Here is a 72089-nt window from a genome sequence, read left to right as displayed (position 1 = left end):
TACCAATGCATCATTTCAGGGAAAATTGAATTTAATATTTGAAGTTGTTGAAGATATAGGGCATCTGGAAGAAAGTTTACCATGTATTACGTTTCGAATTGCTTCAACCATGAACTCGCACTGACATGTTGGGCCGACTGGCCTCATCCCGTTCTGTAAAGCACTAAGCTTCATGGTTCTCTTAGGTTGAGATTTGTGATGTGCTTGAATGATCCCGGAGGCGAGTATGCTGTCCCGTATCTAACAATATGGTAACTTAAACCATGGATGTATCAATAGTTCCTGCTTCTAATCTGAACTGGATATTCATGTTTCTGCACTGTCCAATATCTAATAATAAGGTTTTGTAACACAGGGATGGAACAGTAATTCCCCATTATAAATTGAACTGAATATTCGTGTTTCTGCATTGTCCAATATCTAACAGTAAGATAGTGTAACCCAGGGATATAACAGTAGTTCCATTTTATAATCTGAACTGGATATTCCTGTTTCTGCACTGCCCCATAATCTAACAATACGATAGTGTAAACCAAAGGTGTAACAATAGTTCCCCCTTTATTATTTGAACTGGATATTAACGTGTCCGCACTGCCCAATATCTAATAATACGACAGTGTAACCCGGGGATGTAACAATAGTTCCCCCTTATAACCTGGAATGGATATTCATATTTCTGCACTGTTCAATATCCCACAATGCGACAGTGTAATCCAGGGATCTGGCAGTCGTTCCACCGTATAATCTGCATAAGATAATCATGTTTTGGCACTTCCAATATCTAACAATGCGACAGTGTAAACGAGGGATGAAACAATAGTTCCCCTTTATAATCTTAACTAAATAATCGTGTTTCTGCATTGTCCAACATTTAACAATACGATCGTGTAACCCAGAGATGCATCAATCATTCCGCTTTGAACTGAACAGGATATTCGTGTTGATGCACTGCTCCATATCTGGCAATACGATAGTGTAACCCAGGGATGTAACAACAGTTCCACTTTTTAAATCTTAACTCTATATTCGTGTTTCTGCACTGCTCAATATATAATAATGTGACAGCGTAAAGCAAGGATACATCCACAGTTTCCTTCATAATCTGTCCTGGATATTCATTTTTCTGTACCCTCCAATTTCTAATAATACCAAACAGTAACATTGGAATATGACAATAGTTCCTCCTTCTAATTAATTCGATATTCGTGTTTCTGCACTGCCCCATATCGGACAATACGACAGCATAACCAGGGATGTAGCAGTAGTTCCTCTTCATAATATGAACTGTATATTTGTGTTTCTGCATTGCCTTTTATCTAACAATATGACACTGTAACCCCGGGATGCATCAATAGTGCCCCTTATAATCTGAATTGGATATTCTTCTTAATTCACTGTCCAATATCTAACATTATGATACTGTAACCCAGGGATACATGAAAAGTTCGCCCTTTTAATCTGAACTGGATATTCGTGTTTCTGAACATGTGTCACACGCCTCATCAATCGTTCAATATTCCCAGACAGGAAACACTTGTTAAGATGAAGCTGATCCCAATCGATAAACTGCTTCATTTCACGCCAAGTAAACTCACAAACCAATCGGAATTATTGGCTTCACAAATTCAATCTTTACGACATAACTGCACCTGTTAATATAAAATAAAGTATATGCAACATTTCCCCACATCAGCAGGTCGATTGGCCGAAACAAAATATATTCTGTCTGTCCTCCTGTTCTCTAACCTTCTGAGTCTGTGAAGTTTGTCCTCCCCGGATATCATACTGACCCTGATAATTCTATGGAGTCCCTACCTTTTGGACGAGCTGATCTCCACCGCAGTCAGAAACAGGTCCAGCTCTCGCTTGAAGGAATTCAGCGAATCGGCGTCCACTGCACGAACCGGCAGTCTATTCCAGAGGTTCACTATTCTCTGGGAAAAGAATCACTTCCTGACATTTAACCGAGATCTGACTTTGTACAGCTTAAAATTGTGACCCATGGTCCTTCCTAACCTATTTAGTTGCCATAAACTGTCTCCCCGAGCACAATCTATTCCCATCATTTTCTTATGCACCTCGATCAAATCACCCCTAAACCTACGCTTCTCTGAAGTGTAGAGTCCCAGCTCTTTTAGCCTATCTTGACAACTAGGATGTTTCAAACAGGGAATTAATCTGGTTGCCCTCTTCTGCACCCTTTCCAAATCCTCAGTATTACTCAGTATGCGTAATCCAAAACTGGACGAATTATTCAAACTGAGGCCGAACGACGGTCTTGTACAAGGACAAAATAGTAGGTGTTGTTTTGTAATCAATTGGAGTTCAATGCGGGAAAGTGTGATGTCATTCACTTCGGATCGAAGAAAGATTGATCAGATATTTTCTAAATGGCGAGAAGCTCGGAACTGTGGTGAAGCAGTGAGATTTAAGGGTTCAAGCACAGGAATCAATAAAATCTAGCGGACAGGTACAAAAACTAATTAAAAAGGCTAGTTGAATGTTGGCCTTCATCTCAAAGTAACTGGGATAAAAGTGGATGGAAGTTATGTTACAGCTGTACAGAACTCTGGTGAGACCCCATCTGGAGTACCACATTCAGTTCTGGGCACCGCAACTCAGGAAGGATATATTGATCCTGGAGGGGGTTCAGCGCAAATTCATTGGAATGATACTGTGGATAAAGGGGTTAAATTATGAGGACAGGTTGCAAAGACCAGGCTTGTATTCCATTGAATATCGTAAATTAAGGGAGAAGTAATCGAGGTGTTTAAAATGATAAAAGGATGTGTTAGGGCAGATAGGCATGAACTATTTCCTCAGGTGGGGGAGTCCAGAACAAGGTGGCATATAAATTAGAGCTAGGCCATTCAGGGGTGATGTGAGGAAACACTTCTTCACAAGAAGGGTAGTGGGAATCTGGAACACTCTCCCAAAAAAAGCTGTGGAGGCTGGGGGTCAACTGAAAATTTCAAAACTAAGTTTGATAGAATTTTGTTCGGCAAGGGTATTAATGGTTATGGAACCAATGTTGGTAGATGGGGTTAAGGTACAAATTAGACATGATCTAATTGAATGGAGGAAGAGGCTCCTGAGGCTGAGTGGTCTACTCTGGTTCCTGTGTTTATTTGTTCCTATAAATGGACACCAGCTCCTTATTTTCTTTAACTATCACATCGCGATATTCCTCATGAACCTTTAGAGCTCTATGCTCTATTTGGAGCCAGTCACGAGCTCAATCCCCCAACGCATCAAGATCTGCCTGAAGCAATCGAGAATTGTCGACAGACCTCACACTCGCACAAATCCTAATATCATCTAAAAATCGTACCCCCAAAACCTACGTCTAGATTATTAATAATAATAGTAAAGATCAATGGTCCTAAAACCGATCCCTGCGGGACACCACTGGTGAGCGGTCTCCAAACAGATCCAAATCCATCCATAAATACTTTCTGCCTACGACCTTCCAGCCAGTTCTCAATCCAGCTCAATATATTACCACTAATATCAGAGGTTTCTATCTTGCAGAGAAACATCTTGCGCGGTCCTTGTCAAAAACTCTTTGGAAGTCGAAGTAAAGAGCGTTTACTGGGCTTGCCACATCCACCATCTTGGTGACTTCTTGAAAAAATACGATCAGCTTTGTAAGACATGATCGCTTTTATTTGAAGCCATGTTGGGTGCCTCTAATATGTCCTTCTCTATCTGAGTCCCTAATGAGCCCCTGAAGCATATTCCCTCGTACTGTGGTCAAACCCTTACCCGGGTCCGTCTTAACTATTTTTTTTAAAGATGGGGACTTTTTAGCCTCCTTCCAGTCTACGGAAACCGTCCCAGATTGCAGCGAGCTATTGAAGACAAGGACAAGGGACTATCACAGCATCTGCCCAATATCCCTAAAGACTCCTTGGGTGCATATTATCCGGACTGGCTATCTTAGCTCTTTTAAGCTTCGTAATTATTTCTAAAACAATATGTTCATCGATGTTAATATTTTCAACAACATCATGAAATTCTTACAGTCGAGCATCGTCTTCAAGAGTGAAGACCGACGCAAAGTTCCCATTGAACATTGCGACCATATCCCGTGAGTCCTTCGTAACCTGTCCTTGATCATCCCTCAATGGCCCAATACAGTCTTCGACAGTTCTCTGACTCTTCACATAACTGAAAGCGCTTTTCCCAAAACATCCACAATTCTCTAGGTTCCTATTTTCCATTATCCCTTTAGCTGATCTAACAGCAGCCTCCGTTTTCTTTATCTGTTCCCGGTACCTAACTCTGTTTAGTTGAGTCTTAGACGCCTTTAGTTTGTAGAAATCCTGTTGATTACATCTTATTTCTCTTTGTCCGTGACCAGTCAGCCACCTTGCCTTTTCTTACCACACTCCATTTTTGGACTTTGTGCACATATTTGTCTTCCACATTTTTTATCTTGTTTTAAAAAAACTTCCCATTTATATTCCACATCGGTTTCATCACCACCCAGTAGTTTTAGCCAATTAACCTGTTCTAAATCTTCTGCCATTTTAGTGAAGTTTGCTATAATGAAATCTGGAATAAGTTGTAAACTTTCAGTACCTTTGTTTCTACCAGCCAATCGAAAACTTATAATATTGTGATCACTGTTGCCCAGGTGTTCCCCCACATGAAGGCCTGATACGAGTTCAGGCTCAGTATTAAACATTCGATTAAATATATGATTACCCCTTGAAGGATTTTGGAATTTTCAATATGGATCCTTCACTTGCAGAGTTTGGTTCAACACAGAACTTGATTGTTGAAGACTGCATTCTGGGAAGATTGAGCAGGTTCGAAAGCTTTCATTAGTGCTTCAAATTGAGAGAGAATGAAAAGTTCCAGCAGCTTTTTTTTGCCAGCGAGGATAATCTTCTACCCTTGGGAAGATGTTTATTGCATTCCGTGTTGCAGCTCAGTGGTATAGCGCCTGCTTTGCGTGTATAGTGCCTGCTTTGCGTGGTTCAATATCTAACGCTGCAAACACTTCTTTTTAACCAGAATGTCCCACAGAAAGACGAATCGTCCTTTCAGAGGGAAGCGAGATCCAACTTCTAAGACAAACATTCAATTATCCTGGAGCAGGACTTCATCTCACGGTCCCCTCAGCAGCTCAGCTCATAGCAGCCGCCGACTGATTGGAATTCAAAATTCGAGAGATAAATTGGTTGAAGATAGAACCCGGGACCTCATACACGCGGAGTATGCGGTCTATCACTGAGCTACATCACCAGACAATGAAGACCTCCAACCAAGTATAAAAAGACTGAGTGTCTCACTTTCCTAAGGCCACCCCAAGGGTTTAATGGACTGAAAAGCATCTCCTTTTGTACTCCAAGCAGACAACTATACCTGAGGTAAGCGGACCTGATACAACTGTGCGCGAACAGGAGAATCCAGGTATCGCCACTCAGAGAAATGAGAAGGCAGTCAGGGAGAGGGGAAGAGTCTCCTCCGGCTGTGTGCACCATTATTTCTGCTTCAGTTCGCCGTTCTTCGAAAGCTCCCGTTATCAGTCACGAGGCTGACGGGTGGACGGGACTAGAAACGCTCAGGCACATGGTAGCAGAGGCCGGGCGGAATATTTCGGGTTCTTGAACTTCAGAGGAGGATAAGGTGAGACACTGACAGCATTGCGTCTCATTTCACGATAGACGAACGCAGGACTTGGCCCAGGTGTGATTTTGTGTTTAAAGATCACTTCACTAAAAACACCTTGACGATCTGGAGTTACAGACGGACATGACGGGCAGGAAAAGACAAGTTGGTTCATCAATCCTGCCCCACATGCCTCGTGCATCGTGACTGGACACCTCCTACCGACACCACCCGCCCCACCCACCGGAAACATGTAATCTCCTGGGAGCGGTTACAAACCAGAAAAAAATCCAGGGCCAATAAGGAAGGAAAATTCTGGAAAGTTCCTCCAATACCCCCTCAGGCGATTGAAACCAGTCCAGGATATGTCATTGGTCATGTACAGGTTAACTGTAAAACCACTCACCTTCCATGTGATGAGATCTCAGCCCCAGTCAAGAACCGGTCCAGATTCCTCGAGAAGGCAGAGAGAGAGTCAACACCCACCACACCAGCCGGGAATCATTACAGAGACTCAGTACTCTCTGAGAGAAGAAGAAGCTCACAACATCCAGACTATTCTTTCCTGCGTCTGGTCTGAACGCTAGTCCACTGCTCCTCCACAATCTGTGAAACTGGAAATAATCTATCAATGGGCACGCTGTCCAACCCTGAGATGGGAGACATTTAAACGTTTGTGGGCGCGCTACCATTAAATTATATTCTGTGCGGGGCGTTAAGTTTTTCGCGAGGTAAAGAAACTCTTGCCTGATCTTATCAAATGGCGGAGCAGGCTCGAGGGGCTGAATGGCCTACTCCTGTTCCTATATTCCTGTCCTTGTCTTTAAAGGTGAGGCGAGCCTCATAGGATATTTTCACAATTGAATCAAAAGTGTGAAATCCAACATGTTTGGAGATACCAAGGATTGAACCCGGGATTTCATGCGATCTTACACTGAGCGACATCCCCACGGAGCAATAGGCACTTCAGAACTAAACAAGCAGGCACTTTCGAAGTAAAGAAGTGAGCTTTCTGCTCCGTCTCTCCAGGACACCGAGATGCCCAGCGGTCCCACGTGCTCACAATGTTCAACCTCTGCTTCAGTTCACGGGGTATCAGCTCCTCTTTGCTTTGAACTTTCCAAAAAAAAATGTCTGCGGAAATAAAAAAATATAATTGCTAATGGTCAGTGACCAGGCTGAAATCCAACCTCTGAATCAGAAAGTGAGATGGAAGAATGACAGAGCGTCAGACAGGAACAAGAGCTGGGACTGCTCGCTCGACATTGCACCGTTACACATTCCGGTCAGTCGGCGGCTGCTATGAGCTGAGTTGCTGAGGGGACCTTGAGATGAAGTCCTGCTCCGGGAAAATTTAATGCTTGTGGAGCCTCAGAAGTTGGAATTCGCTGCGCTCAGAAAGCGTCATTCACCTTTCCCTGCTTAATTCTGGTGGAAAAAAAATGGACATGCTGGGGATTAAACTAAGGATCTCATACATGCAAAGCACTCGCTGTACCACATTGAGTTGCATCCCTAGATTACAGTGACCGCTAACCGAGTAAAGAAGAACTAATTGTTCTCATTTTACTAGGCCACCGATGGTGGGCGCGCACAGTTTCAGATTATTTCCAGTTTCAAAGATTGGGGAGGAGCAGGGAACAGGAGTTTAGTCTGCACAGAAGTAAAAATAGTCTGGAAGGTTAGGCGGTTCTTCATTTCCCAGAGAGTAGTGAGTCTCTGGAATGCATTGCCGGCTGGTGTGGTGGGTGCTGACTCTCTGTATACTGGGCTTAAAATCATCTCCTTTTCTGCTCCAACCAGACAATTAAACATGGAGTGTGCGGACCTGATGCAACTGTGGGTGAACGGAAGAAACCAGGCCTCCGCACTCAGAGTAATGAGAAAGGGCGCGTTGAGAAGAAAGGGTGGGAGAAGGGGAGAGACTCCTCGGGCTGTGCTGTAACCATCCTTACTATTTCACGGCGTAATTTTCCGAACGCTCCCGTTATCAGTTTCGAGACTGACGGTTGGACGCAACTAGAAATGCTCCGGCACATTGTAGCAGACGCCGCAAGAATATTTCGAGTCCCTGAGCTTCAGAGGAGGGCAAGGTGAGGCACAGAGAGAATTGAGTCTCATTTCACTGGAGACGGACGCAAGCCCTGCCCAAGGTGTAGTTTTGTGTGTAAAGATCGCTTCACTAAAAACACCTTGACGAGCTGGGGTTACAGACGGACATGACGGGCAGGAAAAGACAGTTGGTTCATTAAACCTGTTCCACATGACTGGAGCATCGTGACTGGACACGTCGTACCTACCGCACCCGCCCCACCCACCGGAAACATGTACTCTCCTGGGAGCGATTAAAAACCAGAAAGGAAATCCAGGACCAATAAGGAGGGGAAATTCTGGGAAATTCCTCCTCGACTCCCTCAGGTGATCGACTCGATGTTCAATGGATGACATTGACCACGTGTAGGTTAAGTGTAAAACCACTCACCTTCGACATGATGCGATCTCTGCCCCAGTCAAGAACCGGTCCAGATCCCTCGAGAAGACGGAGAGAGAGTCAGCACCCACCACACCAGCCGCGAATGCATTCCAGGTGCTCAGTACTCTCTGGGAAAAGAAGAACCTCCCAACATCAAGACTATTCTTACCTCTGTGTGCTCCAAACGCCTGTCCGCTGCTTCCGCCCAGTCTGTGAAACTGGAAATAATCTATCACTGGGCACGCTGTCCAACCCTGAGATGGGAGCCATTTAAATGTTGTGGGCACGCTACCATTTAATTATATTAATAAGACCATAAGAAATAGGAGCAGGAGTAGGCCAATCGTCGCCTCGAACCTGCTCCGCCATTCAATAAGATCATGGCTGATCGAATCCTGTCCTCAAATTTAAATTCATGTCCAATTTCCTGCCTGCTCCCCGTCACCCCTAATTCCCTTTACTTCGAGGAAACTGTCTATTTATGTTTTAAATTTATTTAATGATGTAGTTTCCACAGCTTCATGGGTCAGCAAATTCCACAGACCTACTACCCTCTGAGTGAAGAAGTTTCTCCTCATCTCAGTTTTGAAAGAGCAGCCCCTTATTCTAAGATTATGCCCCGTAGTTCTAGTTTCACCCATCCTTGGGAACATCCTTACCGCATCCACCCGATCAAGCCCCTTCACAATCTTACATGTTTCAACAAGATCGCCTCTCATTCTTCTGAACTCCAATGAGTACAATCCCAATCTACTCAACCTCTCCTCATATATCAACCCCCTCATCCCCGGGATTAACCGAGTGAACCTCCTTTGTACTGTCCCCATAGCAAGTGTGTCTTTTCTTAGGTATGGACACCAAAACTGTAAGCAGTATTCCAGGTGCAGTCTCACCAATATCTGATATACCTGCAGCAATGCCTCCCTGTTTTTATATTGTATCCACTAGCAATAAAAGCCAACATTCCGTTGGCCTTCTTGATCACCTGCTGCACCTGCACACTAATTTTTGATTTTCATGCACTTGGACCCCCAGATCCCTTTGGACTGCAGTACTTTCCAGTTTCTCGCCATTAAGAAAATAACTTGCTCGCTTATTTTTCCTGCCAAAGTGCATAACCTCACATTTTCCAATATTGTATTGCATCTGCCAAATCTCCGCGCACTCACCGAGCCTGTTTATATCCCCTTGCAGGATTTTTATGTCCTCCTCACTCTCTACTTTCCCTCCCATCTTTGTATAATCTGCAAACTTTGATATATTACACTCGGTCCCCTCCTCCAAATCGTTAATATAGATTGTAAAGAGTTGGCAACCAGCACCTACCCCTGTGGAACACCACTGGCTACTGATTGCAGCAGCAGAGATATTCTGTGCAGACCGTTCAGTTTTTCGCAATGGAAAGAAAACCTTGCCTGTCCTTGTGTTCAAAGGTGAGTCGAGTCTCAGAGGATATTTTCACAGTTGAATCCAAAATTAGACATTTAACTTGTTTCGAGATGCCAGGGATTGAAACCGGGTATACATACATACAAAGCACGCGCTCTTCCACTGAGTAACATCCCCACGTCGATAAATGTGGTTAAAAAATGAACAATTGGGCACTTTAGAAGTAAGGACGAAAGCTTTCTGCTCCATCTCTCCAGGACATCGAGATGCCCAGCTGTCCCGCCTGTTCACAATGTTCAACCTCTGCTTCAGTTCACGGGGTTTCTGCTCCACTTTATTTTGAACTTTCCATAAAAAAAGTCTGCGGAAATTTAAAAAAAAAATTGCTAATGGTCAGTTACTGTGCTGAAATCCAACCTCTGAATCATAAAGTGAGATGGAAGAATGACAGAGCGTCAAACAGGAACAAGAGCTGGGGCTGCTCGCTCGGCATTGCACCGTCACTCATCCCGGTAATTCAGCGGCCGCTATGAGCTGAGCTGCTGAGGTGGCTGTGTGATGAAGTCCTGCTCGAGGACAATTTAATGCTTGTGGAGCCTCAGATGTTGGAACTCGCTGCGCTCAGAAAGCGTGCTTCCTCTTTCTGTCGGTAATTTTGGTGCAAAACATGTTTCTGGTGATGCAACCCAGGACCTCATATGTGCGGAGCATGCGCTCTACCACTGAGCTGCATCCACAGATAACACAGCACGCTCCCCAAGGAAAGAAGAACTGATTGTTCTCATTTTATGAGGCCACCCAAGGTGGTTCTGCCCAGAGATCGATTATTTCCAGTTTCACAGATTGGGGAGGAGCAGGGAACAGGCGTTTAGACTACACAGATGTAATAATAGTCTGGATGTCCGGTGGTACTTCATTTCCCAGAGAGTAGTGAGTCTGTGGATTGCATTGCCACCTGGTGTGGTGGGTGCTGACTGTATACTGGGTTTAAAATCATCTCCTTTTCTGTCACAACCAAAAGATAAAACATGAAGTATTCGGACCGGATATCACTGTGGGTGAACGGAAGAATCCAGGGCTCGGCACTCAGAACAATGAGAAAGGGAGCGTTGAGAAGAAAGTCTGGGAGAGGGAGAGACGCTTCTCGGGCTCTGCTGACCATTATTTCTGTTTCAGGTCCACATTCTTCGAACGCTCCCATTATCAGTGACTTTGTTTACGGTTGGACGGGACTTGAAATGGTCAGGTACATTGTAGCAGAGGCCGGCAAGAACATTTGGGGTCTTGAACTTCAGAGGAGGGTAAGGTGAGGCAGAGAGAGTATTGAGTCTCATTTCACTATCGACGGACGCAGGACTTGCCCCAGGTGTGGTTTTGTGTTTAAAGATAACTTCACTAAAACACATTGACGCCTAACATTCAGTCTATTCTTACCTATTTGTGCTCTGAACGCCTGTCCGCCGCTTCCCCCAAATCTGTGAAACTGGAAATAATCCATAACTGGGCACGCAGTCCAACCCTGAGATGGGAGCCATTTCCACGTTGCGTGCGGGCTATCATTGAAACATATTCTGTGCGGAGCGTCCATTTTTTCGCGAGGAAAATAAACTCTTGCCTGTCCTTGTGTTTCAAGGTGATGGCAGTCTCAGAAAATATTTTCACAATTGAATCCAAATTCAACAGGTTTGGAGATGCCGGGGATTAAACGCGGGATCTCATACATGCAAAGCATGTGCTCTTCCACTGAGCTCCATCCCCCGCGGACACAAGCCCCTAACCAAGTAAAGAAGAACTGAGTGTCTTCATTTTATGAGGCAACCCATGGTGGGTGTACACAGTTTCAGATTATTTCCAGTTTCATTGATTGGGGAGGAGCAGGGAACAGGCGTTTGGACCACACAGAGGTAAGAAGAGTCTGGATGTTTGGCGGTTCTTCATTTCCCAGAGAGTAGAAAGTCTCTGGAATGCATTGCCTGCTGGTGTTGTGGGTGCTGACTCTCTGTACACTGGGCTTAAAATCATCTCCTTTTCTGCTCCAACCAGACAATTAAACATGGAGTGTGCGGACCTGATGCAACTGTGGGTGAACGGAAGAAACCAGGCCTCCGCACTCTGAGCAATGAGAAAGGGCGCGTTGAGAAGAAAGACTCGGAGAAGGGGTGAGACTCCTTGGGCTGTGCTGTAACAAACCTTCCGATTTCAGGGAGCATTTTTCGATCGCTTCCGTATTCAGTCACTTTGCTTTCGGTTGGACGGGACTAGAAATGCGCAGGCGCATTGTAGCAGAGGCCGGCAAGAATATTTCGAGTCCCTGAGCTTCAGAGAAGGGCAAGGTGAGGCACAAAGAGAATTGAGTCTAATTTCCCTATAGACGGACGCAAGCCCTTCCCCACGTGCGGTTTTGTGTGTAAAGATCGCTTCACTAAAAACACTTTGACGAGCTGGGGTTGCAGACGGACATGACGGGCAGGAAAAGACCAGCAGGTTAATCACTCCTGCCCCACATGACTGGAGAATCGTGACTGGACAGTTACAACCAACACCACCATTTAATGTGGGAGAACCTTTACCACACGGACTGAAGCGGTTCAAAAAGGCGGCTCTGCACCACCTTCTCAAGGCCAATTAGGGATGGGCAATAAATCCTGGCCTTGCCAGCGACAATCTCATCCCAGGAACGAATAAAATCACCCCCCATCCCCCAACACACACACACACACCCATCGGAAGTGTAATCTCGTGGGAGCGTTGATAAAGCATAAAAACAATTAAAGGGCGATAAGGAGGGGAATTTCAGGAAAATTCCCCCGACCCCCTCAGGCGATCGAATCCAGTCCAGTCCATGACTTCGACCATGTGTAGATTAACTGCAAAACCACTCACCTTCTATATGATGCGATCTCTGTCCCAGTCAAGAACCGGTCCAGAACCCTCGAGAAGGCAAAGAGTCAGCACCAACCACACCGACCGGCAATGCATTCCAGATGCTCACTACTCTATGGTTAAATAAGATCTGACGAACATCCAGCCTACTCTTACCTCTATTTAGTCTAAAGGCCTGTCCGCTGAATTCCAGCCTCTGAATCATAAAGTGAGTTGTATGAATGACACAGCGTCAAACAGGAACAAGAGCTGCGAATGTTCGCTCGACATTGGACCGTCACACATTCCGTCAGACGGCTGCTGCTATGAGCTGAGTTGTTGAGGGGACCGTGAGATTAAGTCCTGCTCCGGGACAATCTAATGCCTGTGAAGCCCCAGAAGATTCACCTTTCCGTGGGAAACGGCTGGCAAATGGGCAAGAGACTCCTTGGTATAAGATTCGGCATTTTTAACACATAAAGCTTACATTTGGATTCGGAGTTTTTAACATATAAACCATAGAAACCACTCACGTTTACATTAGGCATCTTAATGCATAAACAGCACCCGCTTATAAACATCAGATCGCTCGAAATCGGAGGATAGTCGCTGAGGATCATGAAATGGCCGAGTTAAAACTTCCCCAAAAAGTCAGACTGAGCGAGATGATGCTGGAAGCTGCTTAAATTGCAGGGTTTAAACATTTTGCAGAAGATAAGAGGCGAAATTGTGAATGTGTTGAGAATACGTAGATGATATGTTGAGAATGTTTTGATCATATGTAGAGAATGTGTTGAGAATATGGATAGAATATATCGAGAATGTGTTGAGAATGTGTTGAGAATATGTTCAGAATGTGTTGAGAATGTGTTGAGAAAATGTTGAGAATATGTAGAGAATATGTTCAGAATGTATTGATAATATGTAGAGAATATATAGAGAATATGTTGAGAATATGTTGAGAATATGCAGAGAATATGTAAAGAAAGTGTTGAGAATGTGCAGAGAATATGTAAAGAAAGTGTTGAGAATGTGCAGAGAATATGTAAAGAAAGTGTTGAGAATATGTTGAGAATGTGCAGAGAATATGTAGAGAATATGTTGAGAATGTGTTGAGAATATGAAGAGAATGTGTTGAGAATGTGCAGAGAATATGTAGAGAATATGTTGCGAATGTGTTGAGAATATGAAGAGAATGTGTTGAGAATGTGTTGAGAATATGCAGAGAATGTGTTGAGAATATGTAGAGAATGTGTTGAGAATATGTAGAGAATGTGTTGCGAATATGTGGACAATGGGCATGTCGAGATATAGGCGGCTTAGGTCCGCTCAGACCATCAGCAGTTCTGATACGGGTTCAAGGAATGTTTTAACAGATTTTCAAATCCTAAAGAAACAAAAGTTTGTTAAAAAAAACAAATTCTGTGCTTTCACGGCTCGTGTTTTGGAAATTGGAATTCGAAAAGAAGCTGAAATTTATTTTCCAGCGTTTAATTGTCTTAAGATTTTTGTGCAAGTTATTATTGCTTCACAGCACAAAGAGTTTGGGGGGAGGAGTTTTAGTTGAGTTTGGTTAATTTTCATTCCGCAACATTTTTTAAGTTGATATGAAAGCTGCGTGACGCAAGCATCGTGAGTCTGACGATATCCGGGTCCGCCTTCTTTGCACTGCAGATAGGTTAACCCCTTCCTCAGGCAGCTGAAATTTATTTTTTTCCAGTATAACATTAATTTTGCTTCAATATTCAATAAGCGACAACTTTTATATTGCTGAATGTGAACTTCGTAAAGTTTTTAAGGTTCTAATTTGAGTGGATATTTCCCCACGTTGATGGAAGGAAATCAGGATTTTATTTGATTCGTTCGTGGGATGTGAGCGTCGCTGGCGAGGCCAGTATTTATTGCCCATCCCTAATTGCCCTTGAAAAGGCGGTGGTGAGCCGCCTTCTTGAACCGCTGCAGTCCGTGTGGTGAAGGTTCTCCCACAGTGCAGTTAGGAAGGGAGTTCCAGGATTTTGACCCAGCTACGATGAAGGAACGGCGAGATATTTCCAAGTCGGGATGGTGTGTGAATTGAAGGGGAACGTGCAGGTGGTGTTGTTCCTATGCGCCTGCTGCCCTTGTCCTTCTAGGTGGTAGAGGTCGCGGGTTTGGGAGGTGCTGTCGAAGAAGCCTTGGCGAGTTGCTGCAGTGCAATCTGTGGATGGTACACCGGTGGTGAAGGGAGTGAATGTTTACGGTGATGAATGGGATGCCAATCAAGCGGGCTGCTTTGTCCTCGTTTTTATCGAGCTCCTTGAGTGTTGTTGGAGCTGCACTCATCCAGTCAAGTGGAGAGTATTCCATCACACTCCTGAATTGTGCCTTGTAGATGGTGGGAAGTCTTTGGGGAGTCAGGAGGTGAGTCACTCGCAGCAAAATACCCAGCCTCTTACCTGCTCTTGTAGCCACAGTATATATGTGGCTGGTCCAGTAAAGTTTCTGGTCAATGGTGACCCCCAGGATGTTGACTGTGGGGGATTGATAGATACAGTGTGACATTTTGAAATGAGCCAATTGGTTCTGTTCATTCTTGTGACTCCGAAACTTGAGGCAGGATTTCTCAAACCAATCCTGGAGAAATATGGGTGGAATGTCGATGTCCGTGTATTTGCATTAATATCTGACAGCTATAGTCCCAGATTAATATAATCAGAGTGAAACTCTCAGTCACTGCGAGTAAGATCGAACGGCCGTGATCTGCAATACCGAATATAGTACAACAGGCAAGAGGGGGTTGAATTCGGCCCACATTGTTTTTGTCGCTCTCTGCACTGTCCCTGAGTTTGGGATTAATAATGTGTCCGTCTCTGGTATAACAGTGAGAGATGAGATTGCATCTTCTGTCTCTCCAACGGGATTTTCTGGATGAAGCGGAACTTCACAGGTCAGTCTGCAACTGATACTGTGGCACTGTGCATCTCCGCTCGCCCTGTCACCGTATCTGTTTCCCTTTCTCTCTAACTCTCTGGTGCTGCATATGAAGGTGGGATACTGCTATTGAGCGTGACATAAACACACTGATAGGAAGTGTAAGACTGACAGTGTGTGTCTCGCTCTTTCTCGAGTGCTGAACATGAAGGTGGGAGATTGCCTGATATAAAACAGAGAGAACGGAGTGTCCGGGCCTCACTGTAACTGGGGATGTGTTCGGCCCCATTCCCAGTTCACGGTCATTTTCTTTTCACAGATTCAGGGCGAGAGTCTCTGTGAGACGGTAAAACTGGCGGAGAAAATCCGCGTCGCAACTGAAACCCCAACACGTGAGATTCTCCAAATCAGCTGGAATGAAGTGTTTGTAAACTGCTGAACTCGTCTGGGAGGGGATGTGTGGGGAGATAGAATCGGGCCTGGGACTGAAATGGAAGGAGGCGGGTTGACTTGTTATCGAAGGGACTGTATTTATGCAGGAATATCACTGACTGTTAATTGTAACGGGGCTTATTTAAAAGCTCCGGATTTCTGGGAATCCTTGAATATGAAGCCCGAGTCTGTAAGCGTTTGTGCCGGCCGCTGTGTTTTGTTTCAATTGTCGATAAACGATTTGAAATTGGCGGGTGGAGAAAGCTGGAGGTGGAGCTGGAAGATCAGAGGCCGCTCTCTGCTTTGTCGCTCACTCTGACTCCTCCTCTCCCGCTTTCTCTGTTTAATCCCCCATTTGGAACCAAAGCGGGTAGGTGGACTGTAAACACGGTTTACTTGTTAACAGGACGAAAAGCGAGTAATATTTCTAATCTCCTGGGCACCAGGCAATTCACTGTTAATTGTTTTTATTAACAAAGTTAAATTTCAATGATTCCCCAGTTTGTTTAATGCGTTATTTAAATCATCCAACAAAATCGAACAGAAACGGAGCAAAGCGTTGAATCCCACAAATGTAGAAAGGTTAGTCGATCCGTTCTGGTGATGCTTTACGAGCCCAGCATGGCAAATAGTTTGAATAAATGCAAGAAATCTGGTGATGTGTGGACTGGGTCCAAAGGTCACCGTTTAAAGTACCGGACTGTGGTCGGTGCCCCGACTCCAGTCCCATTAATACCCCATCTCGTCTACAATGAGACAAAAACAGCTCAACGCAACACTGGTAGCATGATATCAACGTCTTCCTTCATTCAGTAACCAGCCCTTTCACAGATTCAATGCGTGGCTCTGAAAAAAGCCTTTACATCGAGTTACATTGAAACTGCAGCAGAGAAACAGGCCATTCGGCCCAACTGGTCCATACCAGCGTTTATGCTGCTCACGAACCTCCTCCTTCCTTACTTCACATGACCCTATCGGCATATCCTTCGATTCCTTTCTCCCTCTTGTGCTGATCTATCTTCCCCTTAAATGCCCCTATGTTATTTGCCTCATCTACTCCTTGTAGTTGCGAGTTTCACATTCTAACCACTCTCTGGGTAAAGCAGTTTCTCCTGAATTCCCTATTTGATTTATTAGCGACTATTTTATATTTATTACCTGAAGTTTTGAACTCCCCACAAGTGAAAACATTTTCTCTGCGTCTGTCCTAACAAACCCAATCATTATCTTAAAGACCTCTATCAGGTTAACCCTCAGTCTTCTCTTTTCCAGTGAAACGAGACCCAGTCTGTTCGGCCTTTCCTGATAAGAAAATCCTCTGGTTTCTGGTATCATCTTTGTGAATCTTGTTTGCATCTTCTCCAATGAACCTATGTCTATAATATGGAGACCAGAACTGTTCGCAGTATTCCAAATGTGGTTTAACCAAGATTCCATACAAGTTTAACATAACTTCTTTGCTTTTCAATTCTACCCCTCTAGAAATGAATCCTAACGTTTGATTTGCCTTTTTATGATCTTATTCACCAGCGTCGCTACTTTTTGTAATTTGTATATCTGTACCACGAGATCCATTTTCTCTTCTATGCCGTGTAGACTCTTATTATCCAATCAGTGTGTGATCTCTTTATTCTTCATTCTGCAAGTTTATTAATGTCCTCTTGCATTTTGACACATTCTTCCTTTGTATTAACTACATCCCCCAATTTGATGTCATCGGCAAATTTTGAAATTTTACTTCCGATTCCAGAATCCAAATCATTATTGTAAATTGTGAACAACAGTGGTCCCAGCACCGATCCCTATGGAACAACACTTTCCACCTTTTGCCAGCCTGAGTAGCTGCCCTTAACCTCTATTCTCGGTTTTCTGTTTTGGAGCCAACTTGCTATCCATTCTGCCACCTGTCCCCAGACTCCATGTACTCTGAACTTACCCATGAGTCTAGAATGCGGTACATTATCGAGGGCCTTCGGAAAATCTAAATATATCACATCTACTAAATGAACCTTGTCTATCTTTCTGTTCCTTCTCCAAATGATTTATTAAGTTTGGTCCTGTCCTTGTCCTGTTATTAGATTAAATCTGGGCCGCTTCACTTGTTCTTGATGCTCCCAGGGCTTTTCTTCGGGAGCAGCACGGCCTTGATATTAGACAGCATCCCGCCCGGAGCGATGGTCACCCCTCCCAGCAGCTTATTGAGCTCCTCGTCGTTGCGGATGGCCAGCTGCAGGTGTCTGAGGATGATGCGGGTCTTCTTGTTGTCGCGGGCCGCGTTGTCGGCCAGCTCGAGGATTTCAGCCGTCAGATACTCGAGCACAGCCGTCAGATAGACCGGGGCTCCGGCACCCACACGTTCAGCAGAGTTCCGCTTTCGCAGGAGCCTGTGAAAACTGCTGACAGGGAACTGCAGTTCGGCCCGGGATGAGCGAGACTTGGCTTTGGCTCGAGCATTACCGCCGGTTTTTCTCCTTCCAGACATTTCCACAATCTCACAAGCAGTTTCACAAAGAATGAAGAAATCCACCCGCACTCGCCCTTCCTATACCTTCTGCAGGAGTACAGTGGGGGCAGTTGTGATGGTTCTCTCTCAGAGTGTTTACACTGCCCGCTCACCTTCACTGATATAATTTCTTTCAACTGCTGCAATATTGTCCTTTAGTAATATTGCTTCTCTCCCTCCTTTCCCTACTTCTCTGTCCTTTCTAAAGGTCTTGTCGACTTGAATATTAAGCTGCCATTAGTGCCCAGCTGGTAGTCAGGTCTCCGTAATCATTTAATGCAATTATTTAACTTTACTCAATGCCTGATGTGAACTGCGGCAAAACGTATTTGCAGCTGGTCAAGTGTTTCATGTATGGACTGTCTCTTCAGTCCGATAAAAGGTGAATAATTACTGACTGTTGTGTAATTTCCATTGATTGGGAGTTGGCGACATCTACTGGCTGGAAACGGGAACTGCAACAGAGCGAGAAAGGTTCTGTCAGAACCCAGTTCAAATAAAGAACAAAATCCAACAGCCTGCAGTGTCTGTTCAGGGTCTGATGTTTGGGAACTATTTTGGTGTGACTGCTTGCCAGTGATGGTGGTATTGTGGTGAGCATAGCTGCCTTCCAAGCAGTTGAGCCAGCTTCGCTTCCCCGCTGTCGCAATTTAGTGTTCTGATTAATTTATTGCATTGAGAAAAACTTAGTTTGCAATCGGATTCCTTGCAGTTCAGCTGGATATTGTTTCCAAAACATAAACTAGTATAATTATAGTAAAATGTTTTCAACGTTCATTTATTTTCCAGATAGAAGGAATAGAGGAAAAACATACTGGAAATAATGAGCTATCAAGGGTGTCATGAGAGTGAGGAAGGCAAATGATATTTTAGTCTTTATTGCAAGTGTGTTGGAATATAAGAATGAGGAGGTCTTGCTGCAATTCTACTATGAGGAGATACGGTGTAAAATTGGCCTATATTCACTGGAGTTTAGAAGAATAAGAGGTGATTGCATTGAAACGTATAAAATTCGTGAACGCCTTGACAGGGTAGATGCTGAGAGGTTGATTCCCCTGGCTGGAGAGTCAAGAACTAGAGGGCATCGCATCAAGATAAGGGGTCGGCCATTTAGGAACGACATGAGGAAAAATGTCTTCAATCAAAGGGTTGCGAATCTTTGGAATTCTCGGCCCCAGAGGGCTGTGGATGCTCAGTCGTTGAGTATATTCATGGCTAAGGTCGATAGATTTTTGGACTCTCTGGGGAATCAAGTGATATGGGGATCGGGCGGGAATGTGAAGTTGAGGTCGAAGATCAGGCATGATCTGATTGAGTGGCAGGGAGTGCTCGAGTGGCCGTATGGCCTACTCCTGCTCCTATGTCTTATGTTCTTATGTGGAGTGTGTGCTGACGACACTGTTCGGTGGGACTGTAAACATTATAGATGGGAGCTGAAATTTGAAAAGGGACATTGATAGATTAAGTGAGTGGGCAAAACTATGCAGATGGGGTTTAACGTGGGGAAGTGAACGGTCATCCACTTTGGACCTTAAAAAGATAGATCAGAGTATTTTCTAAACAGCAAGGATCTCGGAACTGTGGGTGAGGAGAGATATTTAGGGGTCCAAGAACAGAAATCACTAAATCATATAAAAATTAAAATGGAGATGAAATTTTGTTCTTTATCTCAAGGGAACTGGAATAAGAAAGAGTGGAAGTTATTTCACAGTTATACAGAGCTCTGGTTAGACCTCATTTAGAGTACTGTGTTCAGTTCTGGGCACCGCACTCTCTATCATAGCTTGGAATGAGAAGGGTTTTTTTTTTCTCTTTGGGATTCCATGCAATGGAATAGGAAAGGGTTTGGTCTTTTCGGATTTTTTCCAGTGGGCGTGAATGAGAAGGGGTTTGATCCATTGGGATTCCTTCTGCGTGCTCTTGCGTTTACTCGGGAAACCTGTGCGTTGCCAAATTGCTTTGTGTTTAACTTTGTACACCCTCGTTTGAACCGAAAAAGAAAAGAATAAATGTAATGGAACACGAAAACGAAATTCTTCAGCTATCACGTTAACAGCGGAGCTTATAGGGAATGTACTTGTTCGCGAGAGAATGCTGAGCACGATGGCAATATCAGCTCACTGCCATTAAATGGGTAATGCCACAATACAAACCCAGGAAAATCAAATGAAGCATAACTGGACATCAAATAAGAAAAGGGCAAACTTTTATTTCATAAAGACACGATATGTCACAGGGAGATTTGTACTCAGAACTTGTGATTGCGTGACATTGATTGGTTGAATGTTGGACTGAAGTTTACATTCACGTCTTTATTAGGTGCTTTCCGTTGTGCAGATGGCAGGCAGTCATTTCACATGTAATTTCTGTTGGGCAGATGACAGGCAATCATTTCACATGTAATTTCCGTTGGGCAGATGAGAGGCAGTCATTTGACAGGTAATTTCCGTTGGGCAGATGTCAGGCAATCATTTGACAGGTAATTTCTGTTGGGCAGATGACAGGCGGTCATTTCATTCTGTGGATCGATGGCCTTGTTCCAGTAGAGAAGTATTCCTGTTTTGTTTAGTGTTTCCGAGCATCAACCAGGACTCGCTCTTCCTCGCCACCAAAGCCACAGTGTGTGGTGCTGGTCTAGGCTCAATATCAAGGGGAAAGGAGTCGGTGGGCCGCTTAATCATCAAACTTTAATTCCCAAAAATGGATCGTTTTCTAATAAGGGAAAGAAGTTCTTCTGCTACGAAACATCCATCAGATCAAGGACGATGCAGTATAGTGAGGCTTTTTTGAAATGTGTTTTGATCAATTGTGCAAACGCAAACCAAGATCCAAAGCCGCAGTGTGTTAATTTTAGGGAGGTGTTTGTAAACAAGAGTTTAAAACTCGTCAAAATCAAAAAGACAGTTAGAAACAAAACATGGGGAACTCGTTGATCACCCGCTTGAATATTTTCAAAGGAAGCAACGGGGATTAAAGTTATCAGCACAAGTTCTTAATCGGTCAACTGCTCTGAATGATAAGGCACAACTGACGTCATATTTGGTCTCATACCGTGTGGCAAAAGAAAAAAAATGGCCCATACAGTTGCCGAAAAACTTATTCTTCCAGCATCTCTGAATATAGTGCGAACAATCTTTGACGACAAATCTGCTGAGAAATTGAGAAGCATTCCTCTCAGTGATAATACAATGTCCAGGCGAATATGTTCTATTGCTGAGCATTTAGAAGCCAAGCTGAAAAAAATATTGGCAAGTAAAATCAAGGAAAATCCAACGATGTTTTCCAAATATGTAAAGAGCAAGAAGATAACAAAGGAAAGAGTATGGCCTATTAGAACAAAAAGGCGACCTGTGTTTGGAGGCGGGAGATGTGGACATGGTTCTTAATGAATACTTTGCGTCTGTCTCCACAAAAGAAGGAGGCGATTCAGACTTTGTAGTTTAGGAGGAGGAGTGCGAATCATTGGATGGGATAAACATAGTGAGAGATTAAATATTAAGGGGGTTAGCATCTTTGCAAGTAGATAAACCGCAGGTCAGGTTGAAATGTATCCTCGGCTGTTAAGGGAAACAAGGGACGAAATAGTGGAGACTCTGACCATCATATTCCAATCCTCTCTAGCTACAGACGTGGTGCCGGATGACTGGAGGACTGCTAACGTTGTTCCATTCTTTAAGAAGGGAGAAAGGGTTGGACCAAGTAATTACAGGCACGTCAGTCTGATGTCGGTGGTGCGCAAATTACTGAAAAAAGTTCTGAGAGGCAGTGTTAATCGTCATTTAGAAAGGCACGGATTAATCGGGGAGAGTCAGCATGGATTTATTAAGGGACGGTCGTGTCTCACTAACGTGTCTGATCTTTCTTTTGAGGAGGTAACAAGGAGGGTCGATGAGGTTAGCGCGCTGGATGGAGTTTACATGGAATTTAGCAATGCTATTTACAAGGTCGCACATCGCAGATTGGTTAGAAAAGTAAAAGCCCATGGGATTCAAGGGAAAGTGGCAAGTTGGATCCAAAATCGGCTGAATGGCAGGAAGCAAAAGGTGTTTTTATCAATGGAAGGCTGGTTCCAGTGGGGTTCCGCAGCGCTCTGTAAGAGTTCCCTTGCTTTTGGTGGCATATATCAAATGATTTAGACTTAAATGTAGGCAGCATGATTAAGAAATTTGCGGATAATACAAAAATTGGCCGTGTGGTTGATAGCGAGGAAGGAAGCTGCAGTTTGCAGAAAGATATCCATGGACTGGTCGGGTGGGCAGAAAAGTGGCAAATGGAATTCAAACTGGAGAAGTGTGAGATAATGCATTTGGGGAGGGCAAACAAGGCAATGGAATAAACAATACATGATGGGATGCTGAGAGTTGTAGAGGAACAGAAGGAACTTGGAGTGCATGTCCACAGATCCCTAAGGTAGCAGGACAGGTAGATAAGGTGGTTACGATGTCATACAGGATACTTTCCTTTATTAGCCGAGGCATAGAATATAAGAGCAGGGAGGTTATTGTGAATTTGTATAAAACACTAATTCGGCCACAGTTACAGTACTGCGTACAGTTCTGGTCACCACATTACAGGAAATATATGTTTGCAATGGAAAGGGTACAGAGGAGATTTATGAGGATGTTGAAAGAACAGAAGAATAATAGCTTTGAGGAAAGATTGGATTAGCTGGGGTTGTTTCCTTTGAAATAGAGGAGGCTGAGGAGAGATTTGATTGAGGTGTATAAGTTTATGAGGGATCGAGATATAGTTGATAGGAAGGACCTATTTCCCTTAGCAGAGAGGTCAATACCAGGGGCCATAGATTTAAAGTGATGGGTAGAATGATTAGAGGGGATTTGACGAGAATTGTTTTCACCCAGAGGGTGGTGGGTGTCTGGAACTCACTGCCTGAAAGGGTGGTAGTTGAAAAACCCTGATGGGATTGAAAGGGGACTTGGATGTGAACTTGATGTGCCATAACCTACCGGGCTACGGACCAAGAGCTGGAAAGTGGGATTTGGTTGGATAACACATTTTCGACCGGCAAGTACACGATGGACTGAATGGCCTACTTCTGCACCTTAAATTTCAATGATTCCATGAACAGAGAGAAGGGCAGAGAGACAGAAATGTGGCTGACATTGTAACAGGAGGAGGCCATTCAGTCTCTCGAGCTTGTTCCGTCAATCATTTACATCACAGTTGATCTGTACCTCAACTCATCCAGAAGAGGTGGAGGTACAGAGAGAGAGGCAGAGACAGTGAGGGGAGCAGATTTGTAGTGATTGGAATAAACACTGGTTTATATTGTGATTTCATGCGATAGTGTAAACTGGGTGATAGCAAGAGTTTACATCTCTCCCCATTTTTAAATTAATGGGAAAAATCTCAGGAGAGTTGTAAAGGAGGCTCCTGATTTGCTGCCACCCACTTTACACTATCGCACACAGTCAACATCTGCCCACAGTGAGAGGGATTGAGAAACAGAAAACAGAGGGACAGAAAGGCAGAGATAGAGAGAGAATAACAACAAGGGAGATCACCACACAGAGAGAGAGAGAGAGAGAGAGAGAGACTGAATCCAGAAGACAGAGATATTCAGAAACAGAGAGAGAGATGTGCAGACAGAAATAGATTTAAAAAGGGCAGAAAGAAATACAAAGCGAGACGGATAAAAATGCAGAGAGTAAAAATACAAAGAGATGTAGAGAGTTATAAAGTAATATAGAGAAGATACAGAGATATGGACAGATAGAATTAAAGAGAGAGCTATACATTACGACAGAGGTACAGAGATATAAAGAGAGAAATACATATAAGTAGAGAAGTACAGAAATACAAAGAGAGATAGAAAATATTAGAAAGAGAGAAACATAAAAAAGAGAGTTACATATAGAGAGAGAGATACAGAGATACAAAGGGAGAAATACATAAAAAGAGAGAGGTGCAGAGAAATAAAGAGAGGTAGACATTATTAGAAAGAGAGAAACATAAAAAGAGAGCTGCATTTATAGAGAGAGGTACAGCAACATAAAGATAGAGATACATATAAAGAGAGTGGTGCAGCGATGCAGAGAGACAGGATAGATACAGAGATATGAAGAAATAGGGAGATAAAGAGATGTAAAGAATTGTAGAAATACGGAGATATGAATAGAGATAGATGCAGAATTAAATATAAAGATGCAGAGACAGAGATGGAAAGGTGGAGAGATGCAAGAAGAGGTAGAGACTGGAAGAAATGGAAATGTAGAGAGAGAGATGGAGCTGTAGAGGGAGAAACATACAGGTTGCCTTGGACTACCGGGAGAATCCCAGTGGAAATGTAACCCCAATGTATACACACAGGACACATGTCTCTAAATATATAGATTTTGTGCGTCTCAGTGTCATTGTTACCAGAATATAACACATGCTCCTCCCTCACTGCCTGTCTCCCCCATTTCAATAAAAAAACTTCAATTCTCCAATCTCATCTCTCCCAGATCCCCAGAGAACCAGAGAGAGAAACTGAGGACCAGATACCAGAGATACAGAAACTGGGAGACTGAAATAGAGAGGGGGAGAGAGAGAGAGAGAGAGAGAGAGAGAGAGAGAGAGAGAATAGATACTGATAGATATTGATAGATACAGATGGAGAGAAACAAAGAGCAAGAGAGAGCTGCAGAGGCAGGCAGAGAGAGATACAGAAACAGGGCGTGAGAGAAAAAAAGACAGGGAGAGAGAGATACAGAAAGAGAGAGAGATACAGAAACAGAGAGAGGGAGATATAGAAAGAGAGAAAGATACAGAAAGAGAGAGAGACACAGAAACAGAGAGGGATAGGCAGAGAGAGGGGTGCTGAAAGGGAGAGGCACAGAGAGAGAGAGATACAGAGAGAGAGAGAGAGAGAGAGAGAACGCTACCGAGATAGAGAGAGAGCGAGAGAGAGAGAGACAGAGATTTAAAAATACAGAGCGACAAATTTGCAGAAAGAAATAAAAATAATGAAGTGCACAGAGCGAGAGGTGGAGAAATAAAGATAAACAGGGAGAGGCACAGGGAGGAAAACGGAGATATGGAGTGAAGGAGGGAGAGGTGCAGAGAGAGAGATGGAGATGTAGAGAGAGATGGAGGCAGAGCTACATAGAGAGTGATGGAGATGTTGAGAGAGATGGAGGGAGAGGTGCAGGGAGAGTGATGGAGATGTAATGCGAGGTGGAGGCAGAGCTACATCGAGAGCGATGGAGATGTTGAGAGAGATGGAGGGAGAGGTGCAGGTAGAGTGATAGAGATGTAGAGTGAGATGGAGGGAGAGGTACATGGAGAGCGATGGAGATGTTGAGAGAGATGGAGGGAGAGGTTCATGGAGAGTGATGGAGATGTCGATTGAGACGGAGGGAGAAGTGCAGAGAGAGATACACAAGTTATAATGGGCGATCAGCAGAAAACTCAAGGACCGCAAATCTAAAGGGAACAGTTTATCATGACCGAGTAACCCCACAATGACTCAGTAATCCTAAAGTGACCCATTAACCCCACAGTGACTCGGTAACCCCAAAATGACCCAGTAAGCCAACAGGACACCGTACACTACTGTGACCCAGTAACCCCACAGTGACCCAGTAATCGCACAGTGACCAAGTAACCCAACAGTGACACAGTAACCCCACAATGAACCAGTAAGCCAACAGTGACTCAGTAACCCCACAGTGACCAAGTAACCCCACAGTGACCAAGTAACCCCAGATTAACCCAGTCACCCCTCGGCGACCCAGTCACCCCAGAATGACCCAGCAACACCACAGTGACACAATCACCCCAGAGTGACTCAGTGACCCAATTACCCCACAATGACCCAATCAACCTGAAGTGACATAGTATCCTCAAAGTGACCCAATAACACCACAGTGACCCAGTAACCCCACAGTGACCCAATAACCCCGCAGTGACAAAGTAACTTCAAAGTGACGCAATAACTCCACAGTGATACAGCAACCTCAAAGTGACCCGATAACCCCACAGTGACACATTCACCCCAGAGTGACCCAGTAACCACACAGTGACCCAATAATACCGCAGTGACAAAGTAACTTCAAAGTGACCCGATAACCCCACAGTGATACAACAACCTCAAAGTGACCCAATAACCCCGCAGTGATTCAGTAACCCCACAGTGGTACAATAACCCCACAGTGACCCAATAACCCCGCAGTGATTCAGTAACCCCACAGTGGTACAATAACCCCACAGTGACCCAATAACCCCAAAGTGATTCAGTAACTCCACAGTGCTACAGTAACCCCACAGTGACGCAATAACCACGCAGTGATTCAGTAACCCCACAGTGACACAGTAACCCTACAGTGACCCAGTAACCCCGTAGTGACCCAGTTACTCCAGAGGGACCCAATAACCTCACAGTGAACCATTAATCCCACAGTAAAATACAAAAAGTATCACTCCTGTCTGATACTGTACGGCCCGTGAGTGTCAGTGTCAGCTCCTGTACATCTACAGTACACCGTGGATAGAAGGGAACGATTCACTCCTGTCTGGCACTGTACGGCCCGTGTGTGTCTCAGTGTCAGCTCCTGTACATTGTACAGTACACAGTGGGTAAAAGGGAATGATTCACTCCTGCCTGGTACTGTATGGCCCGTGTGTGTCTCAGTGTCAGCTCCTGTAAATGTACAGTACACAATGGGTAAAAGGGAACGATTCACTCCTGTCTGCTACTGCACAGCTCGTGTGTGTCTCAATGTCAATTCCTGTATATGTACAGTACACAGTGGGTAAAATGGAACGATTCACTCCTGTCCGGCACAGTACGGCCCGTGTGTGTCTCAGTGTCAGGTCCTGTACATGTACAGTACACCGTGGATTAAAAGAGAATGATATGCAGGGACTCGCTGTCATATTTAGGAATGTATGATTTGATAGAATAAAAGTGTCACAAATGGGTCAGCACATACACGGGACATGTGTGACTGATTATCAACGTGTGTGTGTGTCTCAGTGTCACTGAGCGCATAATGTAACCCAGGGGCCTCTCGCAGCCTGTCTCCATTCCCCCTGTGGCCCAAGAACCCGGGGTCCTCTCAAAGCTTGCCTCCCCTCCCCTTATGGCCCAAGCACCCCGGGGTCATTTCTCAGCCTGTCTCCCATTTTCACTGTGGCCCATCAAACCTGGCTCATCTCACAGCCTGTCTTCCCTTCCCCATCTGGCCCAAACACCCAAGGAACCGTCGCAGCCTGTCTCCTCTCCCCTTGTGGCCCAATCACCCGTTGTCCCCTCGCAGCCTGATTCCCCACCCCGTGTGGCCCCAAACACCCCGGGTTCCTCTCTCAGCCTGTCTCTCCCTCCCGCTCTGGCCCAAGCACCCAAGAGGCCTCTCAGAGCCTGTCTCCACCTCCCACTGTGGCACAAGCACCTCAGGGAACCCTCACAGCCTATCTCTCCTCCCCTTGAGGCCGAGGCACCCGGGGTCCCCTCGCAGCCTGTCGCTCACTCCCCCCTGGAGCACAAGCACACGGGTTCCCCTCGCAGCCCATCTCGCCTCCTCCTGTGGCCCAAGCATCCCAGGGACCCCGGCGCATCCCACATTGCCCGACGACGACATTTAAATAACTAAAGTTCAACAGAATCTGCTCCAAAGGCACAATTGATGTAGAACTGGAAGGGTGCTGACACCTTCCTTCCGCTCTGGTCGGAGCCTCAGGTTTTGTATATTCTCCCAACTCCTGTTCTTTTATGTATTTTGTCAGTTTGAAGTTTCGCTGACATTGTTTAACCATTTTAGTATCTCAGCCTGTTTACTGTAAACAGCTTCAAGCCTGTGTAGATGTGAGGGACACAATCTAATTCTCACCCTACTGAATTGAACAAATCGCCAATCTCCATTGAAAAATCCCATTCCCTTTCTCTGTATAGTTAACAGGAGTTCCAAAGTGCTGGAATGTTTAACATGTTAAAATGCCGTAGAAAAGTGATGTGTTGTTGTTATTTTAAATAATGAGACTGAAATATTTCAGGTACGTTTCAATCAAGAATTATTAGGAGAGATAACAGAGAGAACGAAAAAACAATTGAGAGAGGGAGAGAGACAAGTTGAGATATGGGAGCAGAGACAGGAGCCAGCGGTAGGGTTTCGGGAGAAAGGGAGAGGAGAGAGTGAGCGAGGGAGACAAACGGTGACTGATTGTCGGCTCTTATATATGTACAGTACAAAGCTTGTAAAAGGGAACGATTCACTCCTGTCTGGTAATGTGCGGCCCATGTGTGTTTCACTGCCAGCTCCTGTATATGCGCAGCACAGAGTGGGTAAAATGGGAGCGATTCATTCCCGTCTGGCCCGTGTGTCTCAGTATCAGCTCCTGAACATGTACAGTACAAAGCATGTAAAATGGAACCATTCACTCCCGTCTGGTACTGTACCGCTCATGTGTGTCCCAATGTCATTTCCAGTGCACATATAGTATACACAGCGTGCAAAAGGAACGATTCACTCCCGCCTGGTACTGTATGGCCCCTGTGTGTCTCACTGTCCATGTACATTTATCAGGAAAGATTGAGCAGGCTGAGGCTCTTTTCTCTCGAAAAGAGAAAACTGAGGGGTGAACTAATAGAGGTCTTTAAGATGATGAAACGTTTTGATCGGGTAGACTTAGATAAAATGTTTCCACTTGCCTGGGAGATCAGCGCTCATTAGGGAATTCAAGAGAAACTTTTTTAACCAGAAAGTGGTTTGAATGTGGAATTCACTACCACAAGGAGCAATTGAGTCGACTAGCATAGATGCATTCAAGGGGAAGCTGGATAAACACATCAGGGAGAAAGGAATGGAAGGATATGTTGATAGGGTTAGATGAAGTGAGGAGGGAGGAATTTCATGTGGAGCATAAACACCGGTATGGACCTGTTGGGCGGAATGGCCTGTTTCTGTGCTGTATATTTTATGTGATTCTATGTAAAAGTAAATGAGAACGATTCATTCTTCCTTTACGGTACGACTAGTGCGTGCCCCAGTGTCAGCTCCTCCACATGTACAGCACAAAGATTGTAAAAGGGAACGATTCACTACTTTCTGGTACTGTACGGCCCCTGTGTGCTTCGGTGGCTGCTCCTGCACATGTACAGTACACAGTGGGTAAAAGGGAATGATTCACTCCCGTCTGGTACTGTACGCTTCGTGTATCTCACTGTCAGCTCCTGTAGACGTACAGTACACAGAAAGTAAATGAGAATGATTCTCGCGTCTGATAATGTATAGTCCGTGTGTGTCTCAGTGTCAACTCCTGTACATGTACAGTATAGATTAGGTGAAAGAGAACGACTGACTCCAGTCTGGTACTGTACGGCCCGGGTGTGTTTCCAGACTGTTACAAAGGCATGTCTGAGGTTGTCAGTAACAAACGGCAGGGCAGGGAGGAACGGAAGGGTGGGACGGCTATTATTACGGACACGGGAGAAGACGGTCTTTGCAATGGAGAGGATAGGGAGTCTGAAGCTCAGCTGGTTGTTGAATAGGATGTCGAAGTTACGAACAGCCTGGATTAGCCTCAAACAAAAGCCCAGGATAGGGATGCAATCAGCGGCAAGGATGTAGAGATTGTGGGACCAAAGATCATGAGTTCCCAATTTTTAACTGGAAGAAATTGTGGCTCATCTAAGACAGGTTATCCAGGGAATAGGCTATCCTAGATTTGGTATTGTGCAATAAGAAGGGGTTAATTAATAATCTTGTTGTGCGGGGTCCTTTAGGGAAGAGTGACCATAACATGATGGAATTCTTCATTAAGATGGAAAGTGAAGTAGTCCAATCCGAAACTAGGGTCCGAAATCTATACAAAGGAAACTACGAAGATATGAGTTGTGAGTTGCTATGATAGATTGGGAAGATTTATTAAAAGGCATGATGGCGGAAAGGCAATGACTTAACATTTAAGGAACGAATGCATGAATTGCAACAATTATACGTTCCTTTCTGGCGCAAAAAACACTCTAAATGCGGCCCAACCATAGATAACAAAAGAAATTAAGGATAGTATTAAATCCAAAGAGCAGTCATATAAATTTGCCAGAAAAAAGTAGCAAGCCTGAAGAGAGGGACCAGTTTAGAATTTAGCAAAAAAGGACCGAGAGATTGATTAAGGGGGGGGGGGGGGAATAGAGTATGAGAGTAAACTTGCAAGGAACATTAAAGTGGAATTTAAAAGTATGTAAAAAGAAAAAGATTAGTGAAGACAAATGTAGGTCTCTTACAGTCAGGAACGGGAGAATTTATAATGGGGAACAGGGAAATGGCAGAGCAATTAAACAAATACTTTGGTTCTGTCTTGACGGAAGAGGACACAAATAACTTCCCAGAAATGCTAGGGAACCAAGGGACTAGTGAAAAGGAGAAATTAAAGGTTATTAGTATTAGAAAAAAAGTAGTGCTGGAGAAATAAATGGGACTGAAAGCCGATAAATCCCCAGGATCTGATAATCTGCATCCTAGACTATCAGAAGAGGTAGCCATGGAAAGAGTGGATGCATTCGTTGCCATCTTCCAAAATTCAAAGAATATGGAACAGTTCCTGCAGATTTGAGAGTGGCAAATGTAACCCCACTATTTCAAAAAGAAGGGAGAGAGAAAACAGGGAACTCCAGACAAGTTAACCTAACATCAGTAGCAGGGAAAGTGCTAGCGTCCATTATAAAATATGTGATAACAGGACATTTAGAAAATTTCAACAGGATTAGACAAAGTAAACATAGATTTATGAATTGGAAATCATGTCTGACAAACCTACTGGAGTTTTTTGTGGCTGTAACTGGTGGAATAGATAAGGGAGAAACAGTGGAAATGGTTTATTTGTATTTTCAGAATGCCTTTGGTTAAAGTCCCAAATCAGAGGTCAGTGTGCAATATTAAAGCACATGGGATTGGTGGTAATATACCGGCATGGATTGAAAATTGTTTAACAGACAGGAAACAGAGAGTACTAATAAGTGGATCTCATTCGGGGTGGCAGGCTGTGACTAGTGGCGTACCGCAGGGATCGGTGCTTGGGCACTGGCTATTCACAATATATATGGACTTGGATGAGTGAACGAAATGTAATATTTCCAGGTTTGCTGACGAAACAAAGCTAGGTGGGATCGTGATTTGTGAGGAGAATGCACAGAGGCTTCAAGACGATTTAGACAAGTTGAGTGAATGGGCAAATGCATGCACATGCAGTATAATGTGGATAAATTTGAAATTATCCACTTCGGAAGGAAAAACAGAAAGGTGGAGTATTAATTAAAATGGTGATAGATTGGGGAATGATGATGTACAAAGGGACCTGGGTGATCTTGTACACGAGTAACTGCAAGCAAACATACAGCTGTGGCATGCAGTTCGGAGGGCAAATGGTATGTTGGCCTTCAATGCAAGAGGATGTGAGTACAGGAGCAAGGATGTCTTAGTGCAGTTTTACAGGGCCTCGGTGAGACCACACCTGGAGCATTGTGTGCAGTTTTAGACTCCTTTCCTCGGGAAGGATATAGTTGCCATGGAGGGAGTGCAGCGAAGGTTCACCAGACTGATCCCTGCGATGGAAGGACTATCACATGAGGAGAGATTGGGTCGACTCGGCCTGTATTCACTCGAGTTTAGAAGAATGAGAGGGGATATCATTGAAACATATAAATTCTGACAGGGCGAGACAGACTGGATGCAGGGCGGAAGATTCCGCTGGCTGGAAGGTCCCGAACGATGATTCACAATCACTGGCTACGGGGTAGGTATTTAGGACTGAGATGGGGAGAAATTTCTGCACTCAGAGAGTGGTGAACCTGTGCAATTCTTTACCATGGAAGTCGGTGGAGGCCATATCACTGAATATATGAGCTAGATAGATTTCTAGATACGAAAGGCATCAAGGGGTATGGGAAGAGACCGGGAATATGTTATTGAGATAGAGGATCAGCCATGATTATATTGAATGGCTTAGCAGGCTCGAAGTGCCGAATGGTCTACTCCTGCTCCTGTTCTCTATGTTTCTAGCATATGAGTCTGACAACACAAAGACATTGGAAGGGTCAAGAGAGGCCGTGGTTTTGTCAGCGTACATCTAACGCTGGTCCATGTCTGTGGACAACGTCACCAAAGCACAACATTTAGAAGAGGAAGAGGAACGAGCCAAGGATTGAACTTTTGAGACATCAGAGATAACGGTGATAGGGTGGGAAGAGACGTTTATCCTGGCAATGATCAGATAAGAGTGTGGGACATAGTGAGGGTAGTCCCACCAAAAGAGGCCAAGGTCAGATGAATGAGGAGGTCATGGGTGGGTTTGCGGTCGGTGTCTGGGGAAATCTGCAGGGCAATCGGGAAAGAGCTGGGTATTGAGGCTAATTGGATAGTTTTTTTTAAAGAGCCAGCACAGGCACGATGGGTAGAATGGTCTCCTTCTGTTCGATAGGATTCTATGATTTTATGTGTGTAGCGGCGGGTTTGGGGGGTGGTGGAGCGGTGGGCCTTGATGGGAATTAAACCCAAGATTGAGAATTTTAAACGTAAGATGATGGGGAAGTATGAATCAGTGAGGGTCAGTGAGGCCGAGCAGGACCTGGTGCGGGTCGAAAGGTGGAGGATGGATGGCCGGCCTGGAGTGAACTGCAGCAATGGTGGCTGGAGGGGACAAAGGCATAGACGTGGGTTTCAATGCCAATGGGCTGAGGAAGGAATGAAGGCGGGTGAGGGAAGCACGGATTCTTTATGACGGAGGTCAAGTCGGTTCACGAGCTCAGCTCAGTTGCACGTGGCTAATTTTACTGGAGCCATGAATCAAACGTAAAATAAACGGGAAACATCGGCAGTAAAATAACGGAGAGAGGAATGGCAATGAAGCTCGTTCAGTGTCCGACCCCCAATATCACCCCATTTCTCAGCTAGAATCCTGAACCTGCCCTTCAACTGTCCTTCTGTAAGAGACTCCAAATTCATATTTTAACTGGAATACTGCAGAAGCAGCGAGACGAGGATTTGTTTGTGTCGGTGAATTCAGTGCACACTGCGGAGAAATCGCTATAAAGTATAAAGCAATCAGCAAGAATGAACATGGTTAATACAATTAGATGAAAACTGTAAATGAATCCGCTCATTATTGTTGGATCAGTCCTGTATGAGCACAGTTTATAACTTTATTCCTGAGAGAAGTCTGATTAAGATAATGTCCTGGACTTTGAGATGTTTCTGATATATCCACGTCATTCTTTACAAAGGAGTCAAAGCTGCTGATATAATGTGTTTGTTCAATTATTGTAAATAAAAACAATGATCAGGGATATAACCGTGTCAGTGGAGACTCAGCCCCTGCATAAATTAGGGCTCGTTGAAATGAATGAGCTCTCAGTGCCTGTTGGAGCTGTGGTTTCCAGGTCAACAGCAGTCAGCGCTTCTCACAGAAATGGGATATCCAGTAATCAACCAGATAGAAGACATTTATTATCCGGTTCTTGCAGCCGTTGGAATTTCTGGTAAGCCATTACCTCAGCTGTTGATGGTGTAAATCGATGTTAGTTGTGCTACCGTTGTTGGTATTTTATTTCTCCCATCAGGCTTTACACAGCTGCCTGTTCTGTTCTATCCGTTGATGGAATGTCCTGTCTCGGCTCTTTCAGTCTTTTAGCAGCTGCATTGTATCCGCTATCATCTTTTTAATGCAACCCTGTCAGTGCTGCTGGATTATTCTGTGCACTGAATGTACTGTTGAATAATTGCATGTCCTTAACTTCTAAACATTCGGTCTTGCAGCAATTGCATTATATCTGTAATGTACTTTTCATATCCAACCCTTGTATTGTTACTGGATTATTCTCTGTACTGAACGTATGGGAATCAGGGATCTGGGCTAAGAGCTGGTATCAGACCATGAGGAGCTGTTGACAGTTTCATATTGTGGAACGAACCTGTCCTGGAATATTTTTTCATCAATGTGTTTTCAGTGATTGTCAATGAGACAGCTCACGGTCTCAGTGTTCCAAACAGGCAGCGCAATGTCCTCCCTCCCCGACAACATGGTTCAGTTTAACTGGTTGTCATTGTTACGAAATATTCTGTAATTATTTGTGTATCTGACGCCGAATCAGATGTCTGCCTACTGAACTGAGTTTGCTGCTGATTCTTTCACATCTCTTTCTCTGATTCACTGTGGAAGAATTCACTGTAAAATGCAAAGTTTTGAGGTTATGTTGTATCAGTTTGTACTGTTTCTGTTGGAATCATGAGCCCTTCGATTTTTCTGTAGATTTTCAGTAGCAGCGGTGATGTTGCCGTTTTGTTAATTGAACAATGCCGCCATATAACGCTGTACTTTATAATTACAGGAGAAGGAATTTCAATTATTTTGAGGTGTGTCTGGAAGAGGGATTCGATTCTGTTTGTTCCATGCATCACAGATGAAGTAAACAGTGTAGGTGAACAGGTGGAGATTTGAATGATCTGTAGAAACATTAAACTGTTGAGAGAGGCTTCACCATTTAACAAACTGACACTAAGAATATGATCGTTGGAACACGGGGCTGGTGAATTGAAAGCAGGCGCAGGATGTTCGGATTGAATCGGATGTGAAAAGGGGCATTGAGAAATAGAGTAGGGAGTGCAGAGAGACAGAAAAGAACGATAGAGAAAGAGACTGAAGAGGAAAACGAGATGGTTAGAGAAAATTAACGCCAGAATGGAAGGGAGAATGACAGAGAGACACGCAGAGAGACACACAGAGAGGCAGAGAGAGAAAGAGCGCTAGAGAAAGAGAGATCCACTGGGAGAGAGAGACATAGACAGAGAGATACGCACAAAAAGAGGGAGACACAGAGACAGAGGGAGAAAGCAGCACCGGGATGAACAATTCATCGGAATGAACTGCTGAAACTTTCAGTACAAATATTCAGAAGAAATCGGACTTGAAGGTTATATTAGGATGTTGTCAGATTGTGAGAGTTTTCACGCCGGGTGTGTTTATCACCATCAGGTCCTCAGTCTGGTTAATTAAATGTTCATTTTACTTATTTACTGACTGAATAAATAAACATAATTGAAATGTATTTAAAGAATAGACTCAGTCATTTCTTGACCGTTATGAATTATTTGGATATTGTATTCTAAAAGCTGTGTGTCAGCTTAATTCAATAAAGAACGAGGCTGATTTAACTAATGCATTTTAATTTAATTTTAATTCAATGTGCAAAGTAAATAAATCGAAAACATTTGATGCCAAACGAGCTGTTCATTGACAAAAATAACCACAGAAATCATTGGTTGAATTTATTGATTGGATTGTGTTAGCGGGACCTATAGATTAGATTCCCTCCAACACTCTGCTGCAGTCTCTCCCTGTGAATTCCAGCCCCTCCTCCACCTGCATTGAATCCTCTTTCTCCTCATCCGTTGCTTCAGTTTATCGGCTTTCCTAAACCAGCTGCTCCTGACTCCCCTCCAGCTCCCACATATCTTTTTCCTTCTCTCCCTCCCAATCTCACTCACAGGCTCGGTCTCCAGCTGCCCTTCCCCGTGTCGTGCCAGCCCCTGTCGGCTCTTCTAACTCCGAGCAACAAACCAGCTGCACCTCCCGCTGTCCCCTCACCTTCGTACCGTTCCCTCTCTTGCCACGTCCATCTGGAGCCCAAATCCGGCTTTAATCCGCTGGATTCCTGCTGGGTAAAAGCCCTTCTCCTTCCTCACCGGTACCGTGCCTTCACTTAGAACTTCCAGAGGATCCGGTGCTCAGTTTATTCACTTTGTGTATCGATTTCCCGATTAATTATTGATAATTGTGTTTAAAAACATCTCTCTGCCCGAAAGCGCTGCCCAGGTCAATGAATCACTTTCCACCCTTCGATGCAGCAACAAAGCTGGAAATTTCAGCCCAGATCCTCTCAAACTGCTGCTTTGACTCCAGTTCTGATCAGAAATTTCTCTGCTTCCTTTTCTCTCTCCTATAGTTAACTTGGTGGCGATTGTGATCCTGTCCCGAGGAAAGTGCGGTCTCTCCAAATGTATCAGTCGCTACCTGATGGGAATGGCTGTGGCCGATCTCCTGGTCGTTATCACTGATGTAATATTGAGGCGGATTCATGCGAGTTATTTCCCGGTTTCATTCCTCGAAATTACTCCCGTGTGTTGTCTCGTTACCGTCCTGATTTTTGCAACCACAACTGCCTCTGTCTGGCTCACAGTCGCTTTCACCTTTGATCGTTTTGTGACCATTTGTTGTGAGAAGCTAAAAACAAAATATTGCACCGAGAAAACGGCGGCTGTGGTTCTTGGAACAGTGAGTGTGCTGGGCTGTTTGGAGAGTCTCCCCTGGTATTTTACACTTGAACCTGCATTTATAAATAATAATGTTCCATGGTTTTGTATGTTTAAACCGAGCTTCAATACTTCTCCCGCATGGGTCGCATTTGAGTTGTTTCACCGCATTTTAACCCCTTGTGTCCCATTCTGTCTGATTTTGATGTTCAATGGTTTGACGGTCAGACATATTTTAGTGTCCAGCCGAGTCCGCAGGGGACTCCGGGGCAGAATCAATGGAGAGAATCACAAGGATCCAGAGATGGAGAAGCGAAAAATGTCCATCATTTTACTCTTCAGTATATCGGGCAGTTTTATATTGTTATGGGTGACACAGGTTGTATTTTACTTCTATCAGCGAATTACAAACAGTAATGATTATTACTTCTCCCCCACTGACCCTCTTTATATCACAGAATACACAGCAGCAATGCTGCAACTTCTCAGTTCCTGCACAAACACGTGTATTTATGTCCTGACCCAGACTAAATTCAGAGAGGAGCTGAAGAACGCGGTGAAATACCCACTGATTCTAATTGTTAAATTAGTTAAATTATAGAAAGAGCTGAAGGGTTTCAATCACTAGAACTAAATCCCATTTCATATTCTATCCCCTACACTTCACACTGGACGGAAAGTACATTTTATATTAGCAGCACCGAGCCCGGAAATTATCTTAAATCTGATTCTGATATATTTTATTGATAATCTGACCGATTGAGGCAGGGCTCGCTCTGCAGGTGACGCATGAATTTCTACTCAAAAAGGCGGCACTAAAGAGCTCAGCTGGACTTCAACTAAATGGCCGCCCTGCACCGACAGGAAATGGGCAAAACTGGCAATCACAGTCACTGCTGTGGGCCAGATCAGAATGGGTGAACTCGACATAAACGGAGAGACAGAATGTGTGAGATATACAGACAGAGTGACAGCTGACAGGGTTTTCATCATGGGAACAGGAGACACACCGGGCAAAGGGGGGGCTGGGGTGACAGATTGTGAGGGTGGTCCCTGGATTACGTTATTGGTCCAGCAGAGCCTGAGACAGACGGGGCACAGGGGGAGGGGGTGATAGACTGTGGTGGGGGGGGGGGGTTCCTGGGTTACCTTATTGGACCTGGAGAGCCAAAGGCGCACGGGGCAAGAGGGGAGGGTGCCACAGACTGTGCGGGTGGTCCCTGGGTTATGTTGTTGTTCCAGGAGAGCCTAAGACACACTGGCAAAGGGGGAGAGTGATTAAGACTGTCAGGGGAGGGGGTCCTTGGGTGACGTTATTCGTCCAGGAGAGCATGAGACATATATCGCAGAGGTGAAGGTGGATACAGGTTGACAAGGGGGTGAATGAGTTATGTTATTGGACCAGGAGACACTGAGAGACATGGGGCACAGAGGGAGGTGAAGACTGTCTTCGAGGGGGATTGGTTACATTATTGGACCAGTGAAACTGAGACACACACACACACACACACACACACACGGAATGCACAGTTATGAGATACGTGTCCCTTGTAAAAACAATGATGTTGAATTGAGCTGCACTGTGCCACAAATGAATATGGAATTAAAATATCATATTCAATTCAGTTTGCTCCAGAGCTTCACAATTTTGCATCTATATACCTCGTTAGAAGTAAATAGAGTGAGAGAGACTGAGAAAGGATGATAGAGAGAGACGGAGAGAATGAGTGACAGTGAGAGAGGGTGATACTGATTAACCGTATTTTGGAGCTGAAGCTGCTGGTGGATTCACTGTGGAGCATCCGCGATGCTGAGATTATCGTGGATAGCACGTTCAGTGAGGTGGTCACACCGCAGGAAAAGATTATGCGGGAAGAAAATAAATGGGTGACTGCCAGGAAGAGCAGAAGGAATAGGTAGGTCGCGCAGGAGTCACCTTGGGCCGTCACCCTCTCAAACAGATATATCGCTTTGGATACTGTTGGGTGAGATTGCTTATAAGGGGAAAGCAGCAAGAGCCAAGTTCGTGGCAGCACGGGTGGCTCTGCTGCACAGGAGGGGCGGAATAAGAGTGGCAGGGCTATAATGATAGCGGATTCAATTGTAAGGGGAACAGATAGGCTTTTCTGCTGCCGCAAACGTGACTCCAGTATGGTATTTTGCCTCCCTGTTGCTAAGGTCAAGGATGTCACGGAGCAGCGGCAGGGCATTCTGGAGGGGGAGGGTGAACAGCCAGTACTCGTGGTCCATATCGGTACCAACGACATAGGCAAAAAAAAAAAGATGAGGTCCTGCAAGGTGAATTTAAGGAGTTAGGAGATGAATTATAAAGCAGGACCTCAAAGGTAGTGATCTCAGAACTACTACAAGTGCCACGTGCTAGTGAGTATAAGAACAGGAGAATAGACCAGATGAATGCGTGGCTGCAGTGATGGGGTGTAGGAAGCTGGGACTTAGATTCCTGGGACTTTGGGACCGGTTCTGGGGAAGGTGGGACCTGTACAAGTGGGACCGGTTACACCCGAGCAGTACCGGGACCGATGTGCTCGCGGGGGTGTTTACTAGTGTTGTTGGGGAAGGTTTAAACTAGAATGGCCGGGGGATGGGAACCTGAGCAGGGAGATAGAGGAGTGGGAAACAAGGATAGAAACAAAAGGCAGAAAGGGAAGAAGCAATATTGGAAGGCAGAGAAAACAAGGGCGATAAACAAATGGGGCCATAGAGCAAAATAAAATTAAAATGACTAGTAATCATAAAAGGACAAGTCTAAAGGCATTGCGTCTTACTGCGCGGAGCATTCACAATAAAGTAGATGAATTAACAGCTCAGATAGAAATTAACGGTTATGATATAGTTGTGATTACAGAGACATGGCTGCAGGGTGACCAAGGATGGGAACTGAACATCCAGGTGTATTCAATATTTAGGAAGGACAGTCAAAAAGGGAAAGGAGGTGGGGTTGCGTTGTTAGTAAAGGAGGAAATCAATGCAATATTGAGGAAGGATATTGGCTCGGAAAATCACGATGTCGAATCTGTATGGATGGAGCGAAGAAACACCAGGGGGCAGTAAACGTTGGTGGGGGGTGTCTATCTGTCCCCAAACAGTAGTGGAGATGTAGAGGAGGACATTAAACAGGAAATTAGAGACATATGCAAGAAGGGTACAACTATAATCATGGGTGACATTAATCTATATATAGATTGGTCAAACCAAATTAGCATTAATACTGTCGGGGAGGAATTCCTGGAGTGTGCACGTGATGGTTTTCCAGACCAATACGTTGAGGAACCAACTGGAGAACAGGTGATCCTAGACTGGGCATTGTGCAATGAGAAAGGATTAACTAACAATCATGTTGTGCGGGGTCCCTTAGGGAAGAGCGACCATAACATGATACAATTCCTCATTAAGATGGAGAATGAAGTAGTTGAATCCGTAACTAGGATCCTGAATCTAAATAGAGGAAATTACGAAAGAATGAGGTGCGAGTTGGCTATGATAGATTGGGGAGCTTTACGAAAAGGGATGACAGTGGACAATATTTAAAGAACATGTGCAGGAATTACAACAATTATTCATCCATGTCTGGCGCAAAAATAAAACAAGAAAGGTGGCTCAACCGTGGCTGACAAAAAAAAATTAGATCCAAAGAGGAGACATAAAAATTTGATAAAAACCGGGTGTCTTTTCTACTCTAAGTACAGCCTGCCTTTCTAGTACTTTCTCTTTATCAATTTTTAGCCCATCCAGTATCTCAACGACCTCCTCTTTTACTCTGACTTTTGTTGCATCTTCTTCCTTGTTACAGACAGATGCAAAGTACTCATTTCGTGTCTCAGCCTTGCACTCTGCCTCCATGCATAGATCTTCTTTTTGTCTTTAATCGGCCCCACCTCTCCTCTTCCTACCCGTTTACTATTTATCTGCCCATCGAAGACTTTTGGATTCCCTTTTACGTTGGCCACCAGTCTATTCTCATTCTCTCTCTTTACCACTTTTATTTCCTTTTTCACTTTCCCTCTCTACTTTCTCGATTCAGCCCAGTTCTCACTTGTGTCATCAACCAGACATCTGTCATACACCCCATTTTGCTGCTTCATCTTAATCTCTATATCTTTCGTCATCCAGGGAGCTCTGGCATTTGTTGCCCTACCTTTCCCCGCGTGAGAATGAACCTAGAAAATACCCGAACCATATCCTCCCTAAAGGCCCCCCATTGTTCGATTACAGTTTTGACTGCCAATCTTTGATTCCAATTTACCCGGGCCATATCCGTTCTCAACACACTGAATTTGGCCTACCTCCAATTTAGTATTTTTATTCTGGATTGCTCCTCGTCCTTTTCCGTAACTAATCTAAACCCTATGATATTATGATCACTATTCCCTAAATGTTCCCCGAATGATGCTTGATCCACTTGACCCAATATTCATTAATGTTTTGGGTAAAACGCATTAAATACCCTGTTCTTGCATCCGTTGGTGTTCCGGATAAGCAATTATCTCATCCGTTCATGGTGTAAATCAGTTTTAACTCTGCTGCTGAAATTTACAATTTTTTTCTCCCATCATCTTTTACAGAGCCACCTGTTGTGTTCTACCGGTTGATATCGTGTGTAAACATGGTACGCTTTTGGCCTTGTGGCAGCTGCATTATATCTGCAATAAACGATGTATCCAGCCCTGAGAATGTTACTGGCTAATTATCTGTACCAAATGTATTGAAATCAGATAATTGGGCTAAGGCGTGGCATCATACCACGAGGAGCTGTTAACAGTTTCATGTTGTGGAACTAACCCGTCCTGGAATATATTTTCATGAATGTGTTTTCAGTGATTGATACCGAGACAGTTCACGGTCTCAGTTTTACAAGGAGTCAGTGCAGTGTCCTTTCTCCCAAATAACATGGTTCAGTTGAACTGGGATTTCAAAGTATTTATTGGTTATCACTGTTATGAAATATTATTTCATTGTGTGTGTTCCTGCCACAGCTTTAGATGTCTGGCCACTGAACTGAGATTCCTGCTGACTCTTTCACATAGTATCACAGTATCATAATAGGTACAGCACAGGAGGAAGCTATTTGGCCCAACGTGCCTGTGCGGCTTTTTGAAAGAGCTATCAAATTAGTCCAATTCCCCTGCTCTTCCCCCATAGCCCTGTAATTTTTTGGCCTCAAGTATTTATCTAAGTCCCTTTAAAAAGTTAATATTGAATATGCACCCACCACATTTACAGAAAGTGCATTCCAGATCGTAACAACTCGCTGCATAAAAAATGTTTCCTCATGTCGCCCCTGGCTCTTTTGCCGATCGCCTTAAATCTTTGTCCTCTGATGACCGACCCGTCTACCACTGGAAGGAGTTTCTCCTTATTTACTTAATCATAACCATGCATGATCTTGAACACTTCTAACAAATCTCCACTCGACCTTGTCAGTTCGAAGGAGAACAATCCCAGCTTCTCCAGTCTCTCCACATAACGGGACTCCCTCATTCCTGGTACAATTCCAGTAAACCTCTTCCGCAACCTCTCTAAGGCCTTGACATCCTTTCTGAGGTACCGTGCCCCGAATTGAACACAATATTCAAGCTGAGGCCTAACCAATGAGTTATAAAGGATTAGGATAACTTCCTTGCTTTTGTAGCGTCTGCCTCCAGCTGTACTATCCTCTACCTAGCTGTACTTCCCCCAGATATACTATCCTGTACCGAGCTGTACTGCCCCAGCTGTACTATCCTGTACCTAGCTGTACTGCCCCAGCTGTACTATCCTGTACCTAGCTGTACTGCCCCAGCTGTACTATCCTGTACCTAGCTGTACTTCCCCCAGATGTACTGTTCTGTACCTAGCTGCACTGCCCCCAGCTTTACTATCCTGTATCTAGCTGTACTGCCTCCAGCTGTAATATCTTGCCTCCAGCCAAAGGAGGACCAGTTGTCACAGTGTGTCAGATACCCTCCCGCACCAGGGTTGAAATCGGTTGGAGGTCGGGAGCTATGTCAGTTCCGTGTGTCGAGCTGGTATTCCGCAAAAACTGAGCTAAGTCCCCGTGAATGAATCTTTTTGTAAAAGTGTTTGTTCTTTATTTTTTTAAGTTCACTGCAAAATGCGCCAAAGGGAATAATTCGAACCAGAGAACATCACAAGTTTTCTCTTTTTATATATTCATTATCAGGGTGTGGGCGTCGCTGACAAGGCCAGAATCTGTTGCCCCTTCCTAGTTGCCCTTGGGAAAGTGGTGGTGAGCCTTCTTCTTGAACGGCTGAAGTCCGTGTATCCCACTAAGCTGTTAGGTAGGGAGTGCCGAAGTATTCATCTCGTAATATATTCTCTGCTGCACAACATCACCGCAGTCTTCAACTGGGTCAATTCAAAGGAGCTTACGTTGATGCAATCATTCCACAAACGTGTATGTGGTGGGAGAGCAACACTTCAGGAGGGGGAAAGTGTAGGTCTTGTTCTGTGTTCTGCAGTGCTTGACTGAAGTTAGATACAGGGTGAAGCTGACTCTATAGAGGGTTCCTAACCCTAAACTCCAACCCTCCCTGACAACCTCTCGTCAGATTACAGTGGCATTAATAGGATTCGGGTTTTGGTTAGGGCTGGGACTAGTATAGGGTTAGGGTTTGGCTCGGGCTATAAAGTCAGGATTAGGGTTCGGGTGTCTGGTTTAGGGTTAGGGTTTAGGGTAAGAGTGTCAGGGTTAGGGTGTTAGAGTAAATGGAAATCCCAATTCCTCTATCTCTGCAACCTCCTTAAAAATCATTCAGTCCTCTGACTCTTGCCTGTTGTGCCCTTCTCCCCCTCGCTTCTTCCCATTATGAGACCTTCAACTGCCTCCACCCGATTCTATGGAATTTCCTCCTTAATAAGCGACAGGAACTTTTTTGATCACTTTGTACAGGTTGATTTCTATTTCTGGAACACTGTGAACAATTTCGGAGTTAAAATGCTGTGGAATGAGCTCCTCGTGAAAATTCATGGCTCCCATGACCTCACGCATCCTCGAGCAGATGTAAATGATAGTGTTTTGGTTGCTCAGATGTTGTAGGGTCTTGAGCAGTAAGTGGTATTCACGTTTCTTGTAGACGATATCGGATCCCAGGATGATGTCGTAGTCTGTTGGAAATTGATCATGGTTTACACCCCACGAGAGAGCAGAGACTTTTGACCGCTGGATAATTGAAGATGGGACATTGTTGGCCACGTTTAGTTCTATTTGATTCAGAACTTCTGGTTTGTCTGTCAAGGTCACATCTCCACCTGCCAGAAGAATGTAAAAGAGCAATGACGTATCTTCACTTATTGCTTCCCTATGACCCCAACATGTAAATGGTAAATTTGGGCAAAAGGGATTCGGGGCAAAGCAGATTAACACAGCAAAGGCTGTGAACGATAATGATGAACTTGTGCAGTGTCACAGCATTGCTCAGCGATTCCATTAGCACAGCGGTTATTTCACTGGTTTAGTAATCCAAAACTGCGGAATAAAAATCCAGTAACCTGAGTTCAAATCCAACCACGGCAGTTTGAGATTTTGATTTTCAATTCATAAATATCAATATAAAAAGCTGGTATCAGTAAAAGGGGCGATATTGACTTTCTGCCATCGCGTAAAACCGGTGACAACGAGTTTGTCGCCCGTTGAACATTCCTCCCGATTTCTATTTTTAGCTATCACACGTTTTAAACTGCCGCTCGAAGTCAACATCCGCCCCAAAGTGACAATGAATCTATCCGATTGTCGCAAAAAAACAATAGGTTAACTAACGTCCTTTAGTGAAGGAAACCTGCCGTCCTTCACCAATCTGGTTTGTGTGTGACTCCAGTCCAACACCAATGTGGTTGATGCTTTACTGCCCTCTCGTGTGGCCGTGAGCCACGCCGCGGTATCAAAATAAGGATAAAGCTGCGATCCAGGCATCGAATTGGGACAGAAAAAGGCACACCAAGCCCAGCTGACCTTGCAAGTTCCTCCTCACTATCAATTGGGGACTGTTGTCAAAGTCGGGAGAGCTGCCTCACAAACTAGTCAAGCAACGGTCTGACATACTCAAAGAATCAGACCTGTTCTCACTCTGAGGAAACCCTCCATCGTGTCGTGTGGCACCTCCGCCCTGCTGAGTGGGATAGATTAATAACAAATCTCGCAGCTCAAAACCGGGCACTTATGAGGCGCCATGGGCACTAAGCAGCAGCATAATGGAATGCCACAACAATCTTGTCATCGCAGGGCCCGACATATCCCTCACTTCTCCATCACCATCAAGCTGGGTGACCAAATCTGTTTCAATGAGGAATGTAGAAGAGCATGCCTGGAGCGGCACCGAGCGTATTTGAAAATCAGCTGCCAACTTGGTGAAGCTGCAGCAAAGGATTACCATGCATTATAAACAGTTAGAGCACCATACATTATGAACAGTGAGAGCACCATGATTTCTATGCAGCGAGAGGAGCATGCATTATAAACAGCGAGAGCAGCATGCATTATAAACAGCGAGAGCACCATGCATTATAAACAGTGAGAGCACCATGCATTATAAAGAGTGAGAGCACCAGGCATTATTAAAAGTGGGAGCACCATGTATTATAAACAGTGAGAGCACCATGCATTATAAACAGTGAAAGCACCATGCATTATAAACAGAGGGAGCACCATGCATTATAAACAGAGGGAGCACCATGCTGTGCACAGAGTTCAGCAATCCCCAAACCAAACAACCAGGTTAAAGCTCCGAAATCCGGTCACATCAAGTCGCGAATGGTGGTCGCAAATTAAGCAACTAACAGGAGAAGGAGGCTCAGTGAACATTCTCATCCTCAACAAGAGCGCAGCCCAGCACATGGGAACATGAGAACATAAGAAATAGGAGCAGGAGTAGGCCATACGGCCCCTCGAGCCTGCTCCCTCATTCGATAAGATCACGGCTGCTCTTCGAACTCCACTCCACTTTCCCGCCCGATTCCAATATCCCTTGATTCCCTGAATGCAAAAAAAAGTTTGATGCGCTTGCAACAATCTGCAGCCAGAAGTGCCAAGTGGATGATCATTCTCAGCCTCTTCCTGAGGTCCCCATCCTCACAGATACCAGTCTTCAGCCAATTCCATTCACTCCACGTGATAACAATAAATGGCTGAGTTCATGGACATGGCAAAGGCTCACGGCTGCAGTGTTGAAGACCTGTGCTCCAGAATAAGCTGTGCCCCGACCTGAGCTGTACCAGTCGGAACTGTCATCTATCCGACTAAAAAATGGAAAATTGCCCAGGTATGAACTGTCTACAAAAAGCGGGACAAATCCAATCCGGCCAATTACCGCTCCATCAGCCTACTCTCAATCATCGCCAAAGTGATGGAAGATGTCGACAGTGCTATCAAGCGGCACTTACTAACCAATAACCTGCTCACCGATGCTCAGTTTGGGATCCGCCAGGACCACTCGGCTCCAGACCTCATGACAACCTTGGTCCATATATGGAAAAGAATCCTGAATTCCAGAGGTGAGATGAGACTGACTGCCCTTGACATCAAGGCAGCATTTGTCCGAGTGTGGCACGAAGGAGCCCTCGTAAAACTGCCGTCAATTGTAATCAGTGGGGAAACTCTCAAGTGGCTGGAGTCATACCTGGTGCTAAGGTACATGAGAGTGTTTGTTGGAGGCCAATCATCTCAGCCGCAGGACATCGCTGGGCAGTGATCAAGCCCCAACGATCTTCAGCTGCTACATTAATGACCTTCCCTCCATCACAAGGTCACAAGTGGGGCTGTTCGCTAATGATAATGATAGGGACACAATGTTTATTTCCTTCAGTAATTCCTCAGGCAATGCCGCAGAATACACGGCCTCCGACCTGCTCTTGCAGCCACACTATTTATGTGGCTGGTCCAGTTAAGTTTCTGGTCAATGGTAACCCCCAGGATGATGATGGTGGGGGATTCGGCGATGGTAATGTCGTTTGATGTAAATGGGAATTGGTTAGATTCTATCTTGTTGGAGATCGTTATTGCCTGGCTCTTGTCTGGCACGAATGTTACTTGCTACATAACAGCCAAGCCTGCATATTGTCCAGGTTGTGCTGTATGCGGGCACGGACTGCTTCATTATTTTATTCCAAAGCATGCTTAGTGTTTTTTGGAATATAATTTGGCCATCAGTTGGGTGCTGGGCACGTGACTGGAGCTCACAAGGACTCAAAAACATGATCAAAAGCTGCAGCTTCCCCGTTTAATATCTGATCAGAGTCGAGATGTTCAGGATGTTGTGCAAATATTACATTGAATATAACCAGGCCATTTCTGATCGGTATCTAGTTCTCAGCTCATCAGCTCAAGGAGAAATGTGATCAAATGTTTCACTTTGTCATTTTCTGGAATTTTACGCTTACTCGATTTTCACAGATCAACAGCAGTTCAATTGAGATCCCGCTCCCCGATGGGAGGAGGGACTTTCTCCATTATGGCAGGTGGAGCGGCTGAGTCTAGAAAGCTGCGAATTTTCTGAGGCATCATTCTTATTGCCTGAGGTGAGGGTCCTGTGCTTTGAAAGCATTCTCTATCAAACAGAACAAAACTGGAGGTGAAGAACTGTCAACCCTGGTTAGGCCGCACCTGGAGTTCTGTGAGCAGTTCTGGGCACCGCACCTTCGAAAGGACATATTGGCCTTGGTGGGAGTGCAGCGTAGGTTTACGAGAATGATACCCGGACTTCAAGGGTTAAGTTACGAGGAGAGATTACACAAATTGGGGTTGTGTTCTCTCGAGTTTCGAAGGTTAAGGGGTAATCTGATCGAAGTTTATAAGATATTAAGGGGAACAGATAGGGTGGATAGAGAGAAACTATTTCCGCTGGTTGGGGATTTTAGGAGTCGGAGGCGCAGTTTAAAAATTAGAGCCAGACCTTTCAGGAGCGAGATTAGAAAACATTTCTACACACAAAGGGATGTAGAAGTTTGGAACTCTCTTCCGCAAACGGCAATTGATACCAGCTCAATTGCTATATTTAAATCTGAGTTAGATAGCTTTTTGGCAACCAAAGGTATTAAGGGATATGGGCCAAAGGCAGGTATATGGAGTTAGATCACAGATCAGCCATGATCTTATCAAATGGCGGAGCAGGCACGAGGGGCTGCATGGCCTACTCCTGTTCCTATGTTCCTAACAGTAAAGACCTCAAAAGAAGAACAGACTGCAGCGTTCACAAAACGTGCATATTACTGGGGGTTTAATCACCCCAATGACCAGTCACTGTCATGGTCCTTCTCATTATATAGCCGTCCTATTCCATTACAGTTCATCGCTCAACCTCACACATGCAATGTGCTATCGCTTGGAAAGTTTAACTCACCCAGCAGGATTGCAAGAATCCCCACGATCCCAGTGCCCGACCCCAATTCAATCATCTTCTTCCCAGAAAAACTGATTTTCTCTTTCTCAAAGAACCGGCAGAGAACGAGGCCCTGAAACAAAATATGGCATTAACGTTAGAATTCGTTCACCTGCAACTTTCTGAATCCAAGTTCACACTACAAGGGAGGTTGCAAGAGAGGGTGCAAGGGAGGGAGCATGTGTCGGAGCAAGGGAGAGTGCAAGGATAGGTGCAAGGCAAGGTGCAAGATAGTGAACAAGGGAGGGTGCAAGGGAGAGAGCAAGCGTGGATACAAGGGTGGGAGCATGGGAGGGTGCAAGGGAGAGAGCAAGCGTGGATGCAAGGGTGCGATCATGGGAGGGTGCAGGGATCAGTGCAAGGGAAGGTGCAAGGGAAGGTGCAAGGGTGCGAGCATGGGAGGGTGCAGGGATCAGTGCAAGGGAAGGTGCAAGGGAAGGTGCAAGGGAGGGAGCAAGGGAGGGAGCAAGGGAGGGTGCAAGCTAGTAAGTAATTCTTAGGAAGATATAAATCTAGTACTTAGTTCCAAGGAAGATATAAAAATCTGAACATCGTGTTGTGATGGGTATAAACTCAATATTTGATGTCAAGAATGGCGCATACCATGCACATGGTGTCAATGATGGTGTATACACCGGGAATGGTGTCAAAGATGGTGGATACACCGCGCATGGTGCTAAGGATTGTGTATACTCAAGGGCAATTGGGGATGGGCAATAAATACTGGGCTGGTCAGCGACGCCCACATCCCATGAAGAAATAAAAAAAATACCTCGTGCACGGTGCTAACAATCGTGTATATACCGCACAAGGTGCCAAGGATGGTGGATACACAGTGTAGGGTATCAAGGATGGTGGATACCCAGTGTCGGGTACCAAGGATGGTGGATACCCAGTGTAGGGTGTCAAGGATGGTGGATACCCAATGTAGGGTGTAAAGGATGGTGGATACCCAGTGTAGGGGATCAAGGATGATGGATACCCAGCGTAGGGGATCAGGGATGGTGGATACCCATTGTAGGGTGTCAAGGATGGTGGATACCCAATGCAGGGGATCAGGGATGGTGGATACCAAGTGCAGGGGATCAAGGATGGAGGATACCCAGTGTAGGGGATCAAGTATCGTGGATAACCAGTATAGGGTGTCAAGGATGGTGGATACCCAGTGTAGGGTGTCAAGGATGGTGGATACCCAGTGTAGGGTGTCAAGGATGGTGGATACCCAGTGTAGGGGATCAAGGATGATGGATACCCAGCGTCGGGGATCAGGGATGGTGGATACCCATTGTAGGGTGTCAAGGATGGTGGATACCCAATGCAGGGGATCAGGGATGGTGGATACCAAGTGCAGGGGATCAAGGATGGAGGATACCCAGTGTAGGGGATCAAGTATCGTGGATAACCAGTATAGGGTGTCAAGGATGGTGGATACCCAGTGTAGGGTGTCAAGGATGGTGGATACCCAGTGTAGGGTGTCAATGATGGTGGATACCCAGTGTAGGGGATCAAGGATGATGGATACCCAGTGTAGGTGATCAAGGATGGTGGATACCCAGTGTAGGGGATCAGGGATGGTGGATACCCAGTGTAGAGTGTCAAGGATGGTGGATTCCCAGTGCAGGGGATCAAGGAGGGTTTAAACATAATACATGGTGCTGGTGGAGTATTAACCCCATATCGATTGCATGGAGGATACATCATTCAGTACTTTGTGCCAGATAGGGTATAAACCGAGTACATGACGATAACGACGGCATAAACCCAGGGTATGGTGAATTGGAACGTATAAACCCAAGACATGATACAAGAAGGTTATATACCCATTACATTGTGTGAGGGAGGAGGAAAACCCGGTAAATATGGCCTGGAGGGTAAAAACAATTTAATGGTGCCATGGATGGTATGAAGACAGAACATGTTGCCATGGATGGTATGAAGACAGAACATGGTGACATGGATGTTATATATTAGGTGTAGAGTAGTTATGGAAAGAGACATTGATCAATCAAAGGTGAAGTTGCTGAGGGGTAATTCCAGTGAGTTGAAAAGGGATCCGGCCCATGTTGAATGCAAACAAAGACTGGCTGTAAAAACAGTAAATAAGCAATGCGAGGCCTTCAAGGAGAAGCTAGTTCGGGCGCAAACGAAACACATTCCTATGAGGGAGTTAGGAAGGGCATCCAGTGCTGGAGCTCACTGAATAATTGAAAATATAGAGAGTAAAACGAAACAGAGAAAGGAGGCTTATGACCAATGTCAGGACCATAATACATTAGAAAATGAAGCAGAATACAGAAAGTACAGAGGAGAACTGAAAAAGGAAATAATACGGGCGAAGAGAGTGTACGAGAAAATAGTGGCAGATAACATAAAAGGGAACAGTAAAGTCTTTTATAAACAGACAATTACCAAAAGGAGAGTCAAAGGAAGGGTGGGGCCAATTAGCGACAAAAGAACGAACTCATTGTGGAGTCGCGGCTTGGGTACGAAATGAAAACATTGCATCTACATTCACAAAAAAAGAGGATGCTGCCAATGTCCCAGTAAAGGAAGAGACAGTAGAGGATGCACTAAAAAGGTTGGCAGGACTCAAAGTAGAAAAGCCACGCGGTCCAGGTGGGTTGCATCCTAGGTTGTTGTGGGTAGTAAGGGTGAAAATAGCAAAGGTTATAGCCACAATCTTTCAATCCTCCTTGGATATGGGGATGGTGCCAGAGGACTGACTGGTTGCAAATGTTATTCTCCTGTTCAAAAAAGGGGAGAAGGATAAACCTGGTAACGACAGGCCAGTCAGCCTAACGTCGGTGGTGGGGAAACTTTTAGAGACAATAATCTTGGACAAAATTAATTGTCACATGGAAAAACATGTTTTAATAAATAACGGTCTGCACGGATTTCTTAAAGGCAAATCGTATTTGATAAACTTGATTGAGTTATTTGATGAAGTAACTAATAGGGTTGATGGTTTTCGTGCAGTTGTGTTTGTTGACATGAATTTTCAAAGTACCACGTTGCAGATGAGTTAGCAACATTGATGCCCATGGGATTAACAGGACAGGGGCAGCGTGGATATGAAATTGGCAAAGAGACAGAAAGCAGAGTGTAGTTGTGAACGGTTATTTCTCAGGCTGGATGTGTTCTCCAGGGGTCGGTATTTACACCATTGATCTTTTTGATATGCATTAATGAACTGGACTTGTGTATAGAGGGTATAATTTCAAAGTTTGCAGATGACACGAAACTCGGAAATGTAGTAAACAATGTGGAGGCTAAGAACAGACTTCAGGAGACCAGACACACAAGGGAAATGGGCAGACAAATGGAAGATGAAATTTAACGCAGAGAACTGACTGTGAAATGATACATTTTGATCGGAATAATAAGAGACATTATAAACAAAATGTTACCATTTTGAAGGGGGTACAGGAACAGAACGAACTCGGGTTGTACGTACACAAATATTTGAAGGTGGCAAGACAAGTTGGGAAGGCTGTTAAAAAAGCATACGGGACCCTTGATTTATAAAATAGGCACAGAATACAAAAGGAAGGAAGTGACGCTAAACCTTTATAAATCATTGGTGAGGCCGCAGCAGGAGTATTGTGTCTCATCCTGAGCACCACGTTAGGGAGAATGTCAAGGCTTTAGGGACAGTGCAGTGTAGATTTGGTAGAATGGTACCAGGGGTGCGGGACTTCAGTTAAGTGGGGAGACTGGAGAAGCTGGGTTTGTTCTATTAGACCAGAGAAGTTTAAGATGAGATTTAAAAGATGTGTTCAAATTCACGAACGGTATTGATAGAGTAAAAGTGTAAAAAGGGGTTCATGCGGTTGGGGGTTATATATTAGCATAGATAGAGGATAGGTTAACGGACAGAAAACAGAGAGTCGTGATAAACGGGTCATATTCAGGTTGGCAGGCTGTAACTAGTGCGGTGCCGCAAGGATCCCTGCTTGGGCCTCAGCTTTTTACACTCTATATTAATGAATTAGTTGAGAGGACCGAGTGTAATGTATCCAAGTTTGCTGACGATACAAAGATACGTGGGAAAGTAAACTGTGACGAGGATCCAAAGAGTCTGCTCAGGGTTGTAGACAGGGTAAGTGAGTGGGCAGGCAGATAATTAATTGGAGACATGACATGTGGTGAGTGGAGCAGGTTTGGGAGGAACAGGTGACTTTGGACCTATGGTTCCCAAAGCTCTCCACCACTGGAGGGTTTTCCTCGCCTCATGTCTGGGTCTGTTGGAGACTAATTCATTCGGTTTGATTGCTATTATTTGTCTGCAACTCGGTTCTCACTGTGTCATGTGACTACCAGGAAAGGAGACGGCGAACAATAATCTTTCTTCTAGCAATTCCGATGTTCTTATGCATGTTCGTCTGCAAAACCAATTCATCAAGTCGGGCTTCCTCAACATGGCGGGGGTGGGGGTGTTGGCGGTTGCTGTCGTGGAAGGAAGAATCTCTGAGTTTGGTTTCTCTCTATCAGATCCAAGCATTTACTCCAAACATTGGACTTACAGCTTCCCAGATTATTGATGGTACCACTAATTTATTGCTGGAGACCCTAGTGATTCTCAAAGTGTGCCCGCAAAACTGATAGCGACTTTCGAGTTTGTTGCTGTCCTCCGTGGAGTCGGGGCTGCTGAAATGCTTCTTTTCCTGCTGTGTTTCCATTATCCTCTCTGAGCTCACTCTGTACTGCTTTGATCCTTGTTGAGCCACTGCAGTCTCCAGGTAGGTTTTGTCCAGGGGTCTGGATGTGAGCCTGTCTCGGTTTCAGCTTTCGGTGCGTGCAGTCCGCTTGTCCGACAGTGGATAAAACAATACAAACTCTGATCTGGAAACACAATAAACTTTAATTAATTAGCATCCCTTCTCTCACCTCTTCCCCAACAAATTTGATAATAACACATTAACGCAATATTCAAAAGTTTCTGAAAGTTCCTCATTAAGAAAGGGAACAAATAAAGTCAGTATGCAGAGAGCCGAAACTGTGGGCCTTTATCTGAAGGCAGGGACGGTGTTTGCCTTACACTGCGACTGTTGTTTTAGTGAAGTTACTCCCTTTGATCCAGAGCTGCTCAGCTTACAAACCTGGCAGAAGAGCTTTTGTTGCGAGCCGTGGTATCATCGACCCAACCTCGGCCGGGTTGGTGAGCAGCCTTTCTCTGCCGCCCACTCTTGACCAGTTTCATGTTCTTCACCTGTCTCACCAGCCTCACCGTTCAGTAACTGCCTTTTCCCACTGTGGTGGTGACAGTCACTGCTCCATGCTGCTCACTGCCAGCGGGACGATGTGATAGGCCGCTGACTCTCGGCGCTTTGTTGCGCAGTGTCTTTATTCATTTCTTATCTGACTCGAGTTACAACGAATCGATGGGGAACAGCCTAGATTCCAAACACTTTTGAATATTGTGTTAATGTGTTATTATCAAATTTGTTGGTGAAGAGGCGAGAGAAGGGAGACTAATTAATTAAAGTTTATTGTGTTTCCAGCTCAGGTACCGGCAAGCCCTCAGTGATCAGCTAATTAACGTAACTGGATCTGCTCAGGGCTCCGTGTAATTGCACGGCCCAAAAGCTGCACTGTTTTAAGGTCAGCAACATTTCAAATTATCATCAGCACAGAGCACCGAAAACTGATGCCTTTGACCCGGACGGTTGAATTGTTTTTTTATTTTAAAATGAACATGGAAATCAATTTATTTGCCAACAACTAACTGCAAATATTCAATTATCCGCCTTCCGGTTACTTTCTACCAACCGGAAAACTGTTTCCAAACTGTGCCCTGTCGGAGTGCTTGGAAATCCCTGGTTTAACAAAGCACCACCTGGAGGATGGGGCAATGATTCTTTGTGCTTCGGAAGCCTGTCGATCGTTACCCTCATTTCTGTAGTAAGAAGATCCCTAAATATCAGGTAATTCAGCAATTGAAAAAGATTCATTCTTGGATTGAGAATTGGCAATTCACAGACTGAAAGCACATTAGAGCAGGAGGAGGCCATTTAATCCCCTCGAGCCTGTTCTGCCATTCAATGAGATCATGGCTGGTCTGTAACCTAACTCCATATACCCGCCTGAGCCCCATATCCCTTAATACTCTTGGTTAACAAAAATCTATCAATCTTAGAAATAAAATTAACAATTGAGCTTCCATCTACTGCCTTTGTTGAAGAGAGTTCCAAACTTCCACCACCCTTTGCGTGCAGAAGTGTTTCCTAATCTCACTCCTGGAAGTTTTGGCTTTAATTTTAGGCTATGTCTAACCCTAACCCTAACCCAAACCCACCCAGCGGAAATCGTTTCTCTCTATCGACCCTATCAGTTCCCATTAATATCTTGAAAACTTCGATTAGGTCACCCCTTACACTTCTAAATTCCAGGGAATGCAACCTTAGTTTGTGTAATGTCTCCTCGTAATATAACACTTGGAGTCCAGATATCATTCCAGTAAATCAAATGCAAAATACTTCGAAAGCTGGAAATCTGAAATAGAAACAAAAAGTGCTGGAGAAGCTCAGCAAGTCAGACCATAGCTGTGGAGAATGAAAAGTGTCAACGTTTCAGGTCGAAGACCTTTCGCCCGAACTCATTCTAGCAAATCTGCGCTGCACTCCCTCGAAGGCCAATATATACTTCCTGAGATGTGGTGCCCAGAACTGAACACAGTACACCAGGTGAGGTCTAATCTGGGTTTTTTTTCTAGCTGTAGCATAATTCTACCCCCTTGTTTTCTATTGCTCTCGATATAAAGGCCAGCATTCCATTAGATTTTTGATTATTTTCTGTACCTCTCCATGACATTTTAATGATCTATGTGCATGGACCCCTAAGTTTCTTTGGACCTCCACTGTTTCGAGCTTTTCACCATTTAGAAAGTACACTAATGAACCCTGTTTTCGTCCAAAGTGGATGACCTCACACATGCCTACAATGAAATCCACTTGCCACAGTTTTGCCCATTCACTTAGTCTGTTACTATCTTTCTGGAATGTTATGTTCCCATCTACACTGCTTAAAATGCTGCCTATCTTTTTGTCATTGGCAAACATGGATATATGGATCTCTATCCCGTTATCAAAGTCATTAATAAATCCAGTGAATAGTTGAGGCCCAAAAACAGATCCCTATGTGACACCACTAGTCACATCCTGACAATTTGAGCCATTATCCCTACTCTGTTTCGTCCCGCTCAGCCAATTTCCTAACCATGTCAATAATTTGCCTTCAATTCCATGAGCTTCAAGTTTAGTTAATAGTCTCTTATGAGCGACTTTATCTAATGCCTTCTGGAAGTCCATATAATCAATATCCACAGACATTCCGCTGTCCTCTACTTTAGTAACCTCTTCAAAAAATTCAATCAGGTTCGTCAGGCATGACCTACCCTTTACAAATCAACGCTGGCTCTCCCTGGTCAGCTGAAAATTTTCAAGGTGTTCAGTCACTCTATCCTTAATGTGGAGATGCCGGTGATGGACTGGGGTTGACAACTGTAAACAATTTTACAACCCCAAGTTATAGTCCAACAAATTGTTGGACTATAACTTGGTGTTGTAAAATTGTTTACAACTCTATCCTTAATTATAGACTCCAGAGGAGGAGAGAGGGGGAATTAGAGGGGGAATTGGTGGATTAAGAAGAGAAAGAGATTGAGAGAAGAGAACCGGGAGGATGAGAGAGAGAGAGAGAGTGAGAGAGGGGAACCAGCCATATAAAAGGGAGGAGGAGAATTAGAGAGGGGAGAGGGATGGATAAAGGGGAGAGAGGAAAGACGAGAGGGGAACTAGATGCATGAAGGGGAGAGGGAGAATCGGAGAGGAGCACAGGAGGATAATGGGGAGAGAGAGAATGATAGAGAGAATGAAAGAGGGGAATCCGGCATATAAATTGAGAGGGAGAATGGGAGTGGAGGCCCAGAAGAATAAAGATGAGAGAGAGAATAAGAGTAGAACCGAGGGATAAAGGAGAGAGAGAATGAAATGAAAACCGAGTGAGAAAGGGGAGTGAGAAAGAATGAAAGGAGAACCGATTGATAAAGGAGTCGGAGAGAGAATAGGAGACGGCCATGCAATCATAAAGAGGGAATGAACATGAGTGAAACTATAGTTTCCTGGGAGCTGCTCCCGCTCCACCACGGTAACTTCAGCGTAAGTGCGGCCAAAACTCCATTTACCTTTGTAAATATAAGTGCATTTTTGACAAAGTTACAGCGACGGAGCTAAAGCAGCTCTGAGGGTGTGTTTCAAACTCAGATTTGCCATTCGTAACACGCAGCAGCCCAAATTCTGTAACTGCACAAGAAATTGATTTAAAATTAAACAGAACTTTGCCTTCAAATTCTGCATTATAATCCTTCATATTTCTAAAGAAAACTGCTTCATGACGAGCAGAAAATTTAACCTCGGGCTTTACAGAGCCAATGTAGCAGCTCTAAGGAGAAAGCAAAACAGTGAGCGGAAGCAGCAAAGGCTACTGCTACCGACAAATTTACAAATGGAGCTAGAAAACTTACTTCACAAATTCTCAGTGCTCCTCAGTGATGTTGAACCTTTTTCAGTAATTATTACCTGAGGCTGCCAATGATTTCTCGCCAGTAGCTCCCACTGAGCATTGCCTCCCGTTTTAACTGGTCACAGTCTCGTCAGATTGCCACACCCTGACATGTTCCCTCCTGCTGTGACATTGGGATGAGATGTATCAGCTGGTCGGCGGGTTAGGAGGATTCCTTGGGATGGTGACCTCCATTCACTTGGTTTCCTGCACTGGGACATCCAGTACTTCCTGTGCTATACTGGGTTGAGATGGCTCAGTGGCGGTGTTCCATTCCATCAATAGTCACTTCTTGTATTTCTGCTCATTGGGGGAAGTTGTTATCAGCTCTGACCTCCCCTTATTACATGTAAAAAACTCCATCAGCGATCATCCCTGGCCATCCCATCTATAGGTGGTGCTTTGAGACCTCTCTGCAGCTCAGTAACATCCGTGTCTCCTTCATTACCTCATCAACTCACTCCATATTTACTCGGTTTTTTTTGAAGGAGATACTCGGGTAATTTGTGTGAGAGTCTGTTCCATACAGTCTTTACTTTTCAGTGACAATCAGTTCAGCTCCTGTGTTCCTGCTCATCATAACTTAGAGCCCTAAACCCTGGAATCATTCTTGGACTCCTCCTCAACCTTGTCCATTGCGTCATTGGAAATACCAATGGCGAGAACTGGAGACAATGTTCCAAATGATTCGTCACGACAGATCTATCAAAGGTTCGAATGACGTGTTTCAATGCACGTCCTTGAGATACATCCCGCATTTGAGCAACATTGTCCCTGGTGTAGCACTGCTTCAGTCAGAGGTCAGAGAGTCCTGTGGATGTATCGGCTGCTGTACAATAGTAAATGAGCTTCACAGTCCCGTGTGCCAGAGGCAAATGCTGCTGGGAACAGAAGGCAAAATGAGATACTAAAGAGGAGGTCTTCAGCTCAGGCTACATACGAACTACACAGGAAGAGGGGCTGCACTGAAACTACATACGGTGAGGGGCTACAGTGGAACTACACATGAAGAGGGTGCATAGTGGTAAAACATGGAGAGGGTGTACAGTGGAACTACATTTGTAGAGGGGCTACAGTGGAATTACATAGAGAGGGCTTCCAGCGGAACTACATGAGGCGAAGGGCTACTGCGGCACTACATAGATATAGGAGTTACAGTTGAACTATATAGGGAGAAGGTGTACATCGTGACTACATAGGGTGAGGGGCTACAGGTGAAATACATATGGAGAGGGGCTACCGTGGAATTACATATGGAGAGGGGCTACAGTGGAGCTACATAGAGAGAGAGGATACAGTGGAAATACGTAAGGGGAGGGGCTACAGTGGAAATCCATAGGAAGAGGGACTAAATTGGAATTAGAAAGGGAGAGGGACGACAGTGGAATTAGATAGGGAGAGGGGCTACAGTGGAATTAAATAGGGAGAGGGGCTAAAGTGGAATTACATAGGGAGTGGGACTAAAGTGGAATTAAAAAGGGAGAGGAGCTGCAGTGGAATTACATAGGGAGAGGAGCTACAGTGGAATTACATAGGGAGAGGAGCTACAGTGGAATTACGTAGGGAGAGGAGCGACAGTGGAATTACATAGGGAGAGGAGCGACAGTGGAATTACATAGGGAGAGGAGCGACAGTGGACCTACATAAGAGGAGTGGCTGCATAGGAATTACATTGGCAGAGGGACTACGTTTGAACTGCATAAGTGGGGTGAGGGGCGAAATTGGAGCGACATCGGGAGAATGCTAATAACGTAACTACATCGGGAAAGGGGCTATCAGCATCAGTTGTCGGGAATTTACTAGATTCTACAATTAAGAACAGAGTGTCTCAACACCGTGAACATTTCCAGCTGATCAGAGAGAGCCAGCGTGGATTACTAAAGGGTAAAGGATTTACCTGATGAACCTGATCGAATTTTTTGAAGAGGTGACTAATGTAGTGGAGAAGGGAATTTCTACGGATTTTTTTTAATTCGTTCATGGGAGGTGGGTGTCGCTGGCGAGGCCAACATTTATTGCCCATCTCTAATTGCCCTGGAGAAGGTGGTGGTCAGCTGCATTCTTGAACCGCTGAAGTCCGTGTGGTGATGGTTGTCCCACAGTGCTGTTCGGGAGGGAGTTGCAGGAATTCGACTCAGCGACGATGCTGGAACGGCGATAAGATCCCAGTCGGGATGGTGTGTGATTTGGAGGGGAACGTGCAGGTGGTGTTGTTCCCATGTGCCTGCTGCCCTTATCCTTCTAGATGGTACACACTGCAGCCACATTGCGCCGGTGGTGAAGGGAGTGAATGTTTCGGGGGGTGGATGGGGTGCCAATCAAGCGGGCTGCTTTATCCTGGATGGTGTCGAGCTTCTTGAGTGTTGTTGGAGCTGCACTCATCCAAACAAGTGGAGAGTATCACATCACACTCCTGACTTGTGCTTTGTAGATGGTGGAAAGTCTTTGGAGAGTCACGAGGTGAGTCACTCGCCTCTGAATGCTGAGACTCTGACCTGCTCTTGTAGCCACAGTATTTATGTGGCTGGTCCAGTTAAGTTTCTGGTCAATGATGACATCCAGGATGTTGATGGTGGGGGATTCGGCGATGGTAATGCCGTTAAATTTCATGGAGAGGTGGTTACACTCTCTCTTTTTGGTGATCGTCATTGCCTGGCACATTTCTGGCGCGAATATTGCTAGCCATTTATCAGCCCAAGTCAGGATGTTGTCCAGATCTTGCTGCATGCGGGCAAGGACTGCTTCATTATCTGAGTGGTGGGGAATGGAACAAATTCCAACAGCCTGCTGTGTCTGTTCAAGGTCTGATGTTTGGGAACTATTTTATGATTATTGATGATCACCAATGGTGGTATAGTGCCGATTGTAAACAATTTTACAACACCAAGTTATAGTCCAGCAATTTTATTTTAAATTCACAAGCTTTCGGAGACTTCCTCCTTCCTCAGGTAAATGTTTCAGGACCTCCTGAAATAGTGCCGCTTGGAATGCAGCTATGCTCGGCACTATACAGGACCTCCTGTATAGTGCCGAGCATAGCTGCATTCCAAGTGGTTGACCCTGGTTTGTTTCCAGGCTATCGCAATTCAGTATTCGCATTAATCCACTTCCTCTGAAACTCTAAGTTTGGAATCGATTTTGCTGCAGTTAACTGGACATTGTTTCCAAAACATAAACGAGTATAATTATCGTAAAATGTTTTCAATGTTCATTTATTTTCCCTATGGAACGAATAGAGGAAAAACATACTCGAAATAGTGATTCACCAAGATTCCAATGAGAGTGAGGAATGCAAATGATATGTTAGCCTTTATCGCAAGTGTGTTGGAATATAAGAGTAAGGGGGTCTTTGTGCAATTGGACGATGAGGAGATATTGTGTAAGATTTGCCTATATTCTGTGGAATTTAGAAGAATGAGAGGTGATCGCATTGAAACGTATAAAATTCTTAGACGGCTTGACAGGCTGAGAGGCTGATTCCTCTTGTTGGAGAGTCAAGAACTAGAGGTCATAGTCTCAAGATAAGGGGTCGGACATTTAGGACCGATATGAGGAAAATTTTTTGAACTCAAACGGTTGAGAATCTTTCGAATTCTCTACCCCAGAGGACAGTGGATGCTCAGTCGTTGAGTTGTATTCAAAGCTGAGATCGATTGATTTTTGGACTCCAGGGGAATGAAGGGATATGGGGATGGGGCGGGAAAGTGGAGTTGAGGTCGAAGACCAGCCCTGATCTACTGAATGGCGGAGCAGGCTCGAGTGCTCGTATGGCCGACTCCTGCTCCTATTTCTTCTGTTCTTATGTGAAGAACCTTATATCCCAGTGTGCTGGCCACACTAGTTTAGGTGGCACAGTAAGCGTTATAGATGGGAGCAGAAAGTAGCAAAGGTACATTGATAGATTAAGTGAGTGGGCAAATCTGTGGCTGATGGAAGTCAAGGTGAGAAAGCGTGAGGTTATCCAATTTGGAACTTAAAAAGATAGATCAGAGTGTTTTCTACATGGCAAGAAGCTAGGAACTGTGGGGGAGGAAAGAAATTTAGGGGTCCAAGTACAGTGATTACTAAATCACGAAACAAAAGTTAAAATGGAGATGAAATTTTGATCTTCATCTCAAGGGAACTGGAATAAAAAGGAGTGGAAGTTATGTCACAGTTATACAGAGCTCTGGTTAGACCTCATTTAGAGCACGGTGTTCACTTCTGGGCACCGCACTCTCTATAATGGCTTGGAATGATGAAGGGTTTTTTCTCTTTGGGATTCTATGCAATGGGAGGGAATAAGATTTTGTCTTTAAGGATTTTTTCCAGTGCGAGTGAATGAGAAGGGATTTGTTCCATTGGGATTCCTTCTGAGTGCTCTTGCGTTTACTGGGGAGAACTGCATGTTGCCAAATTGCCTTGTGTTTCAATTTGTGCACCCTCGTTTGAACCCTAAAAAGAAAAGTATAAATGTAGTGGAACATGGAAAGGAAATTCGTCAGAAATCAGGTTACCAGCGACGCTTAACAGGGCAGGTAGCTGCTCGCCAGAGAATGCTGAGCCCGATTGGCAATATCAGCTCACTGTCATTAAATGGGTACGGTCAAAGCACAAACCCAGGAAAATCAAATGAAGCATAACTGGACATCAAACAAGAAACGGGCAAACATTTATTTCATAAAGAGATGATATGTCACAGGGAGTTTTGTGTTCAGAACTTGTGATTGCGTGACATTGATCGGTTGAATGTTGGACTGAAGTTTAGATTCACGTTTTTCTTTGGTAATTTCCGTTGGGCAGATGACAGGCAGTCATTTCATTCTGTGGAGCGATGGTCTTGTTCCAGTGGAATAGTTTTCCTGTCATGTTTAGTTTTTCCGAGCATCAACCAGGACGTGCTCTTCCTCGCCGCCAAAGCCATGGTGAGTGGTGTTGGTCTGGTCCCAGTATCAGGAGGAAAGGAGTCAGGAGCGGCTTAACCTTCAAACTTTAGTCCCCAAAAATGGATCGTTTTGTAATAAGAGAAAGTTCGGAAACACAGTTATCAAACCCATCTACTTCCGACAAAGAAAAAAAAAACATGTGTCAGTACGTCATCTTCAACAGAAAGTTCGAGTAATGGCGGACAAACTTCTGCCATGTCGAGCTGGTCTGAACCACGGACTAAGAAGGAAACCAAATGGTGGGCGAGGCAGTATAGTGAGGCTTTTTAAAAATGTGTTTTGATCAATTGTGCAAACGCAAAGAAAGATCCAAAGCCCCAGTGTGTTCTTTGCAGCGAGGTGCTTGGAAACAAGTGTTTAAAACTCGTCAAAATTAAAAAGACATTTAGAAACAAAACATGGGGAACTCGTTGATCACCCGCTTGAATATTTTCAAAGGAAGCAACGGGAATTAAAGTTATCAGCACAAGTTCGTAGTCGGTCAACTGCTCTGAATGATAAGAAAAAACGGGCGTCATATTTGGTCGCATACCGCGTGGCAAAAGACAAAATGGCCCATAGAGTTTTCGAAAAACTTATTCTTTCACAATCTCAGGATATGCTGCCTACAATCTTCGACGAGAAGCCTGCTGAAAAATTGAGAAGCATTCCTCTCAGTGATAACACAATGTCTCGGCGAATATGTTCTATTGCTGACCATTTGGAAGCCAAGCTTTTTCCTTGGTTCCAGTGAGCCGGGGATTTTGCTGTCCAACCTGACGAGGGTGCTGATATTTCAAATTGTGCAACACTGTTAGTTTCTGTGAGATATGTCGGGCAAGATGACTTTATGGAAGGTTTGCTGTGTTGTCTAACTTTACCAACAAATACAGGAGCACAGATATTCGAAGCACTGCATGCCTGTGTAGATGGAAAACACAAATTAGACTCGGAATTCCAAGTGATGGTGCAGCAAATATGACAGGTAGCAATAGCGGAGTTGTGAGAAGAATATCTGAGGCAGCTGGTAATGATGGTTAGAATCAATGTTTCATTCACCAGGAAGCTTTGGCGTCCAAGGGTAATCCCCCTGATCTTATGGCAGTCCTGAAGGAAGTAGTGAAAATTGTTAATTTCATTCAAGGAAGCTCAGTGAACTGCAGTCTTTTTGCTTAGAAATGGGAGCGATGCTCATTTACTCGTTTACTGCTTCACACTGTTACAACACATTGAGGAGAACAGCATCAATGAAAAAAAAGGGAATGAAATGAAATGTGTCGTACAGTTACATCTCGCTGCTATGTCTGACCATTTTTTTTATTCGTTCATGGGATGTGGGCGTCGCTGGCGAGGCCAGCATTTATTGCCCATCCCTAATTGCCCTAGAGAAGGTGGTGGTGAGCCGCCTTCTTGAACCGCTGCAGTCCGTGTGGTGACGGTTCTCCCACAGTGCTGTTAGGAAGGGAGTTCCAGGATTTTGACCCAGCGACATTGAAGCAACGGCGATATATTTCCAAGTCGGGATGGTGTGTGACTTGGAGGGGAACGTGCAGGTGGTGTTGTTCCCATGCGCCTGCTGCTCTTGTCCTTCTAGCTAGTAGAGGTCGCGGGTTTGGGAGGTGCTTTCGAAGAAGCCTTGGCGAGTTGCTGCAGTGCATCCTGTGGATGGTGCACACTGGAGCCACAGTGCTCCAGTGGTGAAGGGAGTGAATGTTTAGGGTGAAGGATGGGGTGCCAATCAAGCGGGCTGCTTTATCTTGGATGGTGTCGAGCTTCTTGAGTGTTGATGGAGCTGCACTCATCCAGGCAAGTGGAGAGTATTCCATCACACTCCTGACTTGTGCGTTGTAGATGGTGGAAAGTCTTTGGGGAGTCAGGAGGTGAGTCACTCGCCGCAGAATACCCAGCCTCTGACCTGCTCTCGTAGCCACAGTATTTATATGGCTGGTCCATTCAGTTTCTAGTCAATAGTGACCCCCAGGATGTTGATGGTGGGGGATTCGGCGATGGTAATGCCGTTGAATGTCAAGGGGAGGTGGTTAGACTCTCTCTTGTTGGAGATGGTCATTGCCTGGCACTTATCTGGCGCGAATGTTACTTGCCACTTATGAGCCCAAGCCTGAATGTTGTCCAGGTCTTGCTGCATGCGGGCTCGGAATGCATGCAGCAAGACCTGCAGAGGGATTTGAAAATTTGAAGAAAAAGCGTTGGGTGAAAGATCCTTTTGCTTTCGAAAATCCTGAATCAATAATGAAGCTAAACTTGACGGCTGAGGAAGAAAACGAGCTGATGCGACTCACCTGTGAGCACACTGAAAACACGCCAGAAGTCATTCAGTTTGTCATCGTTTTTGGATCCGTGCTTTCAACGATTATCCACTGTTAAGTAAGATTAGTGTTCTGTTGTTTCTGCCGTTCACAACAGCCTACATGTGCGAACTGGGATTTTCAACTCTGAGAAGGTTAAAAACAAGAGAACGAAACCGACTCAACAGCGCACCTGACGTGCGTGGAGCGCTTTCATCTCGTGATCCAGATTGGAACGAGATCATGAACAACAGTCACATTAAGTAAGTGAAACTCAACCTGTTCTTTTTTTAAATTGTATTTGCACTGTATTTAAAATGTTTTTCAACTAAAGTCGTTGTCTAATTTTAGTTATTACTTGAAGGGAAATGAAGAACTAGCATACATTGATCTTTATTTGGGATTTGATAAAAACTAAAGTCAGAAGATATTCTTGTTTTGGATCGCGAGGGGAAGTGTTTTTCTTCCACTGAGTCAAGAAAAAAAATGTTTGAGGAACACTGTTCTAAATTGTACGGTCAGTGTCTGTTCAGCAAACCGGATCTGAATTCCTCAGTCTGTATTTCTGGACACGGATCTGTGCCCGACGCGGGCAATAAAACACTGAACAACACCCGGCGACTAATGACGGCCGCAGGCCCCACAATCCCCAGCGCCCCAGAAACCCCTCTATCTCTCCAAGGCGAAGATGTACCGATCAGACTGCGCATTCTCACCAAGCCCGCCCTCCATTCTGGGAGCGCCTCTGTCGTGTCGTTTGTCGAGAGTAGGACTCCGTGGAAACGGGAGCAGAAACCGGAAAGTGGTGGGTAGGACGAGGGAGGAGCTGGATGAAGGGTTTAATGGAGCCCGGCCCCCCTCCGGCCCGATCGAGCGCCGGACTCCCCGGCTCGGATTCGAGGCCTGAGCCAGAGTTGCGAAGACAAAGCTCCGCCCCGCTGTGTCCGGGACTCGCACCGCGCATGCTCCGACCATAATCGCTTCTCGCGCCTGCGCACTGCACCCCTTCTAAAGTAGATGGACCGTATTCTACCTCGCGGGCCATTCTGGTTAACGATATCCGCCATTTTGAAAGCCTCTCGTTGATATTTCTGCGAAGCGGTTCAGAAGAGCGAGGTTTATCCAATCAAAAGCAAAATACTGGAGTTGATAAAACTCTGAATTAAAAACTGAAAATGATGGAAATGCTCAACAAGTCAGGCAGCATCCGTGGAGAAAGAAACAGAGTTAACTTTTCAGGTCAGAACTAGGGTTTCGTCAGATGTTGAAGATTCAAGTTTTTCAGCAAGGACTGAGCCAGACATAGTGTGTGTGGTGGGGGGAGGGGGAGGGAAAGAACAAATGGGACGGTCTTTGATAGGGTGGAGGGCCGGAGTGATAAAATGAGAAAAGAGGAGGAGAGAGATGGGAACCAGAGAGTGTCGAGCAGAATCCAGCCAGAGTCAGCACCTTGAAGGAAGAGAGAAAACTTAAATGGAAGGAAAAATTTTGGAGACGGTGCGATAGGCTTGGATTTCAGCAGAGGGAGGAGGGTCAGTGTGTGGGACGGGGATTTACACTCTGGAGGAATGAGCAAGAAGAATGTTCCATCGAAACAAGAATTCCGAACTCTGAATTTCTATCCTGTATTCACAGTGAGGACTTCTTTAAACTCCTTTTACAGGGTATGAGCAGGGGAGAATTTGCAGACGAGAAATTCAAACCAAACATCACGTCAAGATCTGACAGTTACCTGATTCACCAGCACCTGAAGATCATCGGCCTTTAAATATAGAAGGAGAAATGTTTGTCTGTTCTGTCTGTGGCAAAAGATTTCAAACATCAATGTAACTGGAAAAGCACCGAGACGCACACACCCGAGTGAGAGTGTTCCAGTGCACTGACTGTGGAAAGAGCTTTAACCAGTTACACTGCCTGAAAAAAACATCGCACCATTCACAGCGGGTAGAAACCGTACACGTGTTCTGTGTGTGAACGAGGCTTCAACTGATCGTCCAACCTGGAGAGACACAAGTACACCCGCACCATGGAGAAACCGTGGAAATGTGGGGACTGTGGGAAGGGATTCAGTTCCCCGTCCCGGCTGGAAACTCATCGACGCAGTCACACTGGGGAGAGGCCGTTCCCCTTCTCCGTGTGTGGGAAGGGATTCACTCAATCATCTGGCCTATTGGAACACCAGCGTATTGAAACTGGGAAGAGACCTTTTCAATGTTCTAACTGTGAGAAGAGCTTTTAATATAAAAGGATCTCCTAACACACCAACGCACTTACACTCGGGAGACGCCGTTCACCTGCTCCGTGTGTGGGAGGGGATTCACACAAATTTCCAGCCGACTGAAACACCAGCGTATGCAGACTGCTTTGAGGATGTTCACCTGCTCCGTGTGTGGGAAGGGATTCACACAAATTTCCAGCCTGCTGAAACACCTGCGTATGCAGACTGCTTTGAGGCTGTTCACCTGCTCCGTGTGTTGGAAGGGATTCACTCAGTCATCCCACTTGCTGAAACACCAGCGAGTTCACACCTGGGAGAGGCCGTTCACCTGCTCAGTGTGTGGGAAGGGATTAACTCAGTCATCCCACCTCATTGAACACCAACTTGGTCACACTGATAAGAGACCCTTTAGATGTTCTGACTGTGAGAAGAGCTTTAAAAGAACGGGGGATCTGCTGAGACACGAACCTACTCACAGTGGGGAGAGGCCGCTCACCTGCTCCGTGTGTGGGATGGCATTCACTCGGTCATTCCACCTGCTGAGGCACCAGTGAGTTCACATGTGACTGCAGGGGTTGGATTCTGCTGTTACTGCTGCTGTTAATCACGTCCAGGACTGAACCATGTTCATTCCGACAGTTGTGGTTTGTTTCTGATTTTAATTACCCCTTTAACTGGTCTGGAGTTTAGTATTCTGTACAAGTGTCAAATAAATCAGCTTTCTTTAAAACGCAGTGTTTCTGGTCCTTGATGTCTCGAAGATAAGACAAGCTGATTGAGGACACATGATGAAGTTAGTGGAATCCATCTTAGAACTGAGCTCCTCCACCTTTTTAAAAGATGGATCTACAAGATGTCCAAGGCTGACAGGACAGAAAATTCTATTATATCACAGGGTCCACTTCAATCAGCCGGAGCAGATTGTGTGAAAAAGAGTTTCCTGATTTCACTCCAAGACACCCAAGCTCTAAATTTAAGGTTATGTCCTCTTGTTCTGGATTCCCCCACAAGAGAAAATAGTTTCTATTTCTGCCCTATCAAATACCTTTATAATATTAAATATCTGGATCAGATGACTCCTCAACCTTCTAATCTCATGGGAATGCAAACCAAGTTCATGCAACCGGTCCTCATAATCAAACCCTTCTAGCTCCAGTTTCTTTCTGGTGAATCTGCACTGTTCCCCCTCCAAGGCCAATATATCCTTGGTGAGGATCAGTACTCCAGATGAGCTCTGACCAAGGATCTATAGAACTGAAGCATCACTTCCTCCCTTTGTATTCCAGCCCTCGAGATAAAGGCGAATATTCCATTAGTCTGTGATTACTTTTTGTATCTGTGCATTAGCTTTTAGTGATATGTGTACATTGACACCCAAACCCGTTGCTCCTCCACAGTTCCCAGTCTCTCACTTTAAGAAAATATTCCAATGTTTCCTTCTTGCATCCAAAGTGAATGAGCTCACACTTCCCCACGTTTGAACTCCATCTGCCACAGTTTGCCCATTCACTTAAACATTCTATTTTATAACTTCCTGCTCCCATCTACACCACTTACTGTACCTCCTAACTTAGTGTCATCTGGAAACTTGGATCTACAACTCGCTATTCCTTCATCCAATTTATTGATAAATATGGTGAAAAGCTGAGGCACCAGTACAGATCCCTGGGGATACCACTTGTCACATCCCGCTAATCAATCAACGTTCCCTTAATCCCGACTCTCTTCTCCAATCTCCCAACCAATTCCAACCCAAGTCACAAGGTCACTTTCAATTTTGTGCATTTTATGTATTCGATTAATCTCTTGTGCTGACCCTTATCAAATGCCTTCTGGAAGTTCACATAAACAACATCCATAGACGCTTCCCTGTCCAACTTGTTAGTTATATCAAAAAATACAAATAGATTAGTCAGACATGACCGGCCCTTCAAAAAGCCATTTTGACACTCTTTTATCAGCACAGACTTGTTCAAGTGCTCAATAATTTTGCATCTGTAATTACCCCACCTGTTTCCTTTAATACTCTTGGATAGAAACCATCAGGCCTGGAGATTTTATTCTTTGTTTACAGTTATTTATTTATCTGACTGTGTGTAACAGGACTGAGTGTCCCAGCACTGACTGTGTGTATAACAGGACTGAGTGTCCCTGCATTGACAGTGTGTATAACGGGACTGAGTGTCCCTGCATTGAAAGCATGTGTAAAAGGACTGAGTCTCCCAGCACTGACTGTGTGTATATCAGGAATGAGTGTCCATGCATTGACTGTGTGTACAACAGGACTGAGTGTCCCAGCACTTACTGTGTGTATAACAGGACTGAGAGTCCCAGCACTGACTGTGTATAACAGGACTGAGTGTCCCTGCATTGACAGTGTGTATAACAGGACTGAGTGTCCCTGCATTGACAGTGTGTATAACAGGACTGAGTGTCCCTGCATTGAAGGCATGTGTAAAAGGACTGAGTCTCCCAGCACTGACTGTGTATATCAGGAATGAGTGTCCCTGCATTGACTGTGTGTATAACAGGACTGAGTGTCCCAGCACTGACTGTGTGTATAACAGGACTGAGAGTCCCAGCACTGACTGTGTATAACAGGACTGAGTGTCCCTGCATTGACAGTGTGTATAACAGGACTGAGTGTCCCAGCACTGACTGTGTGTATATCTGGAATGAGTGTCCCAGCATTGACTGTGTGTATAACAGGACTGAGTGTCCCTGCATTGACAGCATGTGTAAAAGGACTGAATCTCCCAACACTGACAGTGTGTATCATCAGGAATGAGTGTCCCAGCACGGACTGTGTGTATAACAGGACTGAGTGTCCCAGCATCGACTGTGTGTATAACAGGAGTGACTCTCCCAGCACTGACTGAGCGTAAAGTATACATGCGCTGCAGGAGGATATAAATGGGTGGGGTAGAATCCACGTTTTTTTTTTATTTGTTCATGGGATGTGGGCGTCGCTGGCGAGGCCGGCATTTATTGCCCATCCCTAATTGCCCTTGAGAAGCTGGTGGTGAGCCAGGGGAGAGTGCATGGGATGGAGAGACATACAGTTGTCAGGGGAGAATAAATCGTTTGGAAGAGGTTACAGAGATAGGAATGGGGGCGAAATTGTGGTGCGATTTGAACACGTGGATGAGGATTTTAAAATCGAGGCGGTGCCCGACCGGGAGCCAATGTAGTAACACACAAACAGAAACTTACGGTTCACTGCCCGGCAGACAGGTGGAGAAGACATTGATGTCCGCGGAGTAACAGTCAGGGTCACAGCAGCAGTCGAGTTCACAGAATCCACCAGTCAGGCCACAGGTACAAATGGGAACGGCTGCAACAAGACAAACACACAGAGATCTTACAACAGAGCACGGACGGTCTCAAAGACCACCTCCCTCCCTTGTCTGAATCCATGATCGCCGTCTTCTCCATCTCCCAAAATCAATCTGCAGACTTATCCTCCCACTGCTTTCTACTCACCGAATTACAGCTTCCAGATACCCAGCACAACCCACTTATTAAAAAAATAATAATTATGTGGAGAGAATAGAGAAGCTGGGATTACTGTCTTTGGAGCAGAGAAGGTTCAGTAGGAGATTTACCAGATTGGTACGGGGGATGAGGGAATTCAGTTACGGAGAGAGGCTGGAGAAGCTGGGATTGTTCTCCTCAGCGCAGAGATGGTTAAGGGGAGATTTAATAGAGGGGTTGAAAATGAGGAGGGGTTTTGATGGAGTCGATGGGGAGAAACTGTTACCACTGGCGGGAGGTTCGATAACCAGAGGACACAGATTGAAGGGAATTGGGAAAAGAGCCAGAGGGAGATGAGGAGAATGTTTTCAGGCAGCGAGTTGTCCTGATCTGGAATTCACTGCCTGAAAGGGCGGTGGGAGCAGATTAAATAATAACTTTCAAAAGGGAATCGGGTCAATCCTTGAAGGGGGGAAATTTGCGGGACTGTGGGGAAAGAGCAGGGGCAGTGCGACTAATTGGATCGGTTTTTCCCAGGGCCGGCACAGGCGCCATGGGCCGAGCGGCCTCTTTCACAGAGCCGGCACAGGCGCGATGGACATGGCGGCCTCGCTCTGTGCTGTTTGATTCTCGCTCACTTTTCGGCTCCGACCCACAGCCCGTTTGACTGGGAGGCGGCAGAGTGACTCCCCCGCCCACCCCCACCGCCCGAACCTAGCTCGACACCGGGCTCTGCCAGAGTGGAGATTCACGGGGCACGGAGGAGTAACTCCGCCCGTCTCTCCTCTCAGGTCACTCCAGGGTGCGGACCCTCCCTCTGTTGGCCTCGCCCCCCGCCCACAGCATCGACCTCCCGCCGGCCCGAGGCCGCCAACATCATCCTCCCGGCTTCGGCCTGTTGCGAAGCGAACGCGGCACTGCGACCGCGCGGCTCATGCGTGGCGTCCCTCGGGCCGGAGCGGCACGTACGCGTCGTGACGTCAGCGGGCTAAGGTGAGTGACGCTGCCGCGTGTCAAGTGATGGGAGGTGTCAGCCAAGGAGGCGAGCGGGGCTGGGGAGGTGAGAGCTGTCAATCAAAGGGCCCGGAGACAACACTCACCGCGCACAGGGTTTGGAGAATTTGTTTAAAAATGCAAAATCTGCAAGAATGAAATCAAAATAGCAATGTAGAAAAAAAGGGAAAAATTATAAATGAAAAATACGGAATAAAAAGCAGAAATGTGCAAACTCACATAAGGCTGATGGTCAGGGTCCTCCTGCCACTATTCGTCTTCTCTACCTGGGGCATAGGATAAGCAGAATGATTGAATGAACCTTTTTAATGCAGGGGGTGCTGAATGTATGGAATGGACCAGCAAGGGAGGCATTGGGGCCTGATTACAGCAGCGAATTCCTGAGAGTTGGCTTAGTACCTGATAGTGGTACCTTCGGATATGACAGCCTAGAAATTGGGATCTTCAAAATTATTTTTGTACATATGCACGAGTTTTTAGTGATTGGTGTCCCTGGACACCCAAATCGCTTTGCTCCTCGACAGTTTATTGTTTCCCACTTTGAAGAAAATACTCTTATTTCTCACCTGGTGCCTTCAATAGATGTTCTTTGTATATCTCGCCACATCTTTTCTGTCCGGCTATATTTCCAATCCTCACTGTCCAATAATAACAGACACGGTGAGACCGGAACATTTTTTTAATATTTCAAAATATAGTTTATTTCATAAAATTTATGGATACACACAGTTCAATGTAAATATCAGAGTTACAATTCAAAACAATACAATACAGATCGTACACACTGTGATTCCGTTATTACAATTCAAAACACTGTGCATATCTTCTAATACATGCTGTACAATACAAGGTGAAATGGCCTTACACGGTGGCCTTTCCCCATATAGCCTTTGCATAGGCCACACCTCGCTTCAATGTGTCCCACAGCACTTACTCCTGGACCTTGGAATGTGCCAGTCGGCAACACTCGGTCGTGGACAGCTCCTTCAGCTGGAAGACCAGCTGGTTTCTGGCGGACCAAAGGGCCTCCTTCAACGAGTTGCTGAGCTACCAGCAGCAGTTGATATCTGTCTCAGTTTGGTTACCGGAAACCAGCCCGTAGAGCACAGCGTCCTGGGTCACCGAGCTGTTGGGGATTAACCGGGACAGACACCAACGCATCTGTCTCCACACATTCTGCAGGGAGGGGCAGCCCTCCACGAAATAGAGGATGGTTTCGCCCCGCTGCAGCCTTGAGGGCAGCTCACGTTGGTGCTGAGATGCTGTGTGCAGTTAAGACCGCACTGGGAGGGCCCTTCTCATCACCATCCAGGGTACATCTTGGTGCCTGTTGGTCAGTTCCGGCGATGCGACGTTCCAGTAAATGGTGTCGACCGTCTGTTCGATGAACTGGCCGACCGGATCTACACACCCCTTTCCCTGCAGGACACTTTAAACGATCCGTGCCGTCCACTGTTTGATGGCCCTGTGGTCAAAACGGTTCACTTCACGACAGGTGGTGGGGTACAGTCCAGCTGCACGAGACATCTTGCATCTGCTCGGCCAGCGTGACCAGACCCATCCTTCTCAGTGTGGGTACTGTCATTACCATTGGTATCAAACCCCAAACTTGCTCCATTTGATTACACGGCTTGTGGGTGTAACAGGCAGAGCTGCAGCTTTTCAATTTATACTCATCTGAAGTTCCATTTAACCACCCCGTTATATAACTATCTTGGCTCAAATTTGGAATCTAACTACTTTCTATGAGATTTAAACCTTTTCGGATCGGGGTCAGTAAAAATTCTCCGA

General features: G+C 45.1%; 2 protein-coding genes across 2 annotated transcripts; both read right to left on the bottom strand.

The window, feature by feature from the left end:
• Positions 1-17780: 17780 nt before the first annotated feature.
• LOC137318030 (histone H2A-like) lies at positions 17781-18167 on the bottom strand. Its single transcript, XM_067981014.1, has one exon. The coding sequence runs from the start codon at positions 18165-18167 to the stop codon at positions 17781-17783; it is 387 nt and encodes a 128-aa protein (XP_067837115.1).
• A 25137-nt stretch (positions 18168-43304) lies between these two features.
• LOC137317967 (EEF1A lysine methyltransferase 3-like) lies at positions 43305-52502 on the bottom strand. The gene is made up of 3 exons (XM_067980959.1): positions 52347-52502; positions 47785-47896; positions 43305-43702 (listed from the first exon to the last, which is right to left on the bottom strand). Exons 1-3 carry the CDS (start codon positions 52500-52502, stop codon positions 43305-43307), a joined length of 666 nt encoding a protein of 221 aa, XP_067837060.1.
• Positions 52503-72089: the final 19587 nt, after the last annotated feature.

The sequence above is a fragment of the Heptranchias perlo genome, unplaced genomic scaffold, assembly GCF_035084215.1.
Source record: "Heptranchias perlo isolate sHepPer1 unplaced genomic scaffold, sHepPer1.hap1 HAP1_SCAFFOLD_64, whole genome shotgun sequence".
Classification (NCBI taxonomy): domain Eukaryota; kingdom Metazoa; phylum Chordata; class Chondrichthyes; order Hexanchiformes; family Hexanchidae; genus Heptranchias; species Heptranchias perlo.
Note: the sequence above shows the minus strand (reverse complement) of the source record. Positions and strands in the feature narration are given on the sequence as shown.

What these genes read in the sequence shown, in the direction of transcription:
- LOC137318030 (XM_067981014.1), bottom strand. Translation starts at nt 18,167, where the DNA reads ATGTCTGGAAGGAGAAAAACCGGCGGTAATGCTCGAGCCAAAGCCAAG.
- LOC137317967 (XM_067980959.1), bottom strand. Translation starts at nt 52,502, where the DNA reads ATGGAAACACAGCAGGAAAAGAAGCATTTCAGCAGCCCCGACTCCACG. An exon ending in CATCAATAATCTGGGAAGCT is followed by an intron (nt 47,897 to 52,346) that starts GTAAGTCCAATG and finishes ATTTTGTTTCAG; the next exon opens with GGCCTCGTTCTCTGCCGGTT. An exon ending in GATTCTTGCAATCCTGCTGG is followed by an intron (nt 43,703 to 47,784) that starts GTGAGTTAAACT and finishes TTCTTCTGGCAG; the next exon opens with GTGGAGATGTGACCTTGACA.